At 38.8% G+C, this 72089-nt stretch overlaps 2 protein-coding genes across 2 annotated transcripts in view; one reads left to right on the forward strand and one right to left on the reverse strand.

Moving 5' to 3' along the window:
• The first annotated feature begins 1409 nt into the window (after positions 1 to 1409).
• On the forward strand, positions 1410 to 59285 carry Abcd2 (ATP binding cassette subfamily D member 2). The gene is made up of 10 exons (XM_090319819.1): positions 1410 to 2534; positions 4586 to 4766; positions 14328 to 14449; positions 18919 to 19087; positions 19855 to 19949; positions 23402 to 23547; positions 39431 to 39576; positions 46800 to 46884; positions 50662 to 50787; positions 54931 to 59285. The coding sequence occupies exons 1-10, from the start codon at positions 1593 to 1595 to the stop codon at positions 55148 to 55150; spliced, it is 2232 nt and encodes a 743-aa protein (XP_090175945.1). The 5' UTR covers positions 1410 to 1592; the 3' UTR covers positions 55151 to 59285.
• A 7457-nt stretch (positions 59286 to 66742) lies between these two features.
• LOC150066284 (golgin subfamily A member 2-like) overlaps positions 66743 to 72089 on the reverse strand; it is a 17452-nt gene continuing 12105 nt past the window's right edge. Inside the window, 2 exon segments of the mRNA XM_090328999.1 lie at positions 66743 to 66818; positions 67406 to 67482. Of these exon segments, the coding sequence (XP_090185125.1) occupies positions 66743 to 66818; positions 67406 to 67482 (153 nt within the window).

Consider the following 72089-nt stretch of genomic DNA (forward strand, 5'->3'; position numbering starts at 1 on the left):
TTATAGTGCCACATGCCTCTCAGAGTAAAAGTACAAAGGACATCAAACTTCAGTCTCCTTTAGTAGAACCTCCCACCCCTAAACAAATACAAGTGCTTACCATCTCTATCCCCTGCTGAAAATAACAGGTAGGAACCTTGAAGGTGGGTATGGTAGCTCAGAAGTGATGAGACAAAGAGTGAACAAATGCAGCAGTGTTACTCACTAGACACTATGATGAAAATGAACTATACAACTTGTGAGGGAGGAGGGGCGGGGGAAGCTAACAGAAAATGAGGGAAGAGGTGACGCATTACCTGACTTAGGTAACTGTAACCTTTCTACACACCATCGTCACAATAACCATACAAATACAAAGATCATGCTTATTTTAAAGAGGTTTTTTTTTTTTTTTAATTTTAAGACAAGCAAATGCAGGCATGCAGAGGTAAAAGTGGGGTGGGGTGGGTCCGGAGTTTGGCCTAGTGGTAGAGTGCTTGCCTAGCATGCATGAAGACCGGGTTCTATTCCTCGGTACCACATACATAGAAAAAAGCCAGAAGTGGTGCTGAGGCTCAAGTGGTAGAGCTCTAGCCTTGAGAAAGTCCAGGGACAGTGCTCAGGCCCTGAGCTCAAGCCCAGGACTGGCAAAAACAAAAAAAAGAAAAAGAAAGGTAAATGTACAGCAAAGACTTTTCTTAGTTCTTTTTTTTTTTTTTTGGCCAGGCTTGAGCTCACGACTGAGCACTGTCCTTGATCTTTCTCCAGGCTAGAGCTCTACTACTTGAGCCTCAGCACCACTTCCAGCTTTTTGTTTTCTATGTATGTGGTACCGAGGAATCGAACCCAGGTCTTCCTGCATGGTAGGCAAGTACTCTGCCACTAGGCCAAACTCCTGGCCCAGCTTCTTAGTTGTTTTCTCAACCCTGAAGACTTCCCCTTGTTTATTTACAGGGAACTTCCTCAGTTACTACTGGTTTCCTGGGGATCCGGGAATCCACGTGAACCCACAGCCACCACCGCATAAGAGAGCAAGCACTGCACAGCCTTTTTTCTCCTGGATGCCATCTCTTCTCCCATGCCCCTCCCCACTTGCCCCTTTCTTCTTGGGCTCTCCTCGCGTGGGTTTTTACATTGTATCTTCTGTCAGTCCTCTCCCTGCTGTCCTCCACCCACCCCCACCCCCAGCTCCGTGCAGCTCAGGTCAATCTTTTCTGCTCAGAGGGGGTCGGGGATGCCTAGAGCAGGGATGGAAGGGCTGTCCTGGCTGAAACTTCAGCGGGTTTCCAGGTGACTTTGGGCAAGGATTCTGAGGGCCTACCGCCCCGTCAGCCAATCAGGAGCCGGGGGCGGAGCTTGGGGGCGGGGCCTGGGCCGCGGGCCGCCAGGGCCTGGAGGGATCTTCCCGGCGGGGGCGGCGGGGTTCGCCCGGCTCCCGCACTCCGCGCCGGCGGCGGAGCGAAGGAGGGACCAGGCTCGCCGTGGAGGAGGCCGGCGGCGCGCTGCGGGATGCTGGAAGCCGCGCTGCGGCACTGGCCGGCGCTCCTGCGGAGCGGGGCGGCTTGAGAGGAACGCCTCTGTGGCTCGGGCGGCGGGCGGGGTCGCCGGGGACGATGATCCCGCTGCTGCACGCCGCGGCGCCCGGCCGGGCCAGGTGGACCAGCTCCGGGGCGGTCAAGCGGGCCGCCTGCGTGGTGGCCGCGGCGTACGCGCTGAGGACGCTCGGTCCCGTCGTCGGCCGGCGCTTGGCGCGGTCGGGCCCCGGCGGGAAGAGCCGAGCCGCCCGCGGGCCCGCGGGGGACCCGGCGAGGCTGCAGGGCGCAGGGGCGGCGGGCGGGAAGCCCGCGCCAGGGCTGAACGCCGATTTTTTCAGGCAGCTGCTGCAACTTCGCAAGATTCTCTTCCCCAGAGTCGTGACCACGGAAACCGGGTGGCTGTGCCTGCACTCGGTGGCTCTGGTCTCCAGGACCTTCCTGTCCATCTACGTGGCCGGTCTGGACGGGAAGATCGTCAAGAGCATCGTGGAGAAGCAGCCTCGGGCTTTCATCCTCAAACTGATCAAGTGGCTCCTGATCGCCATTCCAGCCACCTTCGTCAACAGCGCCATCCGGTACCTGGAATGCAAACTGGCCTTGGCGTTCCGGACGCGCCTGGTAGACCACGCGTATAAGACCTACTTCGCCAATCAGACCTATTACAAGGTGATCAACATGGACGGGAGGCTCACCAATCCCGACCAGTCGCTCACCGAGGACATCATGATGTTCTCCCAGTCCGTGGCTCACCTGTATTCCAATCTGACCAAGCCCATTCTGGACGTCATCCTCACCTCCTACACCCTCATCCGGACCGCGGTGTCCCGGGGAGCCAGCCCCATGGAACCCACCCTCCTAGCGGGACTCGTGGTCTACGCCACGGCTAAAGTGTTGAAAGCCTGCTCTCCCAAATTTGGCAAGTTGGTGGCCGAAGAGGCTCACAGGAAAGGCTATCTGCGCTATGTGCACTCTAGAATTATAGCCAATGTGGAAGAAATTGCTTTCTACAGAGGCCATAAGGTAAGGTGGAATGGAAGGTGATGGGTGAAACGGGAGACGGTTCAAGCAGCCTCTGCAGCAGTAAATGCCATCTGTTGTATTGGGTTTTTCACCACCCGGTGGTGGTTGATGTTATTCCATACCCTCAAATGACATTGTTCAACTTTTATCTAATGTATGTGGAATAGAATTTGTTCACCCTTTATGTATTCTTGTCCTTCCCTAATCTTTCCCCCCCCCCCAAAAAAACCCTACAAAAAAACCACAAACAAACCAACCAACCCACGCTTCAGCTTCCTGGTATTCATTTTGTTAAGCAGTTAAGCTGCTCAGAGGAGTGACACCATTCGACTCTTCTTAGCTTAACATCCTTTGGTCAACTTGTTTGTGTAGATACGCATACAGCCCTGTCTTGTCTGCGTTTTCATATATGTTTGTATTTTCTACATAGAGATAAGACATGGGCCCTTTGTCTTTCTGGTGTACTTCAGATAGCTCTCCTTCCTTAGAACTTTAGATCCCTTTGATATTTAAATTTCTAGTAAAGCTGAAGACCTTGTGGTCCTTTTGAAATCACAGCTGTTAAAGAATTATAAAAGGCCAACTTTTCTCGTTTCACTAGAATAGTTTCAATAGAAGGTCTACATCGTTTCAGTTATGCAGACAGAAGCAAAAATGGTCTCCAAAGCATTGTCTCTAAACTTTAAGTACTAACTTGGTAAGTGGTTCTAGTGTGTGTGAAAACTAAGAGGAAATACATCCTTGGAAACTCCTTTGCGTGGATGGCAAACGTAGCTTGTATTATGCTTGGTTGGTGTTGCTCCTTCAACGTTCAAGAGAAGGGTTCCATGCTTTCACTTGGGAGTTTTGACAATTCTGGGGTCTGCTCAATGATGGAGCCCCCAAGTCCTAGGAAATGTGTGTGTGGAGGGGGTATAGAATGACATTTCCATTACTCTTAGTTCTTGCTCAGCACCAAATTCTCACACATACAAAAAGAGGAAGTGAAATGAAATATTGCAGCCCAAAAGCTGCAACTAAAGAGGAAGCAAGTGAGGAGGAAGCAGTTATGTAGGATGTTACCTTTCAGTCCTGAAGATGTCAGTCACTGCAGGCCCTTCAAACAATTAGCACAATTACATAAACCTGTCATGCCTGGTGGGCACCTCAGAATGGATGTGACATAGAGCAAGCATTTTGGAGGGGTTACATCTGAAATCTGATTACAGATGAGCTGGCAAATTAAATATTGAGGTATTCTAAATCAGAAGATGATAATTTAAGTATCAGGTAGATTTGTTTACTTTTTAGTGTAGCAATAAAGATCTGTTTAACAAAATCAGTCGAAAGAAAAAGTTTCAATGTTAGGACCTCTACTCCTGCTTGGAAATTGGCCTCATATATTGTATTACTGCTGATGTGTTTTTGTTTTTGAATCATTGAACTTGATGATGTAAAGTGCAGTCTGTTGTAAGTTTCTTGCACAAAAGACCATGGAGCTAATTAAAGATGTCTAATTATATATATATATTGTCATGTGATTGTTTTTAGATACTTTTGGAGTGTTTGAGAATAATTTGCCTCTGTTTATTTGGGTCTTCGAGAATATAATGTAATCTTAACATCATAGAATTTGAAGCAGCAATTATAATTTGTGTACATAGACATACTTGTATATATATGTATTTATATATTTACGCACATATACATACAGACAGATAACTATATCTATCTAGTAGTGTTGAGATTGAACCCAGGGTCTCATATTTGCTAGTCAAGTGCTTTACCACTGAGCTCAACCCTCAGTTCACTAGTATATATTTCACCATATTAACATATTATCATTATATTTATGAAATGGCATGTTTTAAAAATAACACATATATAACCCAAACTAAATAATGCCTAATTCTAAGAGTAATCTGCATTTACAGGTAGACTTCACCCATAATGTTTACTGTAGTACTCAGAATGATTTAGTATGTCCAGAACATTGAGAGAAAAATCGTCCATTGCAGTCGATTTATTTTGCAGCTGTTGCTGGATTAATTCTTATCTCTTTCCCTCTATAGGTAGAAATGAAGCAACTCCAGCAATGTTACCAAGCTTTAGCAGATCAGATGAACCTGATTCTGTCCAAACGCTTATGGTACATCATGATAGAGCAGTTCTTGATGAAGTATGTGTGGAGCAGCTGTGGACTGATTATGGTGGCCATACCTATTATCACTGCAACTGGCTTTGCAGATGGTGGTAATGAAACTTATACTTACTATTAAATATAGAGTGAACATGATATCTCTTGAAGCTATCCAGTTTGGCTAGTTTTGTGAGTGAAACCATATACAGAGTCATCATTCTGTGCTTATTGGTAGTCAGAAACAATGCCAGACAATATTCAGTAATGAGACCAGCAATGTGTGTGTGTGTGTGTGTGTGAAATCTGGAATATTCAGAGATCTCGATGCAATGTTGATGGCAGTCTGCCGTGAGCAACCTCAATTCATGCTCTAATTTTTTTAGTTTGCATTTCAATTTAAGTTACCGTCAGAAAGAATTAAAATACAAGTTCTCCTTGTGTTTAATTCTTTATAGTCCAGTCATATAAGTTTAAATAATACATTAATAACATGTATTAATAATAATATAAATACTCGATAACTCAATATTCCCTGATTTGTTACATGAAAAGTAGGTTGGACTATTAGACAACCACAAGTCTTGTTTCAGAGTATGCTAACATGACCTTCCATCTCTGCAGCTTGCTGATTACACAGATAATCTTCTTTGTGGCATAGTTTGTGCTTCTTTTGAAGCAGGGTACTCAACTATCACTGCCTCAGAAATCTCTGCAAACATTTTCCATCCTTTGGAATAACTAAGAAATGTAAGGACAAGAGAGAAACAGGGAATACATTATACAGTCCTCTGAAAACAATTTGGGTCTTCATTGTCTGGACAGAGAGGAATTATAGTCAGAACTCCATACCCATGGTGGGCATTCAAGAATTCAACTAACTACAGATAAAAAAAAATACTTGAAAAATAAGTAAGTTTGATTTATATAGCATGATACCATGGTTCATACCTGTAATCCTAAAATCTAGAGGATCCTGTTTCAAGGCCAACTCAGGCAATAAGTTCATAAGATACCATCTCAACCAATAAAAAAGCTGGATGTAGTGGTATGCTTGTCATCCCACAAATGGTAGGAAACATAAAATAGGTAGATTACAGTCCAGACTAGCATAGGCAAAAAAAAGTAAGACCCTATCTCAAAAGTAACCAAAGCACAAAGGGCTCTAGGCATGGCTCATTAAGTTAAACTGCCTCCCTCATTAGTACAAGGTCTTTAATTAAAAACCTAGCTCCACCATCAAAAGAAAAAACATAGAAATTTTTATCTATAATGAGTATGTATAAGTAGCTTGTATTATGTTAAACATAACATAGTATAACACTACCTTTATTATTTAGACATTATAAATAATATAGATGTAATTTAAAGTATATGAGAGGATGTAAGTTATAAACAATTAATGCAGCATTTTCTATAAGAGACTTGTGCATCTGTGGACTTATGTATTCTCAGGAGTAGGTTCTTGAAACCAATCCGTCTTCATCCCCCTGGGGATACCAAAGGATTAATGTATTTGAAGAAGCAATATTTTCTTCTCTTCTCCCTCTCTTCTTTCAAAACCACTTGACTGAAATTGACCATGGCATTAGGGAGTCAGGAAAAAGCATAAGCCTTACTTTGAATGAAAGATTTCTGTTCAGATGATGGCTCCAGTTCTTCCTATTAAGAACTTCTTCGTCGTATTAATTAAAACTCGATAAGGTACAGACCATGTGGTACTATTGATATACAGTAACAGTTACTAATTAGAAAACAAAAGACAACATGGAGAATAATGTGAAAGAAGCCACACTATTTTAGTGACTTATCACGCACTATTAAAGACTAACAATATGATGAAACTGAATTAAAATTAAAACAAGTAAAAATAATATTTAGTGTTCCAAAACAGTGCTTCAACCCTGTAACCAATTTTTACAAAAACTTGTCAAATCTGAGTCATTCCTCTACTAAAAATATTTGGCTTAACTAGGATGTGATACAAATATATGTAATATATGTATATATGCATATACATCACACATCTAAATTTCCTAATAGACAACTGAAGAATTGAATTTTATCTGTTTTTACGTATTGAAACTATGCCAGAGGGGGAAAAAAGGTATCATTTAAAAAGTGTCCTGATGCTGGGACCTGAAGATCAATGTTCAAAGACTACGTAGGCAGAAAAGTCTGCAGAGTTTTATCTCGAATTAACCACCAAAAGAGTTGGAAGTAGTATGGTTCACGTGGTAGCTTTAAGTGAGAAGAAGCCAAACGAGAACCCAAGGCCCAGTGCTTAAGACCTAGTACTAGCATACACAAAACATATTGTTAGTACTTGTATTTTACACATTCACCTTTCATAAGTAAAAGAGTATTGGAGAGGAGAAAGACACTTAAAAACTTAAGGTTCTAAAATTGGTCTTACTAAGATATTTGGTAACATAGCCTTTCAAAAGTTATTTCTTACGCTGATATTCTTTAAAAAGTTTGAGATATGGGCCAGGAGTTTGGCCTAGTGGTTAAAGTGCTTGCCTAGCATGCACGAAGACCCAGGTTCGATTCCTTGGTACCACATGCATAGAAAAAAAGCCAGAGGTGGTGCTGAGGCTCAAGTGGTAGAGCTCTAACCTTGAGAAAATCCAAGGACAGTGCTCAGGCTCTGAGCTCAAGCCCAGGACTGGCAAAAAAAAAAAGTTTGAGATATTATGTGTGATAAAGGCAATTCCAAGACAAGATTATAACGCAGTACTGTTAGCAGTGTTTGCTCTTATTAGAATACCCTGGGGTATCCAACACAGAATAGAGAAAATGCATCTATTAATGGTGACAAATTAACCCCATAGAGACTAGTAAAAAGTAAACAACTTGTGCAGAGAATCTAACAAGCTTGGTTAACAAGATGCAATAGGATATTTAAAAATAAATCCTACCAATCCTGAAAATATCATATTAAAGGAAGGGTTTTAGATTGAAATTGTAAGTGAAACAAAGTATTTCTTGAAATTTCTCTTAAAAGAAAAAAATACATATAGAGAAAAGCAATGCAAACTTCGTATGTAAGAAAAAAAAAGATCACATATGTAAAGCTTAGAACAGTGCCTGGCTCCTAGAAGATGCTCAATAGATGGTTGCTGACATGATTCGCTTTTTGCCATACCTTGCTACAGATGCTTATCAAGTAGGGAAAAAAGCACCTAAGGTATTGATCTTTATATCTAAGCAACTGGCTGTCTCTGTGATGTGTGAGTGTGAACTGGCACAGCAGGAGTGAATGAGAGAGACTGCTCCCAGAAACGGAGCCTGTATCCTCCCTAGAACCATGGGTGATGTTCTTACTTTTAAAATGCACCTTCAACATTGCTTGTTTAGTATCACTTCTCTATTCTGTCTCATAATCCAATAACAAATAAGTAAAATATATTGTGGGCAATTTGAATATATAGTAATTACATCTGTATTAAACAGTTACCATGGCATTAATGATGAGTACATTACATGTGTGCTGATCGTGGGGCTTGAACTCAGGATCTGAGCACTGTTTCTAAGCTTTTGTGCTTAAGGATAGCACCCTACCACTAGACCTCTTCTGACTGGTGAATAATTGGAGATAACAGTGACATTGACTTCTCTGAATGGGCCGACTTCAAACCAAGATCCTCAGCTCTCATCCTCTTAAGTAGCTAGGATTACAGGTATGAGCTACCAGTCCCCTGCTTTCAGAGACTTTCTTTTAAAGCTGGGATTAGCTAAGCATATAAGTCATTACAGTTGCTCCTAGTACAACATATGTGCTAACAAGCAAATATATCACTAACATGAGCCATACCAATACCCCAGAACATTCCATGAGCCTTCCCCAACCCCTGCTAGCTCCCCACACCTCCACCCAGCCACAGCCAAGGTATTCACCGAGCTGACTTTCTCACCAGTGATTATATTTGCTGGCTTTTCAACTTTATTTAACTACTATTATAACTATGTGTTCTTTAGGTACTAGCTTTTTTCCCTCAACATTATTTTTATGAGATTCATCAGTGTTATTGAGAATAACTCAAATTCCTCTATTCTCACCACTAATACATTTATTCCCATTTTACTATTTTATCTTGAGGATAGACATTTACATCATATCCAATTTTGAGAATATTAGTACCAGTCCAGGGACTTGAACTCAAAGCCTGGGCACTGTCCTTGGATACTTTTGCTCAAGCTAGCACTCTGCCAGTTGAGCCACAGAGCCGCTTCTGGCCTTTTCTGTATATTTGGTACCGAGGAATCAAACCCAGGGCTTTGTGCATGGTAGGCAAGCATTCTACCACTAGGCTACACTCCCAGCGCCTAACGAATAGTATGTACTTTATTTTGTGCCTTCATCTGCTAGACTATGCTATAAAAGTGGTCAGTGTCAGTGATTTTGTTAGTCTTTTCTAAAATAGCTTTTCCAGTGTACATTCCAATAAACAGTATGGGAAAGTTTCTTTGTCATTATTTGATATTGTCTCTCTTTTTTGTTGTAGACATTCTTACCACCATATGGTCTTATACTCTGAATAAAGGAAGTACTTTGGCACGTGTGTGTGTGTGTGTGTGTGTGTGTGTGTGTGTGTGTGTGTGTGTGTATTTTGTGAGGATACTAGGAATTCACCTATGCACTCTGTTACTTGAGCCAGCCCCTATTGTGTTGGCTATCCTCAGGTAGAATCTCATTTTATGTCTTAGCTGGCCTGGGCTGTGATCCTTCTATTTGTGCTTCCCTATGCCACTGAGAATGAAAATGTATCTTACTTTGCCCAGCCACTGGTTGAGATAGAGGCTTATAAAATTCTCTGTGCCTGGACTGGCACTGAACCACAATATCCAGAGTTCTGCTTCCCAAGATAGCTAGCATTACAAACCTGGGCTCGTGTGCTTGGCTCACTGAGGCCGCCTATATTGTGAAGTGTCTCTTGTGCCTAGTTTTAATGTTTATCTGTCAAATTTATTATGTAATGTAGACGTCTTCTGCTAGAATTGTATACTTGTATACTTCACACACATAATCTCAGTGTCATTTCCTACTCTTAAGTTGTCTTATTGCTATTGATAGTATCTAAAGGAAGTTTATAATTTATTGGTACTTTTCTTTGTGATTGGTAGTTTTATGTCTTAGTTAAGAAATATTTGCCTAACCAAAGGTCATAAATGTTTTCCTATTTTATGTTCTAGAAAGTTAGTTGGTTTTTCATTTCACATTTAGATCTTTAGACCATTTAGAATTGATAATTACATATGGCATGAGTTAAAGCTATATTTTTTTGAGATTCATCAAGATGACAAAGACAAAAAGCAAACAATGATTATAAGTCAAAAAAGTACAGAGGAATCATATTACTTTATATTAAAAACTAAGGTACGTAATTTCTAGAACAGTTAAAGCTTTGTAAAATGATGGAATAGAAAGTATAGAATTCTCCAATATCCTCTTTCTAGTTTTTTCCTCTGTTCTTTACATCCTATCTTAATGTGGAATATTTGTTATATGGAATATTTATTATAAAGGAAGAACCAAGGCCTGGACTTGGCCTAGTGGTGGAGTGCTCACTTAGCATGCATGAAGCTCTGGGTTCAATTCCTTGGTACCATGTACATGAAAAAACCGGAAGTAGCACTGTGGCCTAAGTGATAGGGCGCTAGCTTTGAGCAAAAAGTGTCCAAGGACAGATCCTAGGCCCTGAGTTCAAGCACCAGGACTGGCAAAAAAAAAGATGAACCAATATTTGTATAATATTAACTAAAATCTATAGTTTCCATTAAGGTGCATTCTTGGTGTTGTCCAGTTGTAAGGGTTTTGATAAATGTGTTTTAATATAACATTGGCCCAAAATTCTTTCTTATCCTCTCAGTGAAAAATCCAGTTATGGGACTAGTTTTCAATAGTTATTACCCTCAAAATTGAGAAGTAGCAGTAAAACACATAGAATCTTTAACTTTTCTATAAAGTAGATAAAATATATGTGGCAAGGAAGGAAAAATGTGTTGAGTTAGCATACAGAATAGGTGAATGATTTTAGGTCATGGATCTCTCTTCTCTTCTTTGCCTCTCTCTCTTCCCCTCCCCTCCTCTCTTCTCTTTCCCCTTCCCCTCGTCCCATAGAAAGAAAGACTTGAACTTACTATCCTTCTACTCCTAATTCCTGAATGCTTTGCAGGCAGGTGTGCCATGCCTGGCCTATAGATTTATGTCTCTGACACTAATGAATCTGTCCTTTTCACCAAGGACAGGCTGATGGCTATGACATGTATGATAAAATATTACTGGCACTGCTTTCACAGTACATGTTGCATGAAATCCATGAGAAACTATTTGTTCATGGCTAAAAACATGAAAAGAACCCAGTAGGAACAAATCAGCCAAGAAAGTGAAAATAGCCATTTCATATCGGCTAGTAGTCCAAATGTTATTTTTGTTCTTCTTAGCAGAGATTGCCATGAAAGCTCCTGGACAAAAGCCTTTTCATTTAAATTCATAAAAACCCTAGGATTTTAGATCATTAGGCAGTTTGGGCTCAGAGAGTTTATATTCTCCATGTTTTAACAGATATAGCAATCCACTGCTTTGGTAATTTGCCATGAATCCTATATTTTGTTTTGTTTTTGTGACTAACTAAATCTTACCATGTGTGTAACTGTATTAGTCACAATTTCTAGAGTTGAAATCTGGGTGCTGGTGGCTCACACCTATAATCCTAGCTACTCAGGAGGCTGAGATCTAAGATCACCATTTGAAGTCAACCTAGGCAGCAGTCTTTGAAACTCTTATCTTCAATTCACCACCAAAGCTTAAGCTGTGGCTTACGTGGTATAGTGCTAGCTTTGAGTACCAGCAATGAAAGTCAGTGGCCAGGTCCTGAATTCAAGCCCTTGGACTGGCATATAACCACATATAAATTCATATTCTCCCCCCCCAACACACACACACACACACACACACACGGAAATTCTAAAATTAGTGTGGTGGATGGACACTTGTAATTCAAGTATTTGTTGGATGAAGGCTGAAGGATCACAAGTGTGAGGCTCACCTGGGCTGTATAATAAGATCCTGTAGCAAAAAGAAAGAAAGAAAGAAAAAGAAAGGGGAAGAAAGGCAACTCCTTTGTACAATGACCTAAATAAAAAGAGAAAAAACAAAGATTACATTCTTTCACCAATCTATTTTTCTTTCTTTTTAAAAATTTGCTGTGTCTTCATTGTAACAGCAGAAGGTTTCATTGTGACATTTCCCAAGCATGTGTACACAATCCTTGGTTCTATTCATCCATCACTGCTCTTGGCCCCTCTCCGCCCTTCTCTCCCATCCTCCCCAAGTAATCTCCTACTCTGTTCACACTACTTAGTCTTTGTTTTGTGATACTTGTTTTTGTGAAACTGGCTTATTTTATTTAACATAATGGTCTTGAGTCCATCTATTTTTCTTTTGTCAGTCATGGGGTTTGAACTCAGGGCCTGGAAGCTGTCCCTGAGCTTTTGTGCCCAAGTCTAGTACTCTAACACTTGGAACAGCAGTTCCACTTCTGGTTTTATATGGTTAATGGGAGGCAAGAGTCTCACAGATTTTCTGCCTGGGCTGACTTTGTACTGCAATCCTCAGATCTGTCTCCTTAGTAGCTACAGTTATAGGAGTGAGACACCAGCACCTGGCTCTCCTCTGCTTTCCTACAAATGGTATAATCTTACTATTTCCAATGATTGAATCAAACTCCACTGTTCATATGATGATAGGTACCTACCTTGATTCCATAATCTGACTATTAAGAATAGTGCTGTGATAAAAACTGGCATATAGATATTTCTATACTTAACTATATTTACACAGGATCATTTGGAATTCTACTTTTCATTGTTTTGAGGAACCTCCATACTGAATTCCATGAAGTCCTTGACTGATTCATGTACATATCAGCAGACAGTACCAGTTTCTTTTTCCCATATCTGTACCAGTATTTGTTGTCATCTGTTTTCTTAATGATAGCAATTCTGATGGAGTGAGGTGAAATCTCAGTGTAAAACTATCTCATAATAATATTGGAATAGAACTTGCATATTTGTCACAGGAGCAGAATTTTTAATATAAAATATGAGGAAATAAATATCAAAGTGGCCCCAGAGCTATCTCACATCATTATTGATTTCTTCATTAATTTATAACACTTAATTTGGAATTTGGTTGATAATCTTACTGCAGGCCCAAATAGGGAAGGCTGAAATACTAACCGGATTCAATAATAGTACTAATGAGGCTAGGAATTGGCCTAGTGGTTGAGTGCTTGCCTAGCATGCATGAAACCCTGAGCTTGATTCCCTGGTACCACATATACAGAAAAATCTAGAAGTGGCACTGAAGCTCAAGTGGTAGAGTGCTAGCACTGAGAAACCCCAAGTGCCCAGGTCCTGAGTTCAAGCCCCAGGTCTGGCAAAAAAAAATTAGTAATAACTAGAGAAGGTAATGATGCCACAAATGCAGCATTTTCTGTGGACATATATTTGACTAACACTTCATTATTATTTTACTTTTAACCCTGGAACATATTTTGTTGTTGTTGATTGTGGGACTTGAACTCGGACCGCCACGCACTGTCCCTGAGCTCTCCAACTCAAGGCTACCACCCTACTTTTGGAGCCACAGCAGATACTTCCAATTTCCTGGTGATTAATTGGAGATAAGAGTCTCTGGGCTTTGAACCAAGATCCTCAAATCCCAGCCTGCTGAGTATCTAGGATTACAGGCTTGAGCCACCACGCCCAGCTTATTTCCCACATTTTAAAGACTTGAAAACAAGTGTGGGGAAGGTGTCTTGTTCTATTTAGCTTCCTACTTTTCCATAAGTAATAGAACCTGAATTCATGCCTCAATCTGATTTCTGGCTTTTAACCAATAACCTAACAGTGTCCATAGGTCCGTCAGTCCATCCGTCTATTCATTCGCCCACCTCTTCTCTATACACTATGGAATACTATGTGCTAGGTCCTATACTGAATACTAGGGTTTAAGCATGAAAGGGTTTTGACCCTCAAGAACTGGTAATCCACTGGAAGAGACAAATAAGCCCTTTTCAGAAAAATCTATAATTAAAGTTAAGTTATGTTTTATTCCCCTTAAAGAGGAGAGTTAGCAAAATAAAGAGCCAGGCAATTTTAAAAAAGCACATTAATGTTGGAAGAAATAAACGTGCCAATACCAGAAGACTGACAGAATAGGGCAAAGTTTGGGATATATCTGAATCTTGAGAAAAGCAGAATCTAGACTGAAGGCCAGCTAGTTTGTATTTCTGTTAAAGAAACTACATCATGAATGTTTGTTATATTCACTAATAGTATTTATTGGCCACACCGGTAGTATCTTATTGCGCAGCTACAATGATTACAGAGGACTGAATATATGAAAAATCAGAAATTACATGAAAACAATCTCTCATTCCTCTAGATTTAACTGTCCTAGCTCTCCTTTTAGATGATAATAAAAGGAAGCTTCAAATAAAATCTATTTATTCAATACTCCATTTTTAATAATTCATTTCATTTCTAGAAAATTGCTAATACTAATGAAATATTTATGGCTGTTTTCACCATTATTTAGTTGATCTAAAGTAATGCATGGAGCTACTCTGAAAAACAAGAAACTCAGGAGTTGTGTGATTGACTTTTAGATCTAGAGGATGGCCAGAAACAAGCCATGGTCAGTGACCGGACCGAAGCCTTTACCACTGCGCGCAACTTACTTGCTTCTGGAGCTGATGCAATTGAGAGGATCATGTCTTCCTACAAAGAGGTATTGGCCACTTCCTGTCATTAAAGTAAGATAACACATAAGAAAATCAAACGAAGGGTAAATTTTCAAGTACACATAGTGTTTCAGAAATACCTTTACTCTATCCCAGGTTTTTTTCTTTTCTTTTCTTTTTGTTGCCAGTCCCGGGACTTGAATGCAGAGCACTGTCATTGGGCTTTCTTAAGGCTAGCACTCTACCACATGAGCTACGGCACCACTTAGGGCTTTTTCTATGTGTGTGATACCAAGGAATTGAACCCAGACCCTCACACATGCTAGGCAAGCACTCTACCACTAGGCCAAACCCCTGGCCCCTCTACCCTAGCTTTTAAGAGTACAGGCAAGGTTACGAGTGGCCCCTCCCCCATACATGTCGGCTGGTACATTGGTTGATTCTTCTGGTTTTGTTTTGTTGTTGTTGTTGTTGTTTTTGTCTGTAGAATTACTTATTTGCTTTTAAATTGAAAAAAAAAATCCCTCAGCTGTGGACTGTAGAACCTGCTTATATTTACATTCTTACATTTGTATTTACTAATTAGGTAAGCTTGGTTCATTTCCCTAAATCCTCTGGTATTTTTATTTACTCATCTGTAAGAAAGGGAAGATCAAGGGCTGCTGCTAGTTAATGAGTGTAGAGTACTGATGATAGTACATTTTCCTTCTTTTGTGGCACTGGGTATGGAACCCAGGGCCTTTTCACTGGCTAGACAAGCCCTCTACCACTGAGCCAGATTCCACAACCCTGGAACAATACACACTTTTGGCATTCAACAAATGTCAGCTAATAATACTTCCGTATCTTGCAAGCTTTTGCCATCCTTCATTGATAAAGTCTCAAACCATTTAGAAAGCCTCTTTCACCCCACCTTCCCTGCAGCTGGCATCTCCTTCTCTGTCTTTACCTGTGTCATCTGACCCACATTGTCCTGTTATCCTATTGACCTGGAGAAGCTTTGCGACAAGGGTTGTCTGAATTACCCTTACATTCCTAATACTCATTTTACTGTTTTGTGTAATATGCATGTGGCTAGGAAAAGTAAAGAATGGTAACAGACATGCATCCCTTAGGGTTAAGATTAAAATCACTTTATTCAACTCAGATTTGCCTCTGAACAATTATTATCGCAATTGATTATTCTTGTGTTTTTCATATCAATATAAATTGCTACAGCCATATTACAGATTTAGTTTCTAAGCTAACCTTGAGGCAACGAGATAATGCAGTTTTGGAATTATATATTATATTTTGTTTTAATATTAAGTGATAATTGAAATTAACTGACAAAACTTGATTCATCCATATTAAAACACTCTCAAGTTTAGGAAATGGTATCATTTAATCAGTCTAGGTTATCTCTAATCCAAAAAATGACTGAATTCTGCCTTAAATGCCTCTACTTGTTTTTTTGTTTGTTTTTTGTTTTTGCCAGTCCTGGGGCTTGAACTCAAGGCTTGTGCACTGTCCTTGGGCTTTTTCAAGGCTAGCGCTCTACCACTTCAGCCACTGCACCACTTCCAGCTTTTTTTTCATATATTTTTTATTGTAATTAATGGAAGGGTTACATTATATTCACCACATAGAAGGTGCATTACTTCACAAACATTAATACCCTTTCTCACGTTTTGGTCCTCATTTCCCCTCCCCCATTCCCACCCCGCATCTAATATATTGTACATATGTCTATTTGGTTATTTGAAATAGGATAGGGAAGGGGGGAATCCAGCATTTTTTTCTATGTATGTGGTACCAAGGAATCGAACCTGGGTCTTCGTGTGTGCTAGGCAAGCACTCTACCACTAGGCCAAACTCCCAGCCCTGCCTCCATTTATTTTGAAACATATAATTATACTTCTTAAAAGTATAAGTATAAGCCAGGCCCTGGTGGTTCACACCTATAATCCTACTACTCAGAAGGCTGAGATCTGAGGATTATAGTTCGAAGCCAGCCTAGGCAAAAAAGTCTAAGATGCTTATCTTCAATTATCCACCAGTCAGAAGTGAAGTTGTAGCTCAAGTGATAGAACACTAGCTTAGGAACAAAGTGCCCAGGCCCTGAGTGCAAACCCCAGGAGTGGTGTACATGCATGTGTGTGTATACACACACACACACACACACACACACACAAAGGAACAGTACTGTGTAGTGCTGTGGTTACACAGGCCATCGCTATGCCTTCTTTGTTGACTCCAGAGAAGCTGGATTCCTTTTATAGTCAGTTTCTGGGACAAGTCCTTTGACTTTTTTTTGGTTGATCATGGAGCTTGAAAACTGGGCCTGGGCACTGTCCCTGAGTTCTTTAGCTCAAGGCTAGTGCTCTACCTCTTTGATCCACAGCACCACTTCTGGTTTTTGTGGTGGTTAATTGGAGATAAGAGTCTCATGGATTTTTGTGTTTTGTCTGGGTTTGAATTGTGATTTTCAGATCCCAGTCTCCTGAGTAGCTAGGATTACAGGTGTGAGCCACCAGTTCCTAGCTAAGTCCTGTGTCTTAAATCTCCAAATAATTTGTTCATGGACACATTCTGAAGTTTTCTGAAGGCACAACCTGCCTATACCACCCTCTATCCAAGTCTACTTACTCATTGATGCCTACCTTGTTTATTGCATTTGGATTTTGGCCGTTGTATTTTTCTTATTCAAATATTAGTCCCTCTCTCTCTCTCTCTCTCTCCCTCCCTCCCTCCCTCCCTCCCTCCCTCTCTCTCTCTCTCTCTCTCTCTCTCTCTCTCTCTCTCTCTCTCTCTCTCTCTCTCTCTCTCTCTCTCTCTCCCTCTCTCCCTCCCTCCCTCCCTCCCTCCCTCCCTCCCTCCCTCCCTCCCTCCCTCTCTGTCTGTCTGGCTTTATTTCCCTCCTTCCCTCCCTCCCTCCCTCTCTCTCTCTTTGTTGGTCGGGGGGCTTGGACTGTGGGCTTGGGTGCTATCCCTGAGCTCTTCAGCTCAAGGCTACCGCCCTACTTCTTGAGCACAGCACCACTTCAGTTTTCTAGTGGTTAACTGGAGATAAGAGTCTCATGGTCTTTAGTTCCCCAGGCTGGCTTTGAACCTCAAACCTCAGATCTCAGCCTTCTGAGTAGTTAGGATTTCAGGCATGAACCACCTGGCCCAGGCCCATGTTTCTTTTGAATACAGATTTGGTTAAGCTTTAACTTTCTTTTTCTCTACTTTCAAATATAAAACTCTCTTTAAGGCATGGTACTGGAAATGTAAACACAACTACATAGACATAAAAATTTATGACTGTAGACATAATGTTTTATTACATAGATTAATATGTATATATGACATACAAAACCCTCAGCCTAATTTTAATTATGTTCTAAAATCTTAAGTGCCAGTGATTGTATATAGACATTCCCTTGTTGAATACGTGTTTGTTAAATATGTTATTTGAAATATGATGTAAAAATCAATGTTAATAAATTCTTTAATAAAAAAAACTCTAAGGTAGCAGTTTAGAAATTATCCTTTTAATAGTTATTAACATAAGCAAACAAAAATGAAATGGCAGTGTTATTATTTTCATTCAGTAGATAGCTTTTTGTGGGGAGGGTCGGTCTTAGAGTTTGAACATATGGCCTTGTTCCTGTGTGCAGGTACTATCTAGTCCCTGATTTTCTAATACTATGGAAAGGAAATTTGTCGTATGAACATGGGCCATGACAGAAGTATGGTAACAAGATTCTTAAGACTCATTTCTCATTTTGAAGCTTAACATTCATTATGTGTTTTAAAATCCCAATGAAATTTGCATTAATACAGGTTGCATTACTTATGCCTATAGTCTTAGCTACACAGGAGTCTGAGGTCTGAGAATCATGGTTCAAAGCCAGCCCCAGCAGACATCTGTGAAACTCTTACCTTCAATTAACCACCAGAAGTGGTGCTGTTGCTCAAGTGGTAGAGTGCTAGCCTTAAGCAAAAGAAGCTCAGGGACAGTGACCAGGCCTTGAGTTCAAGTCCCAGGACTGGTATGCCCTTGTGCATGCATACACACACATACACCACACACACACACACACACACACACACACACACACAATTACATTGATATCTAGCTTTATTATTGCCTTGGGTAAGCTTTTAAAAATCTTTTACTGACATTAGTTATGAAATGTATTATCTACTTCTCATGTATAATAAAATAGAATCTTTAATGTTATATCAAGCCAGGCTCTCTTGGCACACATCTGTAATCTTAACCTGATCAAGAGACTGAGATCATGAGAGTCTTATCTCCAATGATTTACATAGAAAAAGCTAGAAGTAGCATTATGGCTCAAGTAGTTGAGCACTCACTAGCTTTGAGCAAAGGAAGCTGAGACACAGCGCCTAGACCCAGAGTTCAAGCCCCAGGAATGGCAAAAGTAAAAATAAAAAATTACATCAAGAAGCACCTATAATCTCATACTTATTTTAAAGCTTATGGTGGATATAGTAACTTAATTTTATTGCTTCATATTAATTTTAGGTCACTGAATTAGCAGGCTATACTGCTCGAGTGTACAATATGTTTTGGGTGTTTGATGAAGTCAAGAGAGGCATTTATAAAAGAGCTGCTGTCATTCAAGAGCCTGAAATGCAGAGCAAGAATGAAACTAACATAGAATTACCCCTCAGTGACACACGGGAAATTAAAGGTATGAAACCCAACTGCTTTTTATACTTTTCTTATATTTAAGTATTATTTTATCAGCAGAACTAAAGAGATTTTTTTGGAAGATAGCTTTTAATATTTATAAGGGACCAGTATTTTATAAGCAATGTTACATAAGCTTCAATCCCTAAAATGAGCACTGCAGTGTGAAGAGCAGTAACTAGATACCATAAAAATATTATACTACTTTTACTTAAGAAAACATTTCCAGAATTTTATTTAGAAACATTTGGCTGAATAAATGGTTTGCTCGTAAAATTCAATTGCCAAATCGAATTAGAACAGATGTCAAATTGTTTTTCATTTTTTTCTGTATCTAAACTTGTTTGGTCACTATGTATGAAAATATGTTATCCAATTTCTTAATTCTGTTTTTGGAGTTTTTTTCTGTAAGAAAGAATGATTCAGGGAAAATTGGCTGTTAAAACATATGACTGGGCTATGAAAGATTGCATTTAGCTGTGTTATCATAATGATGTTGACATTGCACTATTATAAAATAATGCTTCTCAGAAAGATTTCCTAAACAGATGTGTCAAAAATATACTATACGTTATTTAGTATTAGTATACTAAATAGATGTGTCAAAAATATTAAACATCATTTTATATCTTTATATTTTCCTAGGAGTTGTTAACATGAATTTTCTGTATCACTACCTCTACCCATTATACTACATTATACCTTGAGCTATTTAATTAGCAGTAAACTGTGATAGCTTTTGTAACTTAAGCTCATCCTTAATTATAGGAAAAGTTATTGATGTGGATCATGGAATTATATGTGAAAATGTTCCCATAATTACGCCAGCAGGAGAAGTGGTGGCTTCCAGTCTAAACTTCAAAGTAAGATGATATTCACAAACTCTCTGATTGTTGCTGTCACACTGGTACATAGGTTTTAACTCAGAATTCATGTCCCTTATGTTAAATGCTTGGAGGAGTGTGAAAGGAGGAGAAATCAAGAAAGATATGCATAGTGGCTCAGGCACAGAAACAGTTACCTTCTAGGAGCAGAAAGAAGAGAAATTTCTGCTGCTTTATTATCAGGTTGAAAATCAGTGCCCTGAGAGCCTATGCCAGGTAACATAGGGGAACAATAGAAAAATTCTTTATAAATTAATATATGAAAATACTAGTTTTCCTTACAGAAACTGAAAAATAATGGGACTATTGTAATATGTTCAGTAATCACATTTACTATTAGGAAAAAGCAGCAGAAGTTACACAGAATTAAATTTGGCTTGGCTTTCTTTGGAAAATAACCAATTATTTAATACTTTTTATACCACTTGTGCCACAGCTACTCTCCTGGCTTTTTGCTGGCAAAAACAAACAAACAAAAAACAGTCTCATGGATTTTTAATTAATTAATTTTTTTCTTTTTTGTCAGTAGTCTTGAACTTTGGGCTTGGGTACTGTCCCTGAGTTCTTCAGCTCAAGGCTGACACTCTACCACTTGAGCCACAGTGCCACTTCTGGTTTTTTGGGTGTTAATTAGAGGTAAGAGTCTCATGGACTTTCGTGCCTGGGCTGATTTTGAAGTGGGATCCTCAGATCTCAGCCTCTTGAGTAGCTACGATTACAGGTGTTAGACACTGATGCTCAGCTCTCATGGATGTTTATAATCAAGGTGACTTTGAACTGCTATCCTCAGATCTAGTCTCCTGAGTATAGAGAGGATTGTAGGCATGAGCCACTAGTGCTCAGTTAGTATGAATATTTGGCGTAAGTTCTCTGGCTTGCTGTTCACAGTATGCAGTAAAAAGCATTTTCACTTACTGAATTTTCTTCTACAAGTGGTATTTTTAATTTTGGAGGTAGAATAAAAAAGAATGACAATCCTTTCCTCTAGAAAGCTATTTATTTTAAATCAATACAGGGGCAACAAAACTTTCTATTATATTTTACATAAAAATATAACTCTCTAAGTTAGAAATCAAAAATTCGAAAAGAGGAGTACCTTTTAAAATATTTTGTGAATGCAGGTCTCGGCATGGTATATATCTTTAAAATGTCACTTGGGAAACATAGAAACTTGTATAAATTCAAACTTCCTTAATATTGTCTAGTGAAAGAGTAGGCATATCATAAAATGAGTTTATTCAAGGTTTGTTGCAGGATTTTCTTTGGTACGATGCCCTTCATCTTTGAGTTTTCAGTATTGAAAATTCCTTGTCACTGATGTTGGATATTAATATCCATTCACTACAAAGCTACAGCTACAGATAACCTGAAGATTTTTTGCCTCTCATGCTTTCATATTGTATTCTTGTTGGTTTTCTCATTGACTATAAAAACTATTTGTTCTTAGGAAAAAGCAAATCAACTTTAAATGATGTTCCTTTTCCTTATTCACAGTATCTTTAACTTAATACAGTAATACACCTTCTTCATCCTACTGAACATAGTAGATGTTCATGAAATTTATTCAAACTTAAATTTAAAAATATGATAAACAAGCCTGGCAACAGTGGCTCATGCCTATAATCCTAGCTACAGATGAAGCTGAGACCTGAAGGATAACAGTTTGAAGCCAGGCCCACAGAAAAGTTTGTGAGTCTCTGACTCTAATTAACGAACAATATACTACACTGAAGGCTTGGCTCAAGTGGTAGAGTGCCAGACCTAAGCAAGGAAACCAACTGGAAGCATGAAACCTTTGACTCACGTTCAAGTCACAGGGAAAAGTAATTAATAATTAAAATAGAAGAGCTAGTGCTCACACCTGTAATCCTAGCTACCCAGGAGACTGAGATCTGAGAATCACAGCTCAAAGACAGCCCGGGCATGAAAGTCTGTAAGAGACTTTTATCTCCAATTAACCATCAGGAAACCGGAAGTGGCTCTGTAGCTCAAGTGGTAGAACCACTGGCATTGAGCTGAAGAGCTCAGGAACAATGCCCAGACTCAGAGTTCAAGCCTCGTGACCAACAAATACAAAATAAAAGAAAACATCTAAGACAATATTTTATCATTGAATACTATAAAGCATGGAATATTTATGTATGTAGAGAATGACTCACTTATATATGCATATATAAGTGCATATACATGTATTCATGTGTATGTATGTGCATACATACAGTTTTCCCATCAGGTATCTTGTAGTAATCAGTTTCAAGACACCTTGTGGTTATCAAAATTTGTTGATACTCAAGTCCCTCATATAAAGTGGTGCACATAAGCCAGGTGCAGTGGCTCCTGCCTGTGACCCTAGCTACTCAGGAGGCTGAGATGTGAGGATCACAGTTCAAAACCAGCCCAGGCACTAAAAAGTCCATGTGACTCTTGTCTCCAATTAACCACCAAAAAACCAGAAGTGGCACTGTGCCTCAAAGGGTAGGGCAGTAACCTTGAGCTGAAGAGCTCAGAGACAGTGCCTAGGCCCAGAGTTCAAGTCCCATGACCAACAATAAAATAAAATAAAATGGCACATAGAAAAACATGTCTGTTTTTAGAGCAGGTACAATTTTTTTCTCTTTAATCCACAGTTATTGTGTTCTCAATTCTAGAACTTGTGAGTATTGAGAACAGACTACATATATTTTCTCATCTTAGTTTCGGTAAATCTATTTTCTACATCTGTGAACAAAACAGAATTTGACTCAGACTGGATTTTTTGTGATGGCTGAAATGCAAAATTGGTTACTTTGGCTCTTCAGAAAACTGTGCTTTACCAGAGTAACAGTTGAATTTTTACACTTAATATAAAGCAATTATTTTTGCAGTTATTTTTACATTCAGTATAAATCTTAATCAACTATTAATATGAAATTTACTGTATTTTAATGCAGATGTCATAATTTCTCTCATGTGATTGTATCACCTTGTATGTGTAGTTATCTGATAATAAAAGTTCAATGAAAACATTGGAAGCCAGGCAATGATAGGATCATGTCTATAAACCTAGCTACTTGGGATGCTGCGATCTGAGACATCTTGGACAGAAAAGTGAGACTTTTATTTCCAATTAACCTGCAAAAAGCCTGAAGTGGAGTTGTGGCTCAAGTGGTAGAGTATAAAAAGGATAAGTGCAAGTCCCAGTATCGGCACAAGAAAAAAAAATATTTGTTCTAAGAAATTCATCTTCTTTGCAATTAAATTATGCTGCTTTTCATTTTAGATACTAATTAAAGCCAAACTGGAGATTCTCAACCTTGGTCCATTTTTCTTTGATTTCTTGTCCATCAGAGGTCATGTGATTGAATGTTCTCAAAAAATTTTACAAAAGCACTTTTAAATGCTGCCAAAATAATTTTAAATATTCTAGTTTTTAATTTGATTTCTCACTTTAGGTACAAGAAGGAATGCATCTTTTGATAACCGGTCCCAATGGATGTGGGAAAAGTTCTCTCTTCCGAATTTTAAGTGGGCTCTGGCCTGTATATGAAGGGACCCTCTACAAACCACCTCCTCAGCACATGTTCTATATCCCACAAAGGTAGGTCTCCCCACCCCCCCCCCTCTCTCTCTTCTCTTCTCTCTCTCTCTCTCTCTCTCTCTCTCTCTCTCTCTCTCTCTCTCTCTCTCTCTCTCTCTCTGTATGCATATATATATATATATATATGTATGTATGTATGTATATAACATCCAGGGCTGGGAATGTGGCTTAATGGTAGAGTGCTTGCCTAGCATGCATGAAGCCCTGGGTTCGATTTCTCAGTACCACATACACATAAAAAAAGCTGGAAGTGGCACTGTGGCTCAAGTGGTAGCATGCAAGCCTGAGCAAAAAGAACTCAGGGACAGTGCCCAGGCTCTGAGTTCAAGCCCCAGGACTGGCAAAAAAAAATCCTTTCACTCTTAATTTATCTTCGTTCTTTACACACTCTTGGATTGATAAATCTCGTGGATATTTTCACTGAAAGATCTACTAACGAAATAAAAATTCAATCACCCCAATTTGATTATAATAGTTTCTGGCACAAAATTGTTACTTTTTATTCTCACATCTGGTGAAATGTAACGAATACTCAAGGACTATAGAAGTTTGCCTGAGGGATTAGCAAACTATTGCAAAGGATGGACTGCCTTAGATGTGAAATTCTCACAAAGTCCTGAGTACTCAGATAGTTTACCTATCTCTCCATTAAGCTTGTCAGCATTCTTCCACTCTAAAATTGCCCATTTATGTTGAAGAGTTTCTGGGAAAAGTATTATGACTGTGCTTCATGAGTAACAATTTTAAGTATTTTAATTAAAATTGGTTTAAAACTGAAAATGTTGCCATAGGAAAAGAACATTTCTTCCTCTGATGTGTTCAGCTGTCTTCCTTCATAATGCTTTGGAAGTGCCACACACAATGAAACAGAGGCAGGATTTTATTTATTTTTTGATAAGATGAAATGGGGCTTGAACAAAAAACATTCTTCATGTACTTCTGGACCAGTAATTTTTCCATGCTTTATTACTAAGGGTTAAATAACCTTGAATGATAAAAACCAAATGAGACAATAAGGCCCTGAGTTTAAGTACTAATATTGGTGCCCAAGTGTGCATGTGTATGCACACACACTCATGCACACACACATACACACACACATCCACATCCACATCCACAAAGTTCAAATTTCAGGAATTATAGTAAGTAGAATATTCTTAATTTTGTACTCATGTTGTAAGGCATAGAATCATGAGGAAAAATGGTCTCAATAATATCTGTTCTTTTAAGGTAAATCAAAGTATATAGTGAATTTAATATCTTAGCTCTTGTAGAGTCTGTATTAGTATGAAAGAAACAGTTCTTAACTAGACCTTTGGCCTTACTGACTTAAGAAATTTCCAAGCAATGAATAAATTTTTAAAAGTGCATGTTTGCCCAAAGGGAGACCTGTTATTTTGCAACAAACAAATAACTTACTTGTGAAACTTTTCCCAAGCAAAAAGGTCAAATGCAACCTACTTAAGAAGAAAAATAAGAGAAAGATGTCTACATTTGAAGGCTAAACTGTTTTAAAATAGTTTATAGTCATTTTTACCTTACTTCTGTAGTTCTTAGGATCATGAAAATTTGCAGTATATGTTTACATTTCCTAATAAGATCTCTTTTTTTTTGTCAGTCCTGAGCTTGAGCTCAGGGCCTGAGCACTGTCCTTGGACTTTCTCAAGGTTAGAGCTCTACCACTTGAGCCTCAGCACCACTTCCGGCTTTTTTCTATGTATATGGTACCAAGGAATCGAACCCAGGCCTTCGTGCATGCTAGGCAAGCACTTTAACCACTAGGCCAAACTCCTGGCCCCATAAGATCTCTTTTTAAATGGTCTAAGTTTATCTAAATGTGTATGTAAACTGAAAGAGGTTTATTTCTTATACTTTAAAAGCTGGTATTTTCTCAAGTAAAATTCAAGGTAATTTTATATGCAATACAACTTATTTTGAAATATGTGTCAGGAAATAACCTTCTGTTCTTAGGCTGTTTTCATTAATGAATATCTTAATTAAGTTTTATATTACTGTATAGCATTGGGATCTAGATTAATTTCTTGTTTGGCAGGGATAAAAAGAAAAAAATCAATATACAAGTGAGGCAAATGTCAACTGCACAAGTCAGAAAACAAATTTCACAGTTCACTTTTTATTTAAGTTTTTTGTAATACTTCCTGGTAGGTAACGGGTGGCTATCTGTGCATTGATCAAATACAAAAGTACATGAATAGTTACTGCATGTAGAAAATTGAATAGTTTTTATAACTGTAGACTTCTAATAGTACCACTCAGTATACAAAAGGAAAACATTCTTGTTAGACATATTAAGCCACTAAACCCTGAACAATTTCTTAGTATGTGTTAGATATTCAATAGATATTTGCTGAGAGAAAAACATCATATTTAAGGCTACTTACTTTTTAACCAGCTCTGTGCACGTGTGCTAACACACACACACACACACAGAGCTATTGGCAGTTTATAAGCTGGGTCACCTAAATTTCTGGGAAATTGTGCAAGCATGTCTATGTTTTCCCAGTTGGAGTCTCCTGATACTTTAGCAATGTTAATAATGAGAACCAGAGAAAATAAAACTTGGGTGTAGGCCAAGAGTACAGAGATGTGCTATATTAATGTAATTTTGAGACACTCTTGCCTCACCCATCTTAATTAATGGTAGAATATAATAACTACAGGAACATGTGGGAAAAGCCCATCTCATCTACAATGTAGACTAGCACTTTACATCCCTGGGATGACAGATGGCAAAATACTGAATTGTGTTCAGGTAGTATCTTTGAAAATTATTTTGACAACTGTCATCTGTTAGAGACTGCATTTCCTAAGCAAAGTGATTATCCTGCTTACACTGTTGAATAGGGTTCCTTGCTGGAGTAGCGGCCCTGACCGTCAAGCAAAGCCTTTCCCTTGAATGTCGGTACTGTTTTTTCAATTCTTTTTTTTTATTTTTTATTTTTTATTGTATTTAATAAAAGGGTTACATGATATTTGCCAGATAGAAGGTGCATTAATTCACATACATTGATACCCTTCCACATGTCTTAGTCCCCATTAACCTCCCCCCCACTTCCCCTTCCCTGTCCGATTTCAAGTAACCAAATACAAATGTATCCAATATATCAGATAACAAAGTGAGATATTGTGACAATATGAGATTCTTAGTGTGGTATCTCTCTGCCTTCCAAAGTCCCTAGATGGAACTGTGCACCTCTGCTCTTGATTCCACTCCCCCAATAACTGATGGCCCTTCCCTAGCTCACTTATCCCCAGTGAGCTTTCGTAATCAGCTACCAGAGCTCCACAAGTCAGCCTTCTGTGCATTTATTTAGTTCACCTTCTAACAGAACAGAATGTGCTACCCATCACCAAAATGAGAACCGGAAGTAGCTGCCAGCGAGGAGAAGGAAAGACAGGAAGCAGTTGGTGTCTACTAACAGGAGGTCACAAAGTGCAGCCTTCCTCTGTACTGCAGAGGTGCTCTTTCATTCACCACAGGACGTCCACCACTGTGTAATTCTACCTCAGTTCTCCTTTGCTCATTACTCTTGGCAGAAATGGCTCAGGAGAGGATGTGTTTATTTTTTTTAATTATCTGTAAGTAAGTTGTACCAAGAGGTTTTTGTTCCAACATGTAAATTGATGAGTACGATGAATCTTGATCATCACTCCTTCCATCATGCTTTTCCATCTCTATGAATTCCACCCACAGCTCAAGTGATCTGGTTCCATGTTTCACATATGTACATTGAATGTTATGACTATATTCTCCCACTCTTCTTATCATTTGTCTACAACCCTAACCCTTGATCTCTTCCCCAATACCTCAAGTTCTACTATCCTCCTATTTATTTAGTCAGTCATGAAGCTTGAACTCAGGGCCTGGGCCCTGTCCCTGAGCTTTTCTGCTCAAGGTTAACATTCTACTACTTTGAGCCATGGCTCCACTTCTGGTCTTCTGGTGATTAATTGGAAATAAGAGTCTCATAGACTTTCCTGCCTGGTCTGGCTTCAAAATTAGAGGCATGATCCACCAGCACCCAACTCATTTATTTTTTTTTATTGTATGTCAGTTGGTCAAAGTAGTTACACCACTTGAATTCTCTACTGCGTATACCATACTTTAGTTAATATACATTAATGTATGTATGCATATGACCCTGTATATGTTTACATGTAAATTTATACATTATACCTAACTTCCACATACGAGAGAGAAAACACATACTTTTTGTTTCTCTGGGCCTGACCTTACTTAACATAAATTTTTCCAAGTCTGTTCATTTCTCTTCCTGATGGATGAGTGTACATATATCCCATTGTATACATATATCACATTTTTTTGATATACTCATCCATTCAGGAGAGAAATTCTACCTGCTCACATTCCAAGTCCAACAAGATCCTAAATGGATTCAGATGTTTCAGAACTGTGGATGAAGATATGAGACATAAATTTCCATCCATTTGTATCACACCTGGAATCTGAGAGGTAGAAAGTGGGGATGGTATTATAATTTTGAACTAAATTAATTAAATTGATCAGCTTTCATTTGTTTGCTGGCAACTCAATCCAGGGCCTCATGCATACTGAGCCCTCGATCTTATTTGGCACCTATAGCAGGGACACATTTTTAAAAGGGAAGAGAAAGGAAAAGACAGGACAGCATAGCAAAGAAACTCAGCTTTATGTATCAGGGAGGTTATTATACCTCTATTTTAACTGACTAATTGTGCTAATTGGTAGAAGATTCCATGGAAGTTAAATGATGTCATGATCTTTCTCACTGAACTGCCTACATCTCCTGTGGTCTCTCACATGATCATGAACTAAATGCAGTGAAAGCCCGAAAGGAAGTCATGAACCAGGGGCTCACACCTGTAATCCTAACTGCCCAGGAGATCTAAGGATCACTGTTTGAAGCCTGCCTGGGAAGAAAAATCAGAGAGATTCTTATCTCCAATTAACCAGCACAAAACTAGAAGTGGAGGTGTGACTTACATGGTTGAGAAAACCAGCCTTGACCAGAAAAAGCCAAATGAGAGTGTGAGGCCCTGAGTTCAAGAACTGGAGTGTGTGGCACTCAGCAGGTCTCTGGCTTTTGAACCTTTTGATTCTTAATGAATCTCTGAATGCCAAAACACATACAGTCTCTTGAGAAAAGAAAAGCGATTGCCTGGTGGATTATGGATCTGACTGCTCTTATAAAGGAAGAATGCGATATGGCTTCATCCCAGCCTTCTCAAGATCATTTCAACCAACAGGTCACAGTGACATGGGTTCAACACCCTTGGGCTGTGAGAGTAAGCATTGCATTGGAACACTTTGCCCATGACGAGTCACCGTTGAACAAATCCTTACTTTATTTTATTTTTAAATTATCCTTTAGTAGCTGTACAAAGGTTTCCATTCAGCATGTCAGTTTGTGAACATAATGCATCTTGATCACCCCTTTCATCCTTCTCCCCCATCTCTCCCACCCTCTCCTCTCAAGTTACCTGGCTCCACATCCACATGTGTACATTGCTTATTATGACAGCATTCACTCACCCTTCCTCTCTGTTTGTCTATCTCCTTTCTCCTTGCTCTTCCCAGCCCCTGACAACATATGGTCCAGTTTCCTGGAATTCATTCTATTTGTTAAACACTAAGTTTGTCAGAGGTCACTCAGAGAGACAAAGGTTGCATGGTTTCTCTCCTGTGTGGAAGTTGAATCTAAATTATAAACATATATGTAAATACTTTCTGGGTCAGATGAAACGCATATACACACAACCATGTCAACCAAAGTATGATGTATTTGGGGAAAGATTGCAATGATGTGACCTCCTTAATCAAATATTTATACACTAGAAGTTGGAGAAGACATTTATGTGCTAGGCAGTATAAGCAGCATCCTACCAAGTCTGTTTTAACTGTGCAGTAAATGGCTGATGAGCAACTGAGTAAGTGAATGGACATCTTCACAAATTCGTTTCTCTTTACAAATCTGTCAATTATGCTAATTATGAACAATCTATTTATACTGCTGCTCACTAGATATGTTGCATAATCCTCTTTTTGCTAGGATGAATATGTCCCTTGTTCTCTTTCATTTTTATTTTTTGTGATAGTATTGGGGCTTGAAATCAAGTCCTGGGTCTGTCCCTTAGCTTTTTTTCTACTGAAGGCTGGCATTTTACCATTTGAGCCACAAAACTACTTCTTTTTCTTTGACCAGTCCTGGGGCTTGAACTCAGGGCCTGGGCACTGTCCTTGGGCTTTCTCAAGGCTAGTGTTCTATTCTTGAGCCACAGCACCACTTGTGGCTTTTTCTGTGTATGTGATATCAAGGAATCCAAACCCAGGGCTTTGTGCATACTAGGGGAGCACTCTACCACACTCTTTTTTGATGGTTAATTGGAGATAAGAGTCTTAGGGATTTTTCTGCCCAGGATAGCTTTAAAGTATAATCCTCAGGTCTCAGAGTCCTGGGTAGCAAGGATTATAGGTATGAGCCATTGGTGCCCAGTTTAAAAGAAATTATTTTGGCCATGAAGAACCCTCAGCATTTTGGCTGTAGCTGGTTGACTTCTACTGCTTGCTTTCTAGCTATTAGATTCAGAGGTAAACTTTGTATAAATTCCTCTGGACAGTTGGTTGTTTGAACTATAAATCATATACCTGCATGCAGTAATTAGAGTAGTTCAGCTATTAATAAATCTCTGTATTTGGGGGCTGGGAGTTTGGCCTAGTGGCAGAGTGCTTGCCTAGCATGCATGAAGATCTGGGTTTGATTCCTCAGTAGCCTTGAGAAAGCCCAAGGACAATGTTCAGGCCCCTGAATTCAAGACCCAGGACTGCCAAAAAATATTTTTTTTTAATTTCTATATTTTGGTATTAGAGAATCTATAAATGTAAGTATGATTTTCTAGTTTCTTGAAGAAATGTTCAAGATACTTTTTCATATTTAACTCTTCTAAGAGATAATTTATTTAAAAAGTGAAAAGATTGTTTCTTTATGTAACCATTTCCCTAATTTTATGAGTCAATTGTCAGGGTAAGACAAATGGAAATGTGAATTTTAGGTCAAAGATAGGGAAATTTGTATAGTAATCTAATGTCATCTAGTCTGTCTTTAAAGTTAACTCTCATTGAAATTTGCATTCCTAATGACTTGACAATATATTGACTGTCCTACTAATAGAATTTAATTATTTGGAAAGAAAACATGGTCTCTCCACTTCATAGAGGTTCCTACTAAAGACATAATTTCCACAATAGTAAATATCTCCTTTCAGTTCTGTGTTTCTTTTTACTACATATTTAAGAACAGTAGAAATGACAGTGTTAAGCATTTATGACTCACATCTTGTTCTTGCTATGCATGAGAAAGTCTGATGGCATGATGGGTCCCAACCTGGGCCATTAATGAATTATTAATAGACAGTGTTTATGGCTGTACATCTCTAGCTTCTATAGCAACACAGCAGTTTCAGTGGTATAGTATGCTTAACTTTAACACACTTTTGCCTCAGAGCTAAACTTGCATGACCATCTTATCAGTATTGTTCCCGATTAAATTTTAAGTTGTAAAAAGATTCACTTTTTTCTACATGGATCTTTCCAGTTCCATCTTTACCAGTACATTTAATTTGGCCTCAATTTAGGAATAATTTATCATTGCAGGTAACCATTCCAAAGAGTACAATTGCAAAGGCAAAGTTTACCTGTTTTGATTGTCTTCTGACGTTTTTTGAATATAGAATGGAAAAGCATAAACATTAATATCCAAGCTACAGAAACAAGATCTCATCTTTTTAAAAATCTATTTGTATTTTTTTATTGGGTTGATGGTTCTGTGTCATTTTCTTTACATATGGTGTATTCACATGTGTATCTTTGGGAGGGTGAGGGGAGGACATAGAACTTGAGGGAAAAAGGGTGGAAAAGTGCAGCAGTGTAACTCACCGGACACTAGTGAGAATGAACTATACAACTAGTTCATGGAGATGGGAGGGAACAGATGACGCCGTATGAAAAAAATTGTGCTCATTACTCGACTCATGTAATGGAATTCCTCTGTACATCATCTTCATAATAACAATAAAATGAACTTAAAAATAGTTTAGAAAAAAGGTACTAAATATTGACATAGAAAAAGTACAAGTGTAATGCAAAGTGTAGAAATGCTCTGAGACATTTTTAACACTATAAAAGAACATACTTGGGCCTGGAGTGTGGCCTAGTGGTAGAGTGCTTGCTTAGCATGCATGAAAGCCTGAATTTGATTCCTCAGGACCACATACACAGAAAAACCAGAACTGGTGCTGAGGCTCAGGTACTAAAGCACTAACCTTGAGAAAGCTCAAGGACAGTGCCTAGGCCCTAAGTTCAAGCCCCAGGACTGGCAAAAAAAATATATACTATGGGAGATGAGTTTATCTCAAATATTTTTTATTATTATATTTAATAGTTTCAACATGAATGCACATGAATTTGATTTCAAAAAATCCATTACAGTCATTGTTTAATGATAATTATTTAATTTATACAATGATACTAATGGATTTATTCAAATACCTTTTGTAAAGAATGTAGAGGTAGTTCTGCATTTTACTTAAAGTTAATTAAAACTAACATGTTCATATTTTGATTGTTCCTAATTATGAGTAAGCTAGTGGCCTTGTTGCTAGGACTAGATTGATTGCAGGGTCCCCTTCTTCATTGGTCAGCGAAAATAAGCACGTAACATTCTGACATGGTGGCTGATCCACCTGAAATATTTAGAAGATAATCTGAATAGGTGTATATGGCTAGAAAGGAAAGCTTAGTAAAGGGTATTTAACTACTTATCTATTATGTATAACTTTGGTAACATTAGAGGAACTTGAACTCACTCAAAATGTTAAATTCCAGGTCTTCAAGCTGGAAAGAGAGCCATATACCAACTCATGGTATCAACATAGAATACAGGGCTTTCATTCCCTGCAGTTTCAAAACAATTCAGGGTCATCCTGCATCTTCCTGACAGTCTTTCCAGAGAGTTCAGTGCTAACTAGCTTCATTATTATATTTTTAATCATTTATTAGTAAGTCATAAGTATATTTAGTTGCTAAGTATCTCATAAAGCAAACAGTGAGTTATTTTTGAACATTTTTCATGGTCTATAAAACAGTGACTCGTAGGAAATGGAACTTTAATAAACTTAATACATAATATCTAAAATATTTTTATAGTGTCATCATCATTCGTAGTCAAATCAATTTTCCAGTGAGCACTTTCCGTATTCTGTTGTGTCATCTTGTTTAGCAGTAGATCAAGTAACCATTCTCGTGGGCACATTTACAGTTCTTTTTTTAACCTAAAATGATTATGATTTGGCATTTTCTTGAAATCCTATCCTAAGAGAATAAAAACAGTATCTGAAAGTTGTTTTGTTTTGATTGTCTTATTTCAAGAATAGTTGAAAAATTATAATGAGTTTTTTAAACAATAGAAAAGCAATAATTGCTAAAATTATTTGTTTGGTAAGACATATAGAGAGAAAGTATATAATTGCAAGACAGTAGAAAATTATATATATAATTTATATATTATATATGTCTTATATATGTGTGTATATGTGTTAATGGTTGCACAAACCTGTTGTTATGCAGGTGGTGGGAGATTGCAGTAGCTAAAACAACTCAATCATAAAATTTCTGAAATTTTTGTCCTTTTTTCATACTTAGAAGTGGCTTACCAACTTTTTTTTCCTCCCTCTCCTCCCATCCGCTCTTGCAAAAAGAAATAAAGTTGGTTTCTTCTAGTGAACTGAGAAGACAACTAATTTTTTTTCATGTTTTTAAGCTGTGTAACAATATTTGGATACTCCTAACATTCTTATTATGTAATGGATAAAATGGTGTTACTATTAACATTAGTATAAACATAGGTTTGTACTGCCTGGAAATGTGTGCTATAGTTCTATCGGAAAAATAAATTTATCCATGTTCACTTGCTTGTAAAAAAAAAAGTTTAACACCTAAACAAAAAATGAAATGAAAAAAATAATTTTCTTAGTCAAGACATTTTATGAGGAAAATTTCTATTTCTGTTCATCAAAGAAAACAGGATGATTTCCAAACACCTAAAGAAATGAGACATAGTAATCAGTTTGTCCTTTAGCACGGGTCCAGTGTCTTGCTACTCTGGATTCCTACCACAGAAAGTCTTGGTAACCCCATTGGTGGTGTTGGCTTCAGGCCCCAGAGCAGCTCCATGAGCTAAACTTTACTCCAGTTGCCAGAGGAAATGCTTCTCAGTGCGCTTTTGTGTACCTGAAATGATTACATGAGCACTGAACAGAATGGCCTCTTCAAATTTCACAGAGCTAGGTATTTATTAATTGTTGATCACATTGAGTATAATAAATAATTCACAATGAAATATAAGCCATCCCAGTTTCCTGTCTAAATAGAAATTATTTTACATCTGCTCATTTTTGGCAAGATTTCTTTTCTTTTTCTAGTGCTGGGGCTCAAACTCAGGGCTTGGTGTGTATTTAGCAGATGCTCTACTGAGTCAGACCTCTAGACTTGGTAATTTTTAAGATAGGATGTCACTTTTTGCATAGTCCAGCCTGCATCACACTAGTCCTTTTATTTATGCTTCCTGCTATATCTCGGATGACAGGTGTAAACCACAGTGTCCAGACTTCTCTGCTGATAGCATGTCTTGTGAATTGTTCTGCCCAGGCTGGCTTGTGACTATAATCCTCTGGATTATAAATCCTCTAGGTCTGTGTCTGTTGTAGCTAGGAATACAGAAATGAGACACCCATGTCTCTACGGAAGCTTTGCTCTTTTTTACATTTTCACTTAAGCTTGGCAGAAATGAAGTTTTTATTTCAGTGATGGTTTTGCCTGTGCCTATATTATGTTAAATGATAATATCCGATTACTGCATTTAGCTTAGTAAAACCCACTGATTCATCTTGTCCTCATAAAAAAATGGAAATAAAAGCAGTTTACAAGTGAGTAATTTCTAGCTCAGAATTAGGACCTCAGTACTAAACAGTGAGGTTAGGACTCGACTCAGATCCACCACCCCCAAAGGCATCACCACAGCTGCTCTCTTTAGCTGTCTTCTTTAAAATGTGTATAAAAATTGTGATTTCAAGGCTGGCAAGGTGGCTTAGTGGTAGAATGCTTGCCTAGCATGCATGAAGCCCTGGGTTCAATGCCTCAGTACCACATAAACAGAAAAAGGCAGAAGTGTACTGTAGCTCAAGTGGTAAGAGCACTAGCCATGAGCAAAGGAAGCTCAGGGAAGTGCCAGGCCCTGAGTTCAAGCCCGCAGACTAGAAAAAAAAGTGATTTCAACAAATATGAGCTGTTAGTCAACTTTTACAGTAGAATCCCATTGAACACTTGTGAAAGGAAGGCTCTACCATTTGACTCACCCTTAGCATAATACTGAAAGGGTGAATAACTGAAATATCCATCTATGAAGGAATGAAGGAATGAATGATGAATCACGTATGGTGTGTGTGTGCAAGATAGGACTGAGTTGCTGTCAAGTGCCCCAACATGGGTGGATTCGCAAACAATGCAGTGATAGGAAGAAGGCATCAAATAGGATTCTCTACATTTTAGATATTCTCAGTCAAGCTGGGTGCTGATGGCTCATGCCTATAATTCTAGCTACTAAGAAGGCTGAGCTCTGACGATTGTGGTTCAAAGCTAGCTGGGGTAGGAAAAGTCTATGAAATGCATCTCCAGTAAGCTACTCAGAAAAGGCCAGATGTGGTGCTGTGGGAGGACCGGGAGTTTGGCCTAGTGGTAGAGTGCTTGCCTAGCATGCACAAAGACCTGGGTTCGATTCCTCAGTACCACATATACAGAAAAAGCCAGAAGTGGTGCAATGATTCATGTGGTAGAGCTCTAGCCTTGAGAATGCCCAAGGACAACACTCAGGCCCTGAGATCACACCCCAAGACCAGCCAAAAAGAAAAGAAAAAGAAATCTCAATAAACCCATGGAGACTGATGGTTTCCTAGGGCTGTGAAATGGCCAAGGGAAACAGACAGTCTCTGGTCCATGTCACGTGGAATGTTCTGGAATTAGTGATAATGGTCACATGGGCTCAAACTGAGCCATGCACGTTTACAAAGCTAAATTTTATGATATGTAAATTAGGTGTCAGTTCATACAAATTACACACTTGGAAATTCATGGTATTTATAAAGATCTCATTTTAAGTCATGTATAGTTGAATGCAAACATTGTAAATAACAAATAGTAGCTTAATATATTACTAAATAATTTTGAGCCTACTGTAGGAGAATTGTCAGATATCTGATCCACAGAGCACATTTTGTACTTGGAAAAATCTGTTTTCTCTGTCTCACACTCCTCCCCTCTCTCCAAAACAGACACAGATATACACAACTCATTTGGGGGTTTTTTTGTTTTGTTTTGTTGCTGTTGTTTTTTGTACCAGTCCTAGGGCTTGAGCTCAAAGCCTGGCCCTGGCCCTGAGCTTTTGTGCTCAAGGCTAACACTCTACCACTGAAGCCACAGCTCCACTTAACAGCTTTTTTGGGGGGGAGGGGGGTTGGTTGTTAATTGGAGATAAGAGTCTCACACAATTTCTTGTCCAAGCTGGCTTCAAACTATGATTCTCAGATCTCAGCCTCCAGGATTACAGGTATGAGTCATCAGTGCCCAGGCAGTTGCTATCTTTAAAATCACTCCTACGTATTTTTAGAGTGTGTTTTCTAATATCAGTATTCTATGAGATAAACACAGCACAATGATCAAATTCAGGAATGTTGGTATTGGTGGTAAATTAATGTTTCGAGTACAGTCTATATTCACCATTTGCCAGTAGCATAATACTATTCTATTTTCTAGAGACTTGCTTTTCTGAAACCTCCCTCATTTAACTTCAATTGCCTTTGTATCCGAAAGTGTTCATCAGCACTTCTGTGTGGGATTTTGTTTGTTTGTTTCTTTTTTAAATTTACTGCACTGATACTTTGGAACAGGCAGAACACTTGATACTTTTAAATCAAGTCCTCAGTTTGGGTTTATCTGATAGTTTCCACATTATGATTTGACAATGCCTTTTTGGGGAGGTTTGGTGGGGGGAGAATACCACCCTGGGCTTGTTTCCAAAGCTTCCTGTAAAAATTACCCAAAATTTGTTGGTTTGGAAGTATCAGACATTTATTACTCACACTTTGGAGGTCACAGGTCAATATCTTGGCCATATCCCCTTGGGGAAGACACTAGGGAATGATTCTTCCTGGGCTCCTCCTACTTTAGTAGTGTCTGGTGGGCTTGGCTTAGAGCACCATAATTCTGATTCTATTTCCTTCTTCACACACATTCCTTTCTCCAGAATGTTTCTCTTTTTATAAGCACATTTATGGAATTTGGGATTCATCAGATATTCCTGTCATAAGGTTCTTCACTTTGGTCTGCAAAGATGGTTTCTAATGAAGGTCACATCCAAGATATGAGAGTTAGAACCATCCCTTTTTGGCTCCACAGAATGACTAATGTATTATCTATACAATCTCCTGTTCTCAGAAGTCATCCAGGTGCTTCACTTATGGGTGAAAGTAGGGAAGGCATCTGTTGCTACCAGTACTCTAAATTGACTATTAATCTTGGAGATGGAGATCAGGAGGGCCACCATTTGTTTGAGGCCTATCTAGGCAAAACTGTTAGTGAGCCTCTCATCTTATGCAATAAGTAGTTTTTTGTGGTGCTTATCTGTAATCTCACATATGCCTTGGCATAGGTAGGAGTCCAGTATGACTAGGTATAGGAGAAAATGTTGAAATCTTATCTGAAAAAAAAAAAACAATAGCCAAGAGGCCTGGGGCATGTCTCAGAACCTAGAAAGCCTGAGACCTGAGTTCAAAACCTAGAACCAGAAAAAAAAAAGTAAAACGTGCTAAATTAGGCTCAGTATTTTCTCTCTTTTTTGTCTGTCTGACTGAAGTTACAAAGCTAAATTGAAAAGCTAGCCTGGTGCTGGTGGTTCAGAAGCACCTATAATGTTAGTCCATGAGACTCTTTCGGTAATCTGTTGTTGGGGTGATCTATAGAGTGGTTACAGTCACATTCATCAGGTAGTGGGTAGAGTCCAAGAAACTCTTATCTCCAACCACCAGAAAATCAGTAGAGCTGTGGCTCAAGTGGTAGAGCACTAGCCTTGAGCACTAAAGCTCAGGGACAGTGCCCAGACCCTGAGTTCAAGCCCCATGACTGACCAAAAGTAAAAAAAAAAAGGAAAGAAAAGTTACTTGCATTTTTACACTCCTCAGCCTGTGGTCATTGTGTCACTATTTGATCCATCATTTAGTAAATTTGTCTTGCTTTTATCTGTATTCAAGTTTAGGATTTCTTTTCCATTTTTGTTGATTTAATTTTATTAAATTTTTAATGTTCTAATATCTGTATTCAATTTTAGGATTTCTTTTCTATTTTGTTGGTTTAATTTCATTTATTAAATTTTTAGTGTTCTAATATGATTCTTAAAGTGACAATGTTTAAAATAATTCTTAATGTAAGTTCTAAGAGTTAAAACAAAAAGCGAATATAGAAGACAGGCACTGGTGGTTCAAATCTGTAATCCTTCAGGAGACTGAGATCTGAAGGATCAAGGTTCAAAACTAGCCTGGATAGATAAATCTGAGACACTCTTATCTCCAATTAAGCATCAGAATAAATAAATAACAAGTGAAACTGTAACTCAAATGATGTAGCACCAGCCTTAAGTAGAAAAAGCTAAGTGACAGGTGCCGCTGGTGCTGAGTTCAAGTCCATAGTACTGGCCCCCCCAAAACAAACAAACAAACCAAAACACAAGCATTAAGAAAAGGAATTTAGAGCGGCCATTCTGTCTTCTGTCCATCCTGTTTTGTTCCTTCTGCTTCCTCCAGTTTTGACCAGTTTCTCCTTCACTCTTCTTGTTTCCTTTTATAGGAATGTATGTTTTACTTGTCTCTCCCCGCATCTGTGGAAGCTGATATACCATGTGCCTGTGGGTCTCAGCTGTGGAGAGGTTTTTTTCCTTCTTCTCCCAGAGACATCTGGCAACATCAGGAGAGACTTCATTCTGGCCACCACTGGAGGGCGCATCTGGCCCATAGTGGGTAGACAGGTGTACTGCCCAGAAGCCCATCCTGGCTCTCTGTTCCAACTTAACCCTGTGGTGTGAATGCCACTGGGCCCTGCACACAGAGCTGAGCCATGGATGCACAGATCCACTCAATCTTCTCTGTGTGGCCATATTTCTTAATATTTGGCCATTGGAGCTAATGCTGTAATGGATAATCGTATGTACTTTTTCTTTGGGGCATTTTGCAAAATCTGTCTTGAGAGTAAATTGCCAGAAGTAGGTGAGAGATCTTTTCCAAGGGGCTTATACCATTTGGCGTCCACACCACAGCTAGAGTTCTCTAGCTGCTGAAATTTTGCTACCTAACTCAATTTCATGATTTAATTCAGTTTTTTTAATGAAAAATGGCGTTTTTTCTTTCATTTTGCTTGTTTTCATGCTGTTAAACTCCCAAACTGTAAAATGTTTAAACCTCAATCATTTAAGATGAAGTATAGAAACAATACCAAATACAAAAAAGGATATATTTCTCTAGTGAGACTGTTATGATTTCTTGTAGATGTTTTTCTTGTGTCTCAGATTCAATAGTTTTGCATGAACCTGCAAGCACGTGAATTAGCCATGTCTGAAAGAAACACTCAACAGCAAGTAGCAAATGCAACCCTAAATAAGCAGTGGTTAACCGCTGCTCATTTATTGGTTTCAGGTGGCCAGGAAGTCACTCCGCATAAGCTTCCAGTGACTGAGCATGGTGCTGCTGTGTGCTTGTTGTGTTTCAGGCCATACATGTCTCTCGGAAGTCTCCGGGACCAGGTCATCTATCCCGACTCTGTGGACGACATGCATGGAAAAGGCTACACCGACCAGGACTTGGAGTGCATTCTACAGAATGTCCACCTCTATCACATCATGCAGAGAGAAGGAGGTAGGGAGACGACATTCCTCAGCAAATGCCTCTGAACGTCATTTTATAAACACTCTTGATTAGATATACTGCATTTATTGTTTCCTTTGACTATGTACTTACAATGTAAGTACCTCAGTGTAAAATTGGCATTTGGTTGCTTCTCTGTTTTATTATTTATTTACTTATTTATTTTCATTCTATGCCAGTGTTAGGGCTTGCACTCAGGCCTTAGGTGCTTTCCTTTAGCTTTTTTGGTCAAGGCTGGCACTCTCCCACCCAAGCCACACCCCTACTTTTTGTTGCTAATTACAGACTTTCCTGCCAGGACTGGTTTAAACTTCAGTCCTCAGATCTCAGCCTCCTGAGTTACTAGGGTTACAGGTGTGAGCCACCAGATCCAGCCTGCTTTTTCATTCTTGATATCTTCTCTTCTGACTTTGGATATCTCACATTGATCTTTTCCATGTCACTATAGCTAGTGTTCAGAAACTCTCTATTCTAATGGACATATGTCCCTAAGGCCACTGCACTTCTTCATATGTCTGTGTGCTAACACTGGATTTGAACTCAGAGCTTGATACTCTTGCTCAGCTCTTTCCACTTTAGCCTCAGGCTCGATCACTTGAGCCACACAACCACTTGCACCACTGCCATGCTAAATCCATGTAAAGTGTGGCACAAAAATGTTGGCCAGCCAAGCTTACTCAGCTGTATTAACTGATATAAGTCGGAAAAAAATCACAGGATCTCTTTGTGTTCACATCTACAGCTTTACAAGTATTATTTCGCTTTTGTCAGGCAACACAAAAGAGAATTAGCTCATCTGTGGACACTGCATTATAGGGGTTTTTTTTAAATTACTATTATTCAGGATAAACATGTTTGAAGGAGTAGGAATAATATTTAATGCAATAATATTTGAGCTTAAAAATTATCCATTTGTCCAACTACTTTTAGATAATACAAATTAAATAAAAAATTCAAAATAAGACAATTATTTTCCAATAGTTACATGCTCAAAATAATATGGTGACTCATAGAATTTGATAGTCTAGAAAAATTACTAAAGAGCCAGAATTCGAGATTTAATTATATGTGGATTTTATGCTCTGTTTCACAGTCCAATTAAATTAGAGGAGGAAACAATGTCATGCACAGACTGAGAATCCATGCTTTGAACTTGGATAACACTAGAAGCAAATTCTAGTTGGCACTTCTCATATCTTTAACTATAAAGTCAGGAGAAATACCTTTATGGACATTTTTGTGAAGATTAAATATTAATGTACTATGTTTCAGAGACATGAATAGTACACAAAATAATGATTGGTAATATAATACTTGTTATGTTAGTACTAATAGTATTCTGTCTTTGATGGTGGTATCTGATATGTTACATAGAAATTTTACATATAGTATTCCATATGATTCATGCATTAATCAAATGAAGCAATTAAGAGAGATACTGTGCATATTTTTGTACTGCTTATAATTCATACCATCTGAAGAAAGCAGATTATTTTTGGTTTAATGTGACCTACTCCTTTCCAAATTATAAAATACTATGGCAGAATAAATTCTACTGCTTATCGTCAGCATATAATTTTCAATAAGTGTGACGGAGAATGATGCAAACAGAAATTTAGAATAAACAAGTAAAATTCTAACAAAAAAGCAAAAAAAATGAACAAGCTGGGCACAATGGCTCATGCCTGAGATCTGAGGATTGCAGTTCAAAGCTAGCCCAGGCACTAAAGTCAGTGAGACTCTTTTCTCCAATTAACCACTAGAAAAACTGTTGCTCAAGGGAAAGGGCGGTAGCCTTGAGCTGAATTGCTCAGGGACAACACCCAGGCCCAGAGATTCAAACCATACAACCGACCCCCCCCCAAAAAAAAATCATGAACAAGTCCAACTAGTTTTAAGAATGTTCCAAGTCTAGACTATAATATAACCATGCCTTGGACATGGAAAATATTACAGTTTATTGAGCATTTAGTATACAGATCATGGTATGTTCTGTAATATCTATCAACCGACCTATCATTTTATTTACTATTCATAGTAGTTCAATGAAGTCAAATTTGATTTTACTGTCTCTGCAGATTAAACTCAAATTAGATACTGCCCTAAGTTCCACTTCCTAGGTTTGGGGACATTAAGAAGAATGTTATATAATTACACAGAAGAAAATTCCATAGACAATTTACACATAAAAATTTCCAAGGAAACAAGTTTTGTTTGCTCCAGCATGAAACATTTAAGCAAGGTGGTAAAAACGCTACAGTGTGGGAGTATATTACTTCCTGTGGAAGGCACCTCCCACAAGGTAGAGATGAGAATTACATTCAGTTCCATCACATGACAAAACAGGAAGTAAAAGACAAACGACCTAAAGAAGCTTGCACATCTTAGAGAGCAGAAAATGAATTTTCTTCTTATCTGGCTGATCCTCACCAAATCACCTTCCTACCCAGGCAAGATTATGACTCAGGGCAAGTTCTGATTTATGAACTATTGCCTAGGAAGCCCTATGGCTTATGTAGTGGAACAGAGTTTATTAAAATATGTAAAAGGTAATGTTGTTTTTGACCAAAATGTGTTATTCTTTGTGGAAAGAGGAAACACTATGTCAGACCCCAACTCTTTCTCCACTGTGTGGCAATTTGACTCTTTCTCAAGGCATCTCTTGTATTTCATAAATTCACTCAAAATTCAGTCCTTGAGAAGTATCATTTCAACAGTTTTCCCAGGGGCAAGAATGTAAATCCGATGGCATTTGGAGATATTTCTCCTATTAGAAATTCACAGACACATGTTTAAGTAGATGACCAGGGTCTGGCAATTTGCCCAAGAAAAGGAGGTGGTTCCCTCTGAAGATTGGAATCTGAAGCCACCAATGGGGTTGTAAGGGAAAGACATTTTACTCCCAATTTTTTTTACCTTCATTACATTTATTCGTCTCAAAGTTAGAGGAGGTAGCACTTCCACATGATTCAAAAACTAAAATGTACACACAATTGGAGGGAGGAAGGGAGGATGGAGGGAGGGAGGAATGGAGGGAGGGAGAGAGGGAGAGCAAATATAGTTGTCAGAGGCACAGTACATTATGTAAAGATTGAACTCCTTTATTTGAGGGTGAGGGTGGGGCTGGGAGCCATGAACTGGGTGGTACAGATCCACACCCACTGAACTCATAACCCCACTTAAGGAACTGGAGCCTCTTTATACAACTACTTCACAGTAACTTAAAAAAAAATCCTAAAAGGGGCCAAGTGCTTAACATAGTGGTAGCGTGCTCGCCTAGCATGCATGAAGCCCACCCTGGGTTTGATTCCTTGGTACCACATACACAGAAAAAGCCAGAAGTGGTGCTGTGACTCAAGTGGTAGAGTGCTAGCCTTGAGCAAAAAGTGTCCAAGGACAGTGCCCAGGACCTCAGTTCAAGCCCCAGGAATGACAAGAGAAAAAATGTATTTAAAATGTACACTTGAAAATACTTTCTGTTGCTATTTCCTCCCATCTGGTTATCACCTCTCCATTAGTATTATTTTTTATCTTATTTCTTGCTATTTGTTTATTTTATTGTTGGGATAATGTATAGAGGGGTTACGCTTACATTTGTCAGGGAGTGGGTGCATTATTCCTCTCACATCGATACCCCTCCCTCCAGCCCCTCCCAATCATCTTGTTGTTGTTTTTTTAAAACCTTTTTACTCTTTTTTATATGTTAGACTTTTTTTTTCTTTTTCAGACAGGGTCTTAGTATGTAGCCCAGGCTGCCTTCGGCTCATCATCTTTTGCTTTGTCTTCTCAAGAGCTGGGATTACACATGGGCATCGCTAGGCCAGGCTTTATTCTAGACTTTTTTTTTAATACAGTGAACTTTGTAATGGTGTGAGGCTTTTTGGTTTGTGATACTGGGATTTGAACACAGGGCCTCACACTTGCTAAGCTAAGCTGGTGCTCAACCATTCAAGCCATGTTTCTAGCCCCTCCTTTTTTTTGCTTTACTTACTCAAGATAAGGTTTTACATTTTTTCCTTAGGGTAATTCCCAGAGTGTGATCCTCCTACTTATTCCTATGGTGGAGCTGGGATTATAGGTGTGTACCACCAGGACTGGTTTATTGGCTGAGATGAATGAAGGGGTGTCTGACCTATTTTTTGGAAAATTTTATGAATAGTATTTCATAATTTTTATCAGATTCTGAATCCTAATGTTCTTTTTTCTATTACCCTTAAATAGTTGTACAAAAGAGTTTTATGCTTGGCCTATAATAATATTTAAAGAAAGAAGACACTAAGAAATGTAAAGATGCACAGTTGTTTAACAGTTAACATATTATTATTCTGTTAAAAGAAAAGCTGGGACAGGCACTTTGGCTTATGCCTATAATCCTAGCTACTCAGGAGGCTGAAGTCTGAGGATTGTGTTTCAAGGCCAGCCCAGGCAGAAGCAGAGCTCTGGCTCAAGTGGTAGAACACTAACCTTGAGCAAAAGAGCTTGTGAGTGGGCCCTGAATTCAAGCACAAGGATGTTGGGGGTGGAAGGGGATGAAGAACAAGAAGTCTATATTCTACTCCCGATTTACCAAAAAAAAAAAAAGAAAAAAGAAAGGGTCAAACAATGAGTCTGATCATTTGGCTTTTCAGAAACTCAGTGCACAAAAGACAAAGTCAGCGCTACTTCCTATTTTCCTTCCCTTTAACCAAGTATATTGAGAGCAGTTAGTCCTGATGAGACCTCGGCTGGGGCAGAAAAACCAGGGCAAAGAGCGTGGACATTTTCCAAGTGGAAGAACTAAACCCTGACACTTGAGATTTGCTAATGTCTCCTTCAGTATTTGTCAAGTTTTGGCAGTCATTTCCTTCTTTGAAAAACCAGGCTGAGCAGGAGTGGAATTGTGGGGTTTGTTTAGCTAACTGCAAGAGGAAGTTAGTCTTGCTATAAAGTTTTCAAATATTCTAGAAATGTGTAATTTAGAAAGTAAAAGCTTCCTAGATCCACAGTCCGGGCTGTTTATGAGTGGCAGGTGTTTGTATTTTACTTATAGTCATCACATGTACAAAGCATCAATAACAACAATAACAATGATAACATGTACCTAATTCTTCCATGTACCTTTATTTTCTGGATACATGTTTAGTATTACAATATATGCATGGAAACCAACTTTTAAGAACTTAAACTTTGGGCAGAAGCTGGGTTTCAGCCTATAATCCTAGCCTCTGAGGAGGCTGAGATCTAAAGATTATTGTTCAAAGCCAGCCCAGGCAGAAAAGTTCATAGGACTTTTATCTCCAATAAACTACTCAGAAAAGGCCAATAGTGGAGCTGTGGCTGGAGTGGTACAGTGCTAGCCTTGACCACAAAGAGGCACAGAGATGGGACCCAGGCCTAGCAAAAATAAATAAAATGAAAAATAAATTGGAACTTCGCTTTTTGAATAAATATCTAATAGAAAATCAGAAATGAAGATGTCTAAAGAGAGAGCTTGTATAAAGACAGTCTGCACAGATAAAATTTAAAACAGTATCAGATAGAGCTGGAGTAAAATCCTAGTTCTGATAACCAATTGTATGCTAAGATCTTATTCCATTGATTTTTGGATTATTCACTTATAAAATGTAAGCAAAATTCCTATCATATAAGCTGTAGAATACATAATGAGAAAACTCACATAAAGTTCCAGGCATATGGAAGCCACTAAAGTTACTTCCTTTCTCCCCTCCACTCTTTACATTCTTTATAATTAACTTTTGCAAATTTGTTGATCTTTCTCCCTCTACTCTGTGGAGATACTAAAAAACAATCTCTTCTTTTTTCTTTTATTAATATTTTTATTGTGATTTATAGAAGGGTTACATTATATTCACCAGATAGAAGGTGCATAACTTCACAAACATTGATACCCTTTCTCATGACATGGTCCCCATTTCCCTCTCACCCTCCCCCTGCTTATCTTGTTTCCCCCCCCCTTTCCTATCCAATTTCAAATAACCAATTAAGCACATATAAAATGTATCAGATAACAAAGTGAAATATTGTAACAATATGAGATAACTAAGGGATGGCAAAAGGGATGAGAGATAACATAGTACATTAAGGACAACAATCACTGATTATATGGCTTTTGTTTCCTTATCCTGGAGGTCCTTACATTTAGTGTCAACTATTTGGCCTTATGTCTCTAGATTTTGTTCTATTGTAAATGTCTGCTAGGAGAGCCCAAAGTTTCTACTGATTATGACAAATGAAGGAGACTATTGGAACTATCTTCCTTTGAGTCTGGCTTACCTCACTTAATATGATTTTTTCTAAGTCTTTCCATTTCCTTACAAATGGGGTGATGTCATTCTTTCTGACAGCAGCATAGAATTCCATTGTGTATAAATACCACATCTTGTTGATCCACTCATCAACTGAGGGACATCTGGGTAGGTTCCATATCTTTGCTATGGTAAATAGTACTGCAGTGAACATTATTGTGCTAGTGGATTTAGTCTGTCCTTGTTTCTGGACATAGTGGAATTGCTGGGTCATAGGGGAGTTCTTTGTTTAGTTTTTTGAAGAACTGCCATACTGCTTTCCATAGTGGTTGAACAAGTTTGCACTTGAAAAACATTTTTTTGTGTGTATGTTCCAGTACTGGTGTTTGAAGTCAGGGTGTAAGCTTTTTTGCTAGTAGGCCAGTGCTCTACCACTTGAGCCACAGCTCCACATCTACCTTTTTGGTGATTAATCTGGAGTAAGAGTCTCAGTGATTTTCCTGCCTGAGCTATCTTAGAACCTTGATCTTCATAGCTCAGCCTCTGGGTACTTAGAATTACAGGTGTAAGCTTCCAGTGTCTGATATCTATATCTATATCTATATCTAGTTGTTGTTGGTCATGGGACTTGAACTCTGGGCTTGGACATTGTCCCTGAGCTCTTTAGCTCAAGGCTACTGCCCTACCCCTTGAGCCACAGTGCCATTTCTCTGATACTACATCATATTTTATAAGGTGTCCATGCCTAGAATCCTTCAACAAAATGAGTTATCAAAATAAGGAGTTAACACTATTCAATTATCAAATGTAAGAGAGAATACGAATGCTGAGGCTTTTCCTTCAGATACGTTCTATAAAATACCAGGGTCTCCTTATTCACAATTTAGTACTCACTAGGGATCAGTTGTCCAAGACAGATGCAGTTAGAACTAGACAAATTATTAATAAAATTATTGTGTTTTCTTGCAGGATGGGATGCTATTATGGACTGGAAAGATGTCCTATCAGGAGGAGAGAAGCAGAGAATGGGAATGGCACGCATGTTTTACCATAAGTAAGTGTGTTATATTCAGTTGGCCACCATGCCACTGTCGGAATAAGCAAAAAAAAACAAAACAAAACAAACAAACAAAAAAACTGGATGAAATTGAGTGCTTTCATTTTTCTGTCTTTCATTAGAATATGTTAATTATACATGGAAGTTTCACTGTGTATATGTAAAACCATACCAATGCTTTTTACATTAAGTTAAAAATACCTTAGTAAAAATATAATACATAGAACTTGTACTTTTTTTGGGGTAGGGGGATCATGGGACTTGAACTTGGCCTGGGCATTGTCCCTGAGCTCTTCAGCTCAAGGCTACCACCCTACCCTTGAGCCACAGCCCCACTTCCCATTTTCTAGTGTTTAATTGGAGATAAGAATCTCAGGTCCTTGTGTGCTTGGGCTGGCTTTGAACCTTGATCCTCAGATCTCAGCCTCCTGAGTAGCTAGGATTACAGGCATGAGCTGCCTTGCCCGGCTTATCTGCTCTCTTTTAAAAAAGAAATAGGAATTTTAAAGTGAATCACACACAGACATGTTAACATATTTTCCTAAACACTTTGCTTTCAATCCCTGAAATATTAGGATACTGTGCTACTTCCTTACATAAGAATATGTCATAGGCGAAGTAATTAAACTGACAATAATTACTCAATAATTAATACTTGTATTATTATTTAATACTAGTTACTTATCCAATAGCTGGTTTATACTCAAAACTTCCTTGTTTGTCCAAACATCTTTTTATTACTATTAATTTGTTGAAATCAAGGACATTTCACTTTTTTTCCTGTTTCCTGAGACAAGGTCTTAGCCTCAAACTCAGAATTGGTCCTGCCTGAGCATCTAAGTTGGGGTTATAGGCATGTGCCACTATGCCTGGCCACCCATTGTATTTGTTGTCCTAAGTCTTACTTATTTTTATTCCAGAGTCTCTTCTTGTTCTCACTCTCAGCTAGCTGCCTTTTAGTCATACTGGGGTTTGAACACAGACCTTGTGCTTGCTAAGCAGGAGTTCTAGCTGAGTCATAGCACAATCCTGCTTGGTTATCTTCTAATCTTAAATTCTTGATTTAAAGAAAGCAGGTCAGCTGTCATGTGCAGTGCTGCATCGTCTAGAATGATCTGATGTTATATCTTGTTTCTCTCCCATTCTTCCTATAAACCACAATTTAGAGCAAAAAGAAAAAATGACTAGCTTTAAGTCCAGACATTTCTTTTTTTACAAAGATGATGTACAGAGGGATTACAATGACGTGTCAGGTAACGGGTTCATCTCCTTTCCTCGATCTCTCCCAGTCTTTCCCTCCTTCCTCCACCCAAGAGTTGTACGGGTCCCTTCCATCAGTGTTCAGTGATCTCCACCCTTTTCCCCTCGAGTTCTCTATCCTCCTGCCCCCTCCCAAAGACTTCTGCATAAGAATGAACACGTGTATCGTTAAAAGAATGTATAATTTAAGCAAATTAATTCAAATATGATAATTTTCATTTCATGAAAGTAGACAATACAGAAAACTGAAAAGAAAAAATTATTAGCTATAAAAAGTACAACTATTCAGTTTTTCCCAACCTTGTTTGTGATATACGAAAAATTATCATCTCGATCACTTTGATGTACTTAATTTCATATGCTTCTTTGATTTCATGTGCTAGTAGATGTCGTTCTATATATTGTACAGTAGCTATTTAGAGTTTTTAGTTATTATAAAAGTTATACAACAAATGCACAATGTTCTTAATGTAATGGGGTTTAAACCTCAGGGCTTTGTACTTGCTACACAGTTGCTCTGCAACTTGAGTTTAACTCCAATCCTTTTTGTTTCTAGTTATTTTTCAGATAACATCTTGCTTTCTGCCTGGGCTGGCCACAGAGCTCCAACTCTTTGCTTCTGCCTCCTGCATTGCTCAAATTATAGATGTACACAACTCTATCTGGCTGAAGTGTACAGATTTTCAATATGTAAATCAATAACCATTGATAAATATATACAATTATGTAGCCAAATCCTCAGCCAATACAGAATTTAGAAACATTCTATCTCCCCTTTAGAAAGTTCTTTTGGGCCCCTTCCTAATCATATCTCCCCATAAGACAATTTCTATTCTGGTTTCAATCATAATAAATTAGTTTTATATGTTCTAATACTTCATATAAAGATATATGGTATATATTTTCATACCTAGCTAGAAACAGTGAAAAGAAATGATTAGTTGTATTGGTAGCATGCTATTTGTAATAATGTGGCTCACACTGGTAAGCCAGGTCACTCACGATCAGAGTCTGGGCCTTGTGAAGCCAGCACAGTCATGAAGTCAGTTAACCATCCAGAAATGGAGCTGTGGCTCCAGGGGTAGAGTGTTAGCCCTGAAAAGGAAAAAAAGCTCAGGAAGAGCACCCAGGTGTAGGCATTAACTTTAATGGTAATAGTGGAGCTAAGTTGTATTACTGATGCAAAAGTCCAAGACAGAATTGAAACAAGAAAGAAGACAAAGAAAAGGAACAATTAAGGGTCTGATAAGAAGGGAGATGGACAAACAGAAAGGAAGAATGGCAAATTAAAAAGTATCCCTGATAGTAAATACTCTTTTCCAAAGTACATTGCTCAGTAGCAGAGGATGTCTTGCATATGTGAGTCTGGACTGGATCTCTACCACCAGTAAATTTAAAAAAAAAAATAAATAAATATTTAAAGTCGAAATATTTGCTGTCTTTTCCCCCTAAGAATTTGGTACTAAACCCAATAGTATGCAATTAACTGTCAACGTTGAATTTTTTTCTTTTTCTTTTTTTTTTTTTGTCTTGAAGCTTGAACTTAGAGCCTGGGTGTATTTTGCTCTCTTTGAGATTTTCTACTAAAGGCTGGCACTCTACCACTTTGAGCCACAGGGTTTTCTGGTGGTTAATTGGAGATAAGAGTCTTACGACTTTCCTGCTCAGGCTGCTTTGAACCACGATCCTTAGAACTCAGCCTCCTGAGTAGCTAGGATCACAGTCATGAGCCACCAGGTGCACTATGAAACTTTTAAGTAAGTGCATTCACTGTCTTATAGTGAGGAAATTGAATGCTTAGATATTTACAATGCTGATAAAAAAAATCTTTGCTATAGGACTGTGGCCTGTTTAGTCATTAGCTGTTATAAATGTATTCTCCATGTAACTAATCAGACTTTAGTCATCAAGGATGAAGCTGCCCACTGCAAGAAAATACCCTCAAATTATCAGATAATCATCACTTTATCATCACTGTCTCATCTTCCCTGTGCCTCATGTTCTGTGATTTATTCATCTCCCCCACATTAAAGTTTATTGCATTGTGAACAGGTATCAGCAAAATCTATTTAAATTCAAGAAGAATGTGATGGATCTAATCTAGGTAACAATAAAGTATTGATGTTATTATTTACCACCTTTAATGTCATATTTTCAGTTGTGCTTGATGGCTCGTGCCTATAACTACTCAGGAGGCTGAGATCTGAGGATCACAGTTCAAAAGCAGTCTGGCCAGAAAGTCTGTGAGATTCTCATCCTCAATTAACCACCAAAAATAGCTAAAGTAGAGCTGTGGCATAAATTGAAGAATGCCAGCCTTGGGGGAAAAAAATGCTAAGTGTCAGAACCTGGGCTCAAAGTTCAAATCCCACTAGTAGCACCAAATAATAATAAAAATAAATTTTCTTTTGTGCCTTTGAAATTGTTATACTTACAGCTTCTATAGCCCCCAAAGTAATTCATAGTTCATATAAGCAAACTGTTCACTTGTTTATGTGGGTATTTTTTTTTCAGACCAAAATATGCCTTGCTGGATGAGTGCACGAGCGCAGTCAGCATTGACGTTGAAGGGAAGATATTCCAAGCTGCCATAGGAGCTGGGATATCCCTGCTCTCCATCACACACAGGCCTTCTCTGTGGTAAGTGTTTCTAGTGCTAGCTCATGGAATTCATGGTTTTTTCCTTGTCTTTTCTTTGCAGAGCAAGTCTATATCACTCCTAAAATTTAACCCTAACCATTTATGCAACTCCCACACTGATACGTGTTCTTTGCAAATTATCATCACTTTCTAGTAATTCTGAAAAGCTATAGAAAAGAAAACCCAGTAATTCATTTGAACTAAGAGATAACGAAAATCCTAGCTTGCATTTGGAAATAATAAAAATAAATGCATTCTACATTATTCTTTTAGTGCCTTCTTTAAAATATAAGAAAAAAATATAGCACAAATTGGCATTTCTTTCAAATTATCTTAAGGAAAAAAAAACAGAGGTGGCAGGAGCTTGTTTTTGTTTTGTTTTAATAAAGCTGGAGGCCAGGAGCAGGTGTAATCCTACCTAGGAGACTGAGATTTGAGGGTGAGGTTCAAAGCCACACCCAGAAGGAAAGTCCAACTAGCCAGCAAAAAGCTGTAAGTGGAGATGGAGGTCAAGTGGTAGAGTGTCAGCCTTGAGCAAAAAGGCTGAGAATGAAAGGTCATGAATTCAAGACTCAGTACTAATGCATGTGTACATACATGTGTGCATGCATGTGTGCATGCATGCACGCGCACACACACACACAAAACTTCCCAAAGCTTCCTGTGAATATCATCATTATACCTAATGAGATTTCCCCCTTGAAAACAAATGACACTAATTTTATGATTTCCCTACTTTTTCATTGATTCTCCATAATAAGAATTTCTGGTGATGACTTTGTTCCTGTTTTGTTCAGGCTCATTTTATTTAAGACTTGCAACAACCTCATGAAATAAAGATCACCGCATTCTCCCATGTTATAAATGAAGGAACTGAGACCTAGAAAAAGTGATAAAAGGAATTCCCATGAGCCCTTGCTCTGTATACCACCAAGAAATTTCTAATGTATCTTGCACATAAACCATAATGCACTTATTTGTTGCCATGGTATTCTACTTCCTTTTGTATGTGTTTAATCAGTCAACACCTGTAGTCTTGACATATTGTCTATAGTTGACTCTACATGCTTTGGCATCCTCCCTCCCAAAAGGATATCGCAGAAGTTATCTCCAGCTGCAGCATATCCTGAGGCAGGTAGCTAGTCAGGTTCCACATCAATGCTCATGGCTGTCAGCTGAGCCCAGCAGCAACCTTGCTTTGATTTTTATCCTTGAAGCCCTTCTGACTTTGTCTCTTACAGAAAATGCTTCCATTGAAATTGTGAACAAGCACTTTCCATCTGGCTTTTCTTGTCCTTTTCTATTGAGAGGATAATGATCTGTTTGCACATTCCATTTAAACATTATTTCCTAATGTTACCCCTTAAGAGGGAGCTTGAAAAGTGAGCACTTCACAAAGGGACTCTATCAGATGGAACTATTGTCTCATCCTTAAGGATCGAGTGGAAAGGTAGGCCCAGTGGCAGAGGCTATAACTCCAGCTACTTAGGAAGTTGAGGGATTATCATGAGTTAAAGGGTAGCCTGTTCAACATACCAAGAACTTGTGCTTTTTTGAAGTATGTTTGAAATGATGAGCCCCTGGTTTATTGGTAGCTTCAATTTCAGTGTAGATCTAGACCAGTGTGAGCTGGAGTTGTGTCAAGTGAGTCCCATTTCTGACTTTTCTCTTCAGAAGACCAAGAGGACAATTTTGATGCTTACCTGTAAATTCTATAAATTTGACATGACAGAGTCAGATGTAACTCTAAAGCCCTCTTTGGTCTGTACCTGAGATTTCCAGACAGGCTCCCAAATTCATCACATTGGACCCAATCAATGGACTGTCATGCCATTTACTCATTGTGTATATAGCCTAAAGAGACACTGGAAGAGGCTGGAGCCTGGTCTAGTGGTAGAGTGCTTGCCTAGCATGCATAAAGCCCTGATTTGATTCCAAGGTACCACATACACAGAAAAAGCAGCGGCTCAGCTGGTAAAGTGCTAGCCTTAAGAAAGTTCAAGGACAGTGCCTAGACCCTGTGTTCAAGCCCAAGGGTGAGGGGCGGGGGTGTGGGGGGAAGGAAGCACATTTAACGCTTGTTTTCCCAACAGAAGGCAACTATTCTCTAAGCAAATGTGTAATGCCATGTCTTTTAACATGATAAACATTTTTAACTGGTGCTCTTAACAGTACATATTGCTATTGTACTTTCTATATTAGTTTAGCAATAATAGGTTGTACAGACTTGTTTCTGGTTATCTTCTTTGCCCTTCTTTTGCTTATTTTGCTCTTCAGAAATAATAAGATGTATTCTATTTTTTTCATAATAACCAATGGGTAACTGTTAAATGTAAAAGGTGTGTGCAAGCGTGTGTGTGTGTGTGTGTGTGTGTGTGTGTGTGTGTGTGTGTGTGTGTGTACTGGTGGTGGGGCTTGAACTTAGGCCTCATGTTCTTGCTTAGCTTTTTCTTCTCAAGCTTGGTGCTCTACCATTTGAGCAACACATCCATTTCTGGCTTTTGATATTTAATTGAAGGTCAGAGTCTTTTTATTTGTCTTCCTGGACTGGCTTCTATCTGGCATCCTCAGATCTCAGCTTCCTGAATACTTAGGATTGTGGTCGTGAGTCACTGGGGCCTAGATGATTGTAAAGACACTTGTTCAGTGTCTGAAGAAGTTAAAAAGGGAAGCATTCTATTTTGAAAGAACTGTACAGATCAGTTCTAGTGAGTCTCAGATAAAACAGTATACTCATTTAAGGTCTTCTGACCACAACAAACCTTGAACTGTTATTATAGCTCATAATATAGAACATGCCTTTCTATCTCAGATCATGAAACACCCACAGATTTGTTCCTCCCATGTGGCAATCAAGTAAAGTTGTAGGACCAGAGTGATGAGTCAACTTTCATTATCTATTGAAGGTGAAACTTGCTAGAGATAAATAACCATGTTCTAAAATTGTTCCTGGGTGTAGATCTAAGACTAGGAAAGCCCAAAAGAAGTTGAGAATGAAGTAAACATAATTCCTTTTTTTTTTTTTTTGCCAGTCCTGGGCTTGAGCTCATGGCCTGAGCACTGTCCTTGGACTTTCTCAAGGCTAGAGCTCTACCACTTGAGCCTCAGCACCACTTCTGGCTTTTTTCTATGTATGTGGTACCGAGGAATCGAACCCGGGTCTTCATGCATGCTAGGCAAGCACTTTAACCACTAGGCCAAACTCCCGGCCCCAACATAATTACTTTTTAACTGTTATTTCTTTATTAGTATATATTAGCCTTCTTTCATTTTAAAGTTACTTTTGTTTTAACTTTCTTAATAACAGCAGGATTTCTTTTCATATTTCCCTCTTGATATAGAAATACAATGTTGTTATTGTTGTCTGGTTGGTCATAGGGCTTGAACTCTGGGCCTAAGTGCTGTCGCAGAGCTCTTCAGCTCAAGACTAGTACTCTATCACTTGAGCCACAGTGCCACTTTGGTTTTCTGGTCATTAACTGGAGATAAGAGTATCACAGATTTTCATGCCTGGGCTGGCTTTGAAATGCCTAGGTCAGTGGGCAACTAAAAAAATAACAGAGATTAAGTTATGTGAACATAGAAATAACTTTAAAAGATTTCTATCAGAGTTCATTTTAAAACTTTCTAAACTTGATTGCTGAGAAATTTTTATTTATGTGGAAAGAATTCACTTGACTTAGGTTTTCTCTGTTGGACCTTTCTAATTTTACTTGATTTCCTCAGCTTCCTTTTCTTACTTCTAGCCTAAGAATGTTTATAATTTGTTTGAAATTGTGAAAATAATTACACAGGAGCACAGTTTTTCTTTGTAATGCATATATATTCAGAATGTAAAATACATGTAATATCACAAGTGGGAATTTCCTACAGATAAATGGCTTGATTAAAGGATTCAAATCGTTAGTTTGGGTAAGTTAAAATAATTATACAAAGAGGTTTCATTTAGTTCAACCAGTCAGTTTATAACACATCTTGGGCAGTGTTACCCCTTTTATCATTCTCCTCCATCTCTCCCAACTCCATCCATCTTGCAACTTCTTTAGAATGGATTGCAGTTGAAATCCTATAACTTTAAGCAGGAATAACTTTAAGTGGCTTTTCAGTTATGACTAATAATTCTGTTTCATTTTAATTATGCAGGAAGTACCACACTCACTTATTGCAATTTGATGGTGAAGGAGGCTGGCGCTTTGAGCAACTGGATACTGCTATCCGTTTAACATTGAGTGAAGAAAAACAAAAACTAGAATCCCAGCTAGCTGGAATTCCCAAAATGCAAGAAAGACTCAATGAACTATGTAAAATTTTGGGAGAAGACTCAGTACTGAAAACAATGACAAATGAAGAGGAGACCTCCTAATTTGCTTTGACATGTTTGAAAAGTTAAATTTTAAGTGATGGCTGAGAGATGCTCTATTATATTGCATGCAGGGTGCTAAGCTAAGCACAGAGAAAACAGTAGGAAATGTTTTATATGATTGTAACATCAAGGAAGTCTGTGATAACTTCAGAAGAAAATAAATGCATTATGAAGATTTAGTCATAATGGCTTACTAATTCCTCATGAAAGCCTAATTCACCTACAAAACAGGATTTTTGAGGTGAGTTCCTGGTGAACAGCAGGTTACTGTACATGTAGTATGACTGAGATCGACAGGGGTAATAGCTCAGAAATGAGACCATTTACAGAAGCTGGCTTGATATCAGGTGCATAAAGTTAGAATTCTGAGTACCATTTCAGTCCATCTATGACTGATGCTACTAGGTTCAATAGCTAGAATTCATATTCATCAATGCTAATGTAGATACAAAATAGCTGACTCTTTAATACTTAACTACAGTATGAAGTGTATCTTAATGACAGTGGTTGAAAGGGAATAAAACAGCATGTCTAACTAAATACAAAATGCCACATTAACATTTCTAAATTTTGAGCATCTCAATGCGAGCTTAAATTTTTTTTTTGCCAATCCTGGGGCTTGAACTCAGGGCCTGAGCACTGTCCTGGCCTTTCCTCGAGGCTAGAGCTCTACCACTTGAGTTATAGCACCACTTGCAGCTTTTCTATGTATGTAGTACCGAGGAATCAAGCCTGGGTCTTCATGCATGCTAGGCAAGCACTCTACCACCAGGCCAAACTCCCAGCCATGAGCTTGATTTTTCTAATGAGAATATTGCTTAAAACCTTTTCATTTTTTAAGAGAATTGCCAATTCCAAAAAGAAGTACCAAACAATATTTGTTTTAGCTTGTTACTCTATTCAGCAGCATTATCTACTACAGTGTCTCTCCAGACATACTGTTTGTGCTGGGGGCAGTGGCTTATACCTATAACTTCCTAGCTACTTAGGAAGTTGCAATCTGAAGTTCATGATTCAAAGCCAACTGAGAAGGAAAGTCCAGGAGACTCTTACCTGTAATAAATTATCAATAAGTGGAGCTGTGGGTTTCCCAGAAAGATAAGAAAATAAGGAAAGAAGGGAGGGAAAAGAAAAGAAAGATGGAAAGGAGGGATTGAGGGAGGGAGGGAAGGAAGGAGGAAGGGGAGTGGAAGGAAGAAATACTGTTTAGTTTTGTGCCTAAAGGGAGTTGATATTTTTTAAAGATTAGTGCTACAATAAATATATATTGAAAATCATAGTAATATTTGCATGCGTTTGAATAGTACCTTAAAATTTATGAACTATTTACATAATTTCATTTTAAATTTCTGTGACAATTTTTGAGATAGATATTACTTTTTATTCTTTCCTTAAAATTTTTATTGTTATAAAGCTGATGTACAGAAAGGTTTCTGTAAAATGTCAAGTAAAGAATACATTTCTTTTTGGATTCCCCTTCCCTCACTCTCTCCCAGTTTTTGCTTTTTCTTTTTTGCTTTTGAGAACATTGACACTCAAATTCCAACCTAATCATGTAATTTATTTAGGGACATAGCTAAGGGTGAAATGTATTCATCTGAGTTATGATATCAATAAACACTGGAAGGGCCTATAGGAGTCTGAGGAAGGCAAGAGATGAGGATAAATAATACCAAAATTTGAAATTAGAAGCAATATTGGAAAGAAAATGAGTTATGTTACATTTTATTATTTGATTATCATTTACAAGAAATATGAGTATGAAGTGGAAAGCTATTACCTTCTGTTTAAAAATGAGCCAAGATTAACATATCATTTAGCAACTAAGCTACTTTGTGTGTGTGTGTGTGTGTGTCTGTGTGTGTGTCTGTGTCTGTGTCTGTGTCTGTGTCTGTTTGTCTGTCTAGTCTTGGGGCTTAAACTCAAGGTTTGGCCATTGTCCTTGAGCTATTATGCTTCAGGCTAGCACTCTATCACAAGTCACAGCTCCACTTCCATCTTTTTGTTGTTCAACTGGAGATAAGAGTGTCAGCTTTGAACCACGTCATCAGCTTCAGCCTCCTGAATAGTTAGAATTACAGGCTTGAGCCACTGGTACCTGACAGGTAATTCCACTCTTGCTCAATGAATCTTGTTTAATGAATCTCTCACCTATCAGCCATCAGAAGGATAGTTCATTTTGTTTAGGTAAATTTAATGTTGCTGAACCTAATGAGAAAAGTCTATACAGATTAGTCCTAGGAAGTAGGAATAAACAATTTGAGTGCTCTGGAGTTGGATCCTCCAGGACCAACTTCAATCTCCTACTACATATGTAAGCCACCAACATGTTAATTGGCCATGAGAAATTAGAACTATCAGTTGTTCATGGCTTAGGTTTTTATTCATACATAGTCATAGTAGATACTAAGTCAGTGGTTCTTAGAGTGTTTCAGAAGATACAAAACTTAGGTGTCATTATGATGATTGTTGTGGAACTTTGTAATATTTCAGTTCTCCAGAACTAGGATATTGTAAATTAGCAATCAGTGTAATCATCTTATTTATATGAGGGACTGTGACATAAAAAATCAAAATCAGTACATGTTTTACTGTTATTATCATTAGCATTTCTTCATTTACCCATTACTATTTATTCATTTGTACATGACTATTTCATATTAAAAAGGAGAGGCAGAAATCAAAGTTTTATTGCTGCTGTTGCTATTTGTACAAAAAGCATGGAACCAAAACTCCACTATCTTAGGATCTGTCCTAGCAGTTAACCAGTTTACATTGCTGTGTGATTCAAAGTCTGCAGCAAATGTCTTTATTAAGTAATTCAACTATGAAAGATATTGAAAAAGATGGAAACTTCTCACTAAACACATGTATCATTTTCACACCATTGTTTTCATTTACTTAAAAACTAAAACATTTGAGATTTTTATTCTGAAGCTTTAAAAAGAATGCCAAAATAATTATCAGATTTGCAATTAGGCCTTATTTTGAAATGCTACCAATGAGATGAAGGAAGGCATTGAAACAGACTCTGTCTTGTATTTAGAGTTCAAGGATGTCTAAAACTCTATTTTAAAAATGGAAACATTAAAGTTCTAAGATAAACTGATTTTCTGAGAGCTCTTTTTTGTTGCCTGCTCATTTTCTGAGTTTTTTTTCTCTTGACTAATATCCTCTAACTTGAAAGGGAAAAATCATTTGATTTGAATTTGTATTATGTGGTATTCAACGGTTTCCAAATGGTCCTGCAAGAGTTGCATACTTTATTCTCCCTGTGCTGAGACTTGTGGAAAAACACCAAAAGACCAAAAAAAAAATCTCAACAGCATCTTTGAACACAACAAAGTAAAAACAAGGAAAGAGAAAAGTAGCTTTTTTACATTTATGTTTTTTATTTCAATATTTTTACTGTGTCATCTGTTTGTCCAGACTTTTGACTTACCTTTGTTTTTGTTTTAAAAAAAGATACCCTCTAAGATTTTGGAGTTGATTGTAAGTTATGCATTTTGAAGGTTAACTCAAACATGGAAAACAAGCTGTATTATGTGAACATGTCACATTATATTTCCACAGCATGTAGTGCCATGCATGGACCCAAAATACTGTGCTTTTATAAACATGATACAGAATAAAAATCTCTTACATAATCTCAACAATGATGTCTTTAAAAGCCCACTCAAATTTTCATACACTTCCAATAGAAATAGTTTTCCCTTGATTTGTTTTTTGTCTCAAATTCTGGTCTGCCTTGTAAAGGTAGAATGGAATGTGTTAGTTCTTATTTAAGTAATTGATTAAGTAATTTCATATTTTGGCAGGAGGCTTAGCTTATTATAATGTTTGAACTAGTTGATTCAGTAAGCCTAAATCTGTGTTACACTTCAGAACCCACATCCGGAGGCATGCATAAGGCGGAAAAGCTCATTAAACGGTTGATTTAAAAGAGATGTCTTTGATACTACTTCAAAAGCAAAAACAATGTTTACTCAGAAGCTTAAAGTTCTACAGCATAAAGTTCTGCTGATACACATTTACTTCTGTCAAATGTTTGGGAATTGTACTTGTAATATTTGCCACATGAGAGCTTTCAGGTGAATGTATAAAATATTTTTATTAAAAAGAAATCCCTTCGTCATTGTTGATGGCTTTCCTGATTATTAAGTACAGAGATTTATAGAGTATAGTGTGAAACTTTCTTTTTCTTGATTTTTTATTGTAATTAATAGAAGGGTTACAGTTATATTTGCCAGATAGTAGGTGCATTACTTTATATTGATACCCCTTCTCATGTTTTTGTCCCCATTTCCTAGTGTGAAACTTTTAAACGCACTTGTGTACTTAACAACTGGAGGTGGATTAATAAAAGTGAAAGAAAAAGTATTTTTAGTGGTAAGAGGAACTGTGTAACTAAACAAGAATGTGGCTGTGTAAGAATGCATTAGAGTTTCCATCTAATGTGTAGTTATTGAGCCCACCTTCCTTGTGAATTCCTTAATCACTATGGGGAAAACCCTTAATTAATTAGAAGAATTATAAATTATTCCAGTGGTTATAAAATGCCATATTTTGTTAATTGACTCTGTTGGGTTTATAGCTACATACAACTCAAGTACAAATTTACTAGTGGAAACTTTGTATAGAAGTTAAATATTAAATATTAATTAAATATTAATTTTCTTTATTAATTCAAAACATTATTAAGGCTGAGCATCGGTATCTCATGGCTGTAATCCTATCTACTCAGGAAGCTGAGATCTGAGGATCACGGTTCAAAGCCAACCTAGGCACAAAAGTCCGTGAGACTCTTATCTTAAATTAACACCACCAAACTGGAAGTGGTTCTAGGGCTTGAATTGGTGGCATGCAATTTGTATATAATTGTGTTTAATTGGCTCTATTTCAAAGAGAATTTTGAATTTGACACTATCTTGTTGAAGATCCTACTTTAAATATTAAAAATTAAGAACTCCATAGTGTGAATATTTCATTATAATCTTTTTTTGTCATCAGTCATGGGACTTGAACTCTGGGCCTGGGCGTTGTCCCTGAGCTCTTTAGCTCAAGGCCACCACCCTACCCCTTGAGTCACAGAGCCTCTTTCAGTTTTCTGGTGGATAACCGGAGATATAGAGTCTCACGGACATTTTAGTGCCCAGGCTGGCTTTGAACCGCAATCCTCAGATCTCAACCTCCCGAGTAGCTAGGATTACAGGTGTGAGCCATGAGCCTTTGGCCATAATTCTTTCTTTAAGTATATATTTACTAATATATCAAGCTACAGATGACTATGCTGGGGACTCAGACTAAGAAGACAGACCAGGACTCAACACTACTAAAACAATTTAGTAGGTCAGTATGAAACAACTGCACACCAGTTAGATGTTGTGATTCCACATAAATCGGAATGTGATGTTTGCTTTGCAAGATCTTGGCAATTCTTGTTGTTTTTTTGGTTTGGGTTTTGGTTTTATTTTATTTATTTTCAGTCATGGGACTTGAATTCCGGGCCTGGGCACTGTCCCTGAGCACTTTTGCTCAAGTGCTCCACCACTTTAAGCCACAGCTCCACTTCCAGTTTTCTGGTGGTTAACTGGAGATAAGACTCTTATGGGCTTTCCTGACTGGCCCTGAACCAAGACCCTCAGATCTCAGCCTCCTGAGTAGCTAGGATTACAAGTTATGAACCACCAATGCCTGGCTTTGCAATTCTTGCATGTCCTGCCAAAACCCTTCTATTACAGTCTGTAAACAATAGACATATTCATACAACACAGTTTTCTTACTCATGTACTGTGAACTTCATAATAACGCTTACATCCTTCACCACCAGAGGCTCCCATGTGTGCACTTTGATGTCTTGAAATGAGAAAGATTACTTTCTCAAGTTAGGATCATCTACAAATATACAATGAGCCAATTCTGTGCATTCAACTGTGTGTGTCTCATATAAACCAGCTGGTTGCTACAGCAAGCAAGTTCTCAAGAGCAAAAGTAACTTGTGTGTGTGAGTGTGTGTGCCAGTCCTGGGCTTGAGCTCAGGGCCTGAGCAGTCTCCTTGGACGTTCTCAAGGCTAGAGCTCTACCACTTGAGCTTCAGCACCACTTCCAGCTTTTTTTCTTTGTATGTTGTACCGAGGAATTGAACGCTGGTCTTTGCACATGCTAGGCAAGCACTCTACCACTAGGCCAAATTCTCAGCATCAAGTGAAAGTAACTTTTTTTTTTTACTTTTTTTTATTAGAGAATTTATTAACGTTGATTTTTACATCATATTTTAAATGACAAATTTAACAGACAAGTGTTCAAGGAGGGAATCTCTATTTACAATCACTGGGACTTAGTATTTAGAACTTAATCACAATGAGGCTCAGGGTTTGTATGTCATAGAAACACATTAATTTATGAAATAAAACATTATGTCTATAGAAAGTAACTTTTAAAGCTAATAAAACTTTCCGCAGAGCCGCTGCCACCGCAGCCTGCGTTCTGAGAGAGGCGAGGCGCCAGCAGACGGCGTGGGTCGCCCTGGGCACCAGCGAGGCAGGCGTGGTCGCTCGCCGGGCTCGGAGTCCGCAGCCCCCTCGGTCTCGGCGCGGGGCGCAGCCCGGCCCGGAGAGCGGTGGCTCCGCTCCCCAGCCGCCCGACGCCCGCGCCCGCTTGGGCCTCGGGGGCCGGCCCGGCAGCTCTGTCGGCCTCGTTTCCTCAGTGGAAATCTAGTCACTACGATGCGGTAGTTGGTGTGAACGACGAAATGTGATAGGAAACACCTGCATTTGACACCGCATCCAGTGTGGAGTCAAGGACATCTGCGCTGCGGCGGTGAGGTGCCCGTGGGAGTCAGGGAGGCCCCTACCCCTGCCGCCCGCTCAACATCACACACCCGGTTTTGAATCAGGACCGTGTCGTCAGCGTGCAGCCCTCACTCTCGGCCTCAGAGAGTCTCCGAGAGGAAGATGCTTGCTGCGGGAGGAGAGTCGTATCTGTGACGACATTGTCTTTGTGGATGTTGTTGACCCCTCCCGAAACGTTCCTGCAGAACTACTGAACCTCTACCCATGGACCGTGCAGAGCACCGGCTTTGCGTTGCTGCTGAAGACACATGACGACTGTTACATCGACTTCGAGGCTGTGCTTAGCAGAATTGCCCAGAAGAATCTGGAGGGGCCAAACGTTTACTGGGGAAATTTCAGGTTGAACTGGGCAGTGGATTGGAAGGGAAAGTGGCAGGAGCTGGAGCATCCCAGCCCCGCCTACCCTGCCTTTGCCTGTGGTTCAGGTATGTGATCTCCAGGGACTTTGTCGACTGGCTGGCAGGCAACTCCGGGAGGCTCAAGAACTACCAGGGTGAAGATGTAAGCAAGGGCATCTGGATGGCAGCCATAGGACCCAAGCGACACCAGGACACAGCCTGTGGCTGTGTGAGAAGACGTGTGAGGCGGGCATGCTGTCTTCCCCTCAGTTACTCCCTGCGGGAGCTGTGCAGGGACCCCTGCCAGTGTGGCGCCTGACTGCCATGAGGCCCCAGGCCGGGCCCAAGGACTGGGACAGACGGATTGTTAGCTTTAAGCCAGAGGGAAAAGCCCAATGCCCAACATCTGGCAATAGAAAATACAGTCTTTCTAGATGGTCCCTGGCTGGCACTTTAACCTGTAAGCAGTGTCTTAATGTTTGCACAAATCTCCATAATGTCAACTCATACTGTAGCATAATCAAAGTTTTTACTTATATATTGAAAGATTTAAAATTTTTTTATAAAAAGAGAAATATTTAGAACTTAATCAAAATTAGACTAAGGGTTTGTATGTCATAGAAGCATATTAATTTATGAAATAAAACATTATGTCTATAGAGTCATAGGTTTTTATGTCTATATAGTTATAAATTCTAAATACTAAGTCCCAGTGATTGTAAATAGAGATTCCCTCCTTGAACACTTGTTTGTTAAACTTGTCATTTTAAAAATGATATAAAAATCAATGTTAATAAATTCTTTAATAAAAAAGAGAAATATTTCTAAGTCCTAATGCACTGTTAGTAATCCATCATTATTATTTTTGGTTAGAACATAGCCTAGTTCAGAAATTTTTAGTAGAAACTCAGTTTAAATCTCAACTTGGGGTGTAAAAATAGCTGTGTGTAACTAATTAGGACAAGTGCAGGCTTAAAAAATTCAACTCAAAAAAGCACTGTGTGACTACAGATGTGAGCAGTGGTCACTTATACCAAAGCCTGAGGTTGCTGGAAGTGTCAGACTCAGAGGATCTGACCCAATGGGCCAGACCATGAATGTCTTTAAAACCAGGGTCTAGAACTAAGGGTGATGTTGGTTCCTTTTTACTTTTTATAAGATAAACTAAATCCAAGTTTTTTTCTGCCACTTAACACAGGTCCTGAAAAATCATAGGTTAGCACTTGTATTGAACACTGACTTGTTTGTGAATGTGGATGAAACACCTTTCAGGGTTTAGTGCCATGGCGATTTCTAAATGGCTGATGCTTCCCCCTATTGTTGTCTAATAACAGAAATGATTGAATATAATCATGTAGATTTGAATCAGGTAATAATCTGTAGAAAACTTAAGCTTAGGTATATCTATGAGGCAAAGGCTATGACTCATGTAAGTACTCTTAAAAAATCGAGAGCTTGTCTCCCCATTAACCAGTAATAATGTATTACTGATACCTTAGAAGATAGTCCCAGGAGGAATTCCGTTGAAGCAGTCTTATGGAAGATGCAACCATGTCTATGCTCATCAAGACTAGCACGTTTGTTTAATCTTCCCATAATGAGCTAAATAAGATCAGAAAGTCATTAGTAGTCAAAGCCTTTATTATTATGATTATACACACAAGCCTAGAAATGGTACTTTTTCCCAAAGGACCTGTCAGCCCATCCATTATTGGTTACCATCATACTAATAGACAAGCTCCATTTTCCACAGAATAAAACTGTAAGGATTGCAGGTCGTTGGGTAGTTCAATTTCTTTGCCCGGCATCTAAAGTGAGAACCAAGGGGATGTGAGTAAGAAAGCTATGACCAGCTATGCTGCTCTCTGTGCTGCGCCCAACCATGGGTAGTGTGTCGGGTACTCTTGAAACCATTTGATGGCACATGTCACTCATAGGGACTTACTTTGAGACTCTCGTAGGACAGCAGAATTTCTGACACAGGAACTTTGAGAAGCCGTGACAGCAGTCCCTTCACCTGTCATGGAGTCTGTCAAAGGAAGAATCACAGCTCCCTGTTATCTGAGTAAGCTGGGCTTTCCTGGCCCATGTGTCATTTGAAATGGAACCAATGTCTGACTCCAGTGGCACGGAGAAGGCGTGCACCTGCACCCCACTTCCACATCTCTCAATCTGAGGAAATGAGAAGGGCTCTCCGAGCTTCCTTGGTCAGCTCTGTCACCCGAGAGCCTGGACCCCAGCCTTGGAGGGGAAGCTAAGAGTACAGCAAGATCCCAATACACACCCTCCTGCCTTCCTGAGAGAGCTGTCCTGAGAGAGACACACACACACCCCTACACACCTACACACCTGCTAGCCCCTTGTGAATGAAACCAATGTGAGCAAATGCCTTGGTCTGTTCAGAACACACAAGAATCTCTTTCCAAAGGTGGGTTGCAGTGAATAGTGGATATTTTAATTATAAATCAATTTCTTTGAAGCTTTAACTCGTGATACAGCAGTAGTATGGTGTACCCACAGATACTGTAATGGAGTCAAATATTTTTCTATCAGATCATTTTTGTACAAGCTGTTTTTATGGAACTTGGGATAAATAAATGTTTATTTTAGAATAAAAAAACAAACAAAACTTCCAAAGTAAAATGTACTGAAAATTATAGTCTATCACAATACTTGTGACCCAATATAAATAAAGTGATGAAACATGCACCATAGTATTTTATGTGACTTAATAGCTGAAAGAAAAAGGATTATATAACAACAAAAAATGAAATACTGCAATACTAGAGACTATTGAGTCAACCTTATCATTGATGCTTGGACTAATCCTAAGATTGGGGCAATTTATATATGTAGTGTATGCCAACTCTGAACCCTGAGTATATTAACTTGATGATTAATATGTAGTAGGACTACACCTTGCACATGTGTATAAGTCTGGAAAGGTAAGTGAGGAAGCTGGTTTCTGCAGTGGAACTTCATTTGGGTTATCTTTTGGTCCAGGGGCAGGGACTGGTGCCAGGGTAAAAGAATGAACTGCAGGATTTGCAACACAACCCACATGTTCCCTTTCCCTAAAGATAAGAAATCAACGTTCCACAGGTGCCCTAAGCAGATGGACTACAGTCCAGCCAGCATCTAGAAACTCAGGGCAGAGTAGAGTCCATAGTCTGTTCAAATGAATGGATACTGTGCAGTGTTTTCTCAAAAATGTGGTCCTTATTTATTCATGAAGAGCCTGCAAGCTTGAGACCCTCCTCTAAATGCAGAAACAGCTGATAGGTTTCAATTCAAAGCACTTTTTGTGTGGTGACCTTATGTGTGAACTCAGGAACTCTCACTTGGAAGCAGGCACTCTACCCACTTCAGCCTCACCTTCAGCCACATGCAATGGTAAGTGAAGATTGTTCAGTTCTCTACATGTCCTTAGTGGCTGCAAAACCATCATTTTCCCTATACATGCTGTGTGGCACTTAGTTCTGACTCATAGACTGCCTGCAACAACCCCTTCCCCACCCCCCCCACTATCCCAGCTTAGTACTTCAGTACCAAGTAGATTGAAAAAGTAAAGACTAAAGTTGTAAAACATACAGTTACAACAAAATCATACCATTCCAAGTATTAGAAAGTCAGCCAGCTTCCTGTGGCTCACACCTGTAATTCTAGTATTCAAGAGACTGAAACCTAGGAAGCTATGGCTCAAAGCCAGGCCAGAGAGAAATGTCTGAGAGAGTCTATCTCTGATTAACTAGCAACAAAAAGCTAAACTGGGTGTGACTGCCATAAGCTTTTGCCATATGGTTAGAGTTATTACCAGTGATGCACATTTTAGAAAAAAAACTACATAACCTGGCGTTAGTGGTTCAGCCCCGTAATCCTAGCTACTCAGGAGGCTGAGATCTGAGGATCAAGTTTCAAAGCCAGCCGGGCACAAAAGGACCTGAAACTTTTTATCTCTAATTAACCTCTAGAAAATGGAAATGGGGCTTGGCTCAAGAGTGGGGAGGTAGCCTTGAGCTGAAGAGCTCGGGGCCAACGTCCAGGCTTCCCCATGACCCACAAAAAGAAGAAAAACAATTATATATAAATGAAATCATATCAGTGTCCTTCAGTAAATATTGCTTTTAGTTAGGTCCTAGAAGATGGAAGGAAAATTCTGAATGGAATATCTTTGGGGGTAGAAAAACCCCAATCCTAGGTAGATAGAGGATAGAAAACTCAGTGTCTTGATGAATACTATTTACTCACTATACATTTGTGGAATAAATGACTGAATGAGTGACTACATATGAGGTATTCACAGATGAAAAAAAAAGCAGAGAGCCACATACCCAAGATAAACGGCTCCTTCCCAAATGCGAGGCGGCACAATGGCTTTGTGTGGAAGATGGCCATTCAAAAACTTAACCACTATCCAGATCTGCCAAGGGCTCTAACACCTGTGGAGTGTCTACTTCACGGCTATGACTTCCCCACATCCTGCACAGAGAAAGAGGACATGAGAAAAAGTAGGGGATTTGAGAGGAGACAGAACAATGCTAACATGAGTTGGTGGCATTCGCCAAGAGAGGAGGGGATGCAGGTCCTGGAGACCTAGGACTTCTTCATGCTGTCTGTATTCTTCCTTCCTCTTCTCTTTCACCTTCTCAGGGGAATTTCCATTTCCCAGGGAACTCTGAAACCTGGGTCTGATGAAGTTTTTTTTGTAATGAGATGAAAAATTGGGGTTTGTTGCAATCTGTGTATAGGGGAAATGAGGGTCACTTGCTTCCTAAGAGGGATTCCCTACGTAGACAAGGCTGGTCCCAAGTTGATGATCCTCGTGTCTCAACCTTGCAAACACTGGGATCCCAGCAGGGTACCACCATACTAGGCTTATGTTCCTACTGACCACTTTCCCCTGAATGGTACTGACCAATCACAACTCCTCATCACTCTTCTCTCCCCACCCCCCCCTACCATTTCCCACATAAGAGCAGTCAGCATTGCTAGAACGAATCACTCTGCAAGGCAAAGTGTCTATGAGACAGACGCTCCTAAGAATCAACTTCAAGAGTTCTCAGTACCATCCCAGCAATTCCAGTTTCTTTAGCTTATTCACCCTTCCATTCTTTACAATTAGTTCCTCAAACTTTTTCTGCATCTGAACAATCACAACATATTTTTGGTGTTGAGCTTACTAGGTCTTTTTCTGACGCAAATATTGACAACAGCAATAACAAACCTCTCCTTTCACATTTTCTTCCCGCATACCTATTAGGTTCAGTTAAAATAAGAATTTGAGTTCTTCTGTAAGTATAAATCTGTTAGATTAATGCTGGGTGCTGGAGGCGCATACCTGCAATCCTAGCGCAATCTTAGCTACTGAGCAGGATAAAATCTAAGGATCTCCATTTCAAGCAAGCTCAGGCAGACAAATCCAACATAGCAGCAAAAAGCCACACGTTGAGGTGCGGCTCAGGTATAAAGTGCCAGCTTTGAGCAAAAAATCGAAGTGAAAGTACAAGGTCCTTACTTTTAGACCCTTCTAACACATGCACACACACACACACACACACACACACACACACACACACACACACACACACAATAGGTCAGTTATGGCATATTAAATAATATTTTATGGGCAAAGTTATATGTTATTTGTTAAGGTATAACTTGAACATGAGAACAGACTGGAACCTTTCCAAAATGATGAGATGTTAGGTTGCAGGCCTGGCAGTTCCATTGTTTCTTGGGCACAGCTGTCTGTGGCACAGACAGCTCGGTCACACCAGCAGGACTGCAGAGGTGTAAGTGCCTACAGTGGAGTGGAGATGTCCCCAGGGGAATCACAGCAGCACTACTCCAATGAGGAAACAGTGCAAGAAGCAAAGAGGAGCAGGAAACTTAAAAAACTTCCCCAGAAACTATAGGCAAACAGGAACTGAATAAAGGGTTCTTTTTGAATTGGGTATTTTACATACATTTTAATATATCTATTTACATTTGAGAGGTATATATATAATTGTATAAAATATTTACTATTCCAGGCAGGCACTGGCATCTTAGACCTATAATCTTCGCTACACAGGAGGCTGAGATCTAAGGAATGTTGTTCCAAGGCAGGAAGTCTGTGAGATTCTTTTGTTTGCCTGTCCTAGGGCTTGAACTCATGGCCTGGTACTGTTCTTGGACACTTTTCCTTTTCTTTTTCATATATTTTTATTGTAATTAATAGAAGGGTTACATTATATTCACCAGATAGAAGGTGCATTACTTCACATACATTAATACCCTTTCTCATATCTTGGTCCCCATTTCCCTCCAACCACCCCCGCCCCTCAACTTGTTTTCCCTCCTTCCCTATCCAATTTCAAATAACCAAATACACATATATACATTATATCGGATAACAAGGTGAAATACTGTAACAATATGAGATAGCCAAGGGACAGCAAAAGAGATGAGAGATAACATAGTACATTAACGACAACAATCACTGATTATATGGCTTTTGTTTCTATGTCCTGGAGGTCCTTTCATTTAGCATCATTCTGTATGGCCTTATGTATCTAGGTTTTGTTCTATTGTAAATCCCTGCTAGCAGAGCCCAAAGCTTCTACTGATTATGACAAATGAGGGAAACCATTGAGCCTAAATTCCTTTGAGTCTGGCTGACTTCATTTACTATGATTTTTTCTAAGTCTTTCCATTTCCTTACAAATGAGGCGATGTCGTTCTTTTTGACAGCAGCATAGAATTCCATTGTGTATAAATACCACATCTTGTTGATCCACTCATCAATTGAGGGACATCTGGGTTGGTTCCATATCTTTGTTATGGCAAATAGTGCTACAATGAACATCTTGTGCTAGTGGATTTAGTATGTCCTTGTTTCTGGACAATTGGGTAAATGCCAAGGAGTGGAATTGCTGGGTGATAGCGGAGTTCTATGTTTAGTCTTTTCAGAACCTGCCATACACATTCCATAGTGTTTGAACGAGTTTGCACTCCCACCAACAGTGTAGTACTGATCCCTCCTGGGCACAACCCCACCAGCATCTGTTGTTATTAGATTTCTTTTTTTTTGTTTTGTTTTCTTTTCTTTTTTTTATTGTAATTAGTAAAAGGGTTACATGACATTTGCCAGATAGAAGGTGCATTAATTCACATACATTGATACCTTTTCACATGTCTTGGTACCCGTTTCCCTACCCCCCAACACCCCCTAACCGTCTTGGTTTTCCCCCTTCCCTATCAAATTTCAAATATCCAAATACAAATAAATTCAATATATCAGATAACAAAGTGAGATACTATACCAATATGAGATAACCAAGGGACAGCAAAGGAGATGAGAGACAACATAGTACATTAAGGACAACAATCATTCATTATATGGCTTTTGTTTCACTATCCTGGAGGTCCTTTCAATTAGCTTCACATTATATGTCCTTATGTATCAAGATTTTGCTCTATTGCAAATCTCTGCTAGGAGAGCCCAAGGTTTCTACTGATTATGACAAATGAGGGAAACCATTGAGCCTAAGTTCCTTTGAGTCTGGCTTACTTCACTTAATATGATTTTTTCCAAGTCTTTCCATTTCCTAACAAATGGGGCAATGTCATTCTTTCTGACAGCAGCATAGAATTCCATTGTGTACAAATACCACAACTTGTTGATCCACTCATCAACTGAGGGACATCTAGGTTGGTTCCATATCTTTGCTATGGTGAATAGTGCTGCAATGAACATTGTTGTGCTAGTGGGTTTAGTCTGTCCTTGTTTCTGGATGGTTGGGTAAATGCCAAGTAGTGGAATTGCTGGGTCATAGGGGAGTTCTATGTTTAGCCTTTTGAGGCACTGCCACACTGCTTTCTATAGTGGGTGGACGAGTTTGCACTCCCACCAACAGTGTAGTAGTGATCCCTTCTGGCCACATCCCCTCCAGCATCTGTTGTCATTCGTTTTCCTGATCCTGGCCATTCTAGCTGGAGTGAGGTGGAATCTTAGAGTTGTTTTGATTTGCATTTCTTTTATGACCAGAGATGTTGAGCATTTATTCATGTGTCTATAGGCCATTTTTGTTTCTTCTTCAGAGAAGACTCTCTTTAAGTCTTTGGCCCATTTTTTAATGGGATGGTTGTTACTTTGGAGGTTAGTTTTGAAGTGATTCAATTTTTTGAATTGTTGATATATTTTAGATATGAGGCCTTTGTCCGTTGTTTGGTTGGTGAAGATCTTCTCCCACTCTGTAGGCTTCCTGATTAGTTTAGTAGCTATGTCCTTTGCCATGCAAAAGCTCTGCAGTTTAATGCAGTCCCACTTATCCAGCCTTTCTCTGATTTGTTGTGATTCTTGGTCCTTATTAAGAAAGTTTCGACCTGTGCCAAGAAGGCCTAGTGTATCTCCTATTCCTTCCTGTAGAGTTTTCAGTGTGTCAGCTTTTACCTCCAGGTCTTTGATCCATTTGGAGTTAATTCTAGTGCAAGGTGACAAAGAAGGATCCAGCTTTAGTTTTCTGCAGGTGTTTAACCAGTTCTGCCAGCACAACTTGTTGAAGAGGCTGTCTTTCTTCCAATTTTTTTGGCTCCCTTGTCAAAGATTAGGTGGCCATAGGTCTGTGGTTTAATATCTGGGTCCTCAGTTCTATTCCATTGGTCTTCAGGCCTGTTCCTGTGCCAGTACCAAGCTGTTTTGAGAATTATAGCTCTGTAATAGAGTCTAAAGTTTGGAATTGAAATTCCTCCAGCGCTGTTCTTTCTGCTAAGTAGTGTTTTTGCTATACGGGGTCTTTTATTATTCCATATGAAATTTTGGATTGCCTCTTCTATTTCTTTAAAGAATGACATGGGGATGTTGATGGGTATTGCATTGAATTTGTAGATAGCTCTTGGCAAGATTGTCATTTTCACAATGTTGATTCTTCCAATCCAGGAGCATGGGAAGTTTTTCCATTTCCTTAGTTCTGCTTTAATTTCCTTTTTTTGGGTTTTAAAGTTTTCGTCAAAAAGGTCCTTTACATTCTTAGTTAAGCTAATTCCTAGGTACTTTATTTTCTTTGAGGCTATTGTGAAAGGAGTTTCTTTCCTGATTATTGCCTTGTTCTTCTCACTGTTGGCATAAAGGAAGGCAGTTGATTTTTGAGGGTTGATTTTATAGCCTGCTACTCTTCCAAAGCTTTGGATCAGCTCAAGGAGCTTGGGAGTAGAGTCTATAGGATTCTTTAAATACAGAATCATGTCATCTGCAAAGAGGGATAGTTTTATTTCCTCTTTCCCTACTTGGATCCCCTTTATGCTTGCTTCTTGCCTTATTGCACTGGCTAGGAATTCTAGTACTATGTTATTATTCCCTCGTTATTAGATTTCTTTTTTTTTTTGGCCAGTCCTGGGCTTAAGCTCAGGGCCTGAGCACTGTCCTTGGACTTTCTCAAGGCTAGAGCTCTACCACTTGAGCCTCAGCACCACTTCCGGCTTTTTTCTATGTATGTGGTACCGAGGAATCGAACCCGGGTCTTCATGCATGCTAGGCAAGCACTTTAACCACTAGGCCAAACTCCCGGCCGTTATTAGATTTGTTAATCATGGCCATTCTAACTGGAGTGAGGTGGAATCTTAGAGTTGTTTTGATTTGCATTTCTTTTATGGCTAGAGATGTCGAACATTTCTTCATGTGTTGGACACTTTTTCTTAAGGCTAGTGCTCTTCCACTTGAGTCACAGTGCTACTTCTGGTTTTTTGTAAGTATGTGGTACTAAGGAATCA

The sequence above is a fragment of the Megascapheus bottae genome, chromosome 2 (assembly GCF_031878675.1).
Source record: "Megascapheus bottae isolate mThoBot1 chromosome 2, mThoBot2.hap1, whole genome shotgun sequence".
Taxonomy (NCBI): domain Eukaryota; kingdom Metazoa; phylum Chordata; class Mammalia; order Rodentia; family Geomyidae; genus Megascapheus; species Megascapheus bottae.

Excerpts from the sequence above, each read along its gene's own strand:
- Abcd2 (XM_090319819.1), top strand. The coding sequence starts at position 1,593 with ATGATCCCGCTGCTGCACGCCGCGGCGCCCGGCCGGGCCAGGTGGACC. Across the intron at positions 19,088-19,854 it reads TGACACACGGGAAATTAAAG|GAAAAGTTATTGATGTGGAT; the intron begins GTATGAAACCCA and ends CCTTAATTATAG. Across the intron at positions 39,577-46,799 it reads CATCATGCAGAGAGAAGGAG|GATGGGATGCTATTATGGAC; the intron begins GTAGGGAGACGA and ends GTTTTCTTGCAG.